Source organism: Medicago truncatula, chromosome 3 (assembly GCF_003473485.1).
Source record: "Medicago truncatula cultivar Jemalong A17 chromosome 3, MtrunA17r5.0-ANR, whole genome shotgun sequence".
In the NCBI taxonomy this organism is placed as follows: Eukaryota; Viridiplantae; Streptophyta; class Magnoliopsida; order Fabales; family Fabaceae; genus Medicago; species Medicago truncatula.
Genome location: NC_053044.1, coordinates 51,974,580 through 52,037,758, shown reverse-complemented (window position 1 = coordinate 52,037,758; position 63,179 = coordinate 51,974,580). Strand labels below are relative to the sequence as shown.

The following is a 63,179-nucleotide window of genomic DNA, read 5'->3' as shown; positions in this document are numbered from 1 at the left end:
TCTTTTGCAATAGTATTAGAGATGGTAATAGAACCCAGACTCTATGGACACCCGCAAAAAATACCCGTTACAGGTAGGGTAAAATCCAACTTTCATGGGTCCGGGTTTAAGTATGGGTAATTATCCGCAAATTTGAAAGGATATGGGCACGGGTATGAGCACTGTACTACTCAGTCCTGCAACCCGCATATATGTATTTTATATAATATGATAAATAATTTATTTATTTTTTGTGTACAATTAACTAATTAATATATTTAACTATTTAAGCCTAACCTTAATGCAACTTAATAAAAACTGTAGTAACAATTTATTATGACTTTAACATGCAACTGCAACTTTTTAACGTATAATTGATGTAAAATATCTATTTTTTCTTTCTTTCTAAGGATATTTTGGATGTTTTTTTATTTGGCTAAATATCACTCCCTCCGTCCCAAATTGTATGTCATTTTAGAAAAAATATTTGTCCTAAATTGTATGTCGCTTTACAATACCAATGAAATATTAATGTTACTTTTCCTATTATATCCTTAACTATTTATTACTCTCTCTTCTTTCAATTCCTTCATTTATCTTTCCCATATCATTTATTAAGGACAATTTTGTAAAAATAACTCATAATATATCTTTCCCATACAATATTAATTACATTTCTTAACATGTGTGAAATGGCCAAAACGTCATACAATTTGGGACGGAGGGAGTATGATTTATACTATTTTATTAGTTGATTTGAAATTTTGAGGATCATAATTTTATTTCAATTGTGGTGTTTTTTATTGTCTTTTCATGGTTAAAGTGCGGGTAATGACTGCAGGTATGTGCACTTAAGTGCCCATAGGGTATGGGGAAGGGCACAAAGTTGTTGCCCACGAGGGTACGGGCTCGGGTACGGATTTTTTTTACAAACTCGGGTATGGGGATGAGTACTATAGTACTATGCCCATTAGGTACCCATTGCCATCCCTAAAAAGCATCATCCAACGCCAGGCCCGACTCCTTATATAGATGAATATTTGGCATTTTTTGTTGGTTTTTTCTATAAGAAATTTGAATGTTAAATTCATTTGGGTTGGTCTGGTAGCATATGCTTGAGACCTGAGAGTGTCCTCCTCCTCAAAGTCTCAGATTCGATTATTCCCCGTGTCAATTAAAGTGGGTTAATTTAACTTCTATTACGTATATTATATTCAGTTATACGCTTATACATATTTTACCAATGAATCTTTGTTTCTATTAGATATATTATATAAGCGATGAATAGTTATATTAGATTTATAATTTTTTTGTGGCTTTTCCCATATGAAATATGATTATTATTTAGTTTTTTTATTTGGTTGTAAATATTTTGCAAATGAATCTTCGTTTCTATTACATATATTTTATAATTGAATATTTATAAACGATTATACATGATTCATAAAAAATAAATGAATCTTTGTGTCTATTTTTTCTAAAAAAAATCTTTCTTGCTATTAGACATATTTTATAAATTGATAATTCATTTTATTAAATTATATTTTTTGGTGGCTTTTGCCATGGAAAATCTGATTATTATTTAGTTTTTTTTTTATGATTTATTAAAAATAAATGAATCTTTGTTACTATTAGATATATTTTATTAATGAATAATTGATTTTATAATAATTATGCATGCAGACCCATTAAAATTTTATACATATATTTTCTTTGAAGGAAATTTTTTATACAGATATTAAAATTTGGTTTGAATACATTATTATTTGGTTGCTTATAAATTAATATAAGAAATTTGGTAGATCAATTAAAAGTAGTTAGAATATTCTACTATTACCCTAAAAAAATAATTAGATTAAACCACTAGATTTATTCTCTCTATTTTTTTTCCTTTAATGCTTTTATTGTTTGTTATTTCGGTCAAACTTCTTTTAACCGTTTTACTATTTTTCAAGCTGGTCAAACTTCTTTTAACCGTTTTACTATTTTTCAAGTTTTGCCTATAGAGTTTTTAAACCTACTTTTGGACAAAATTACGTTTAACAATTTAAATCTTTTTTAATTTAAATCTAAATTTACACTAAAATTATAGGAAATTTTTTTATAGAAAATTGGGAAACTCTTAAGCTAACTGTTAAAGATCTTTTAGAATTAGTTTTCATTAGTTTTTAATACAATTTTAACTATTTTATTATTATTTTTGTGCGGATATCAGCCGTCTCTTTCATATCTTTGTGTAGTCTTATCGTATCTCTTGTCCTTGTAAAGTTTTATTGTCTTTATTCTCTCTTTTCATTGTTTGCATTGCGTGTGTCGTCTTAATTTTTCTACTTTCATGTTAAAAGTATTCTTACTTTATGTATGTCGGTAGTTTTCTTTTGTCTATTTGCATTTTCTCCCCTCAATTATATTTTTAATGTTTTTATTGTTTGTTATTTTGGTCAAACTTCTTTTAATTGTTTTACTATTTTTTCCTTTAGTGTTTTTTAAGCTATTTTTGAGCAAAATTACATTTGACAATTTAATTATTTTTTAATTCAAATCTACATTTACACTAAAATTATATAAAATTGGAAAACTCTTAAACTAATTGTTAAAGATCTTTTAGAATTAGTTTTTAATACAATTTTAATTTATTTATTTATTTTGTTGCGTGGATATGAGCCGTCTCTTTCACATCTTTGTTTAGTCTTATTGTATCTCTTGTTTCTATAAAGTTTTACGGTCTTTATTCTCTCTACTCATTGTCTGCATTACGTGTGTGTCGTCTTAATTTTTCTACATTCTTACTTTATATATATATCGATAGTTTTCTTGTCTATTTGCATTTTTTTTCCTCAATTATATTTTTAATGCTTTTATTGTTTGTTATTTTGATCAAACTTCTTTTTCAAGTTTTTGCCTTTAGTGTTTTTAAACTTTTTTCTGGACAAGTTACCCTTAACAATTCAATTTTTGTTAACAACTCAACCTAAACACTTTAATTTTATCAACTATATAAGTTGGCATATGCTTAATTTTACCAAATGGACACAAAATGGTACCCCCTCCGTCCCTACACATAAGTATTTATTTAACTAAAAATTTATCCTTAAATATAAACTTTTTTTTTCTTCAAATTAATAGATAAATTTATTATTTTTTTCCTAAACATACCTCTAATTAGTACTATTAACTTGTCTGGAAATATGAAAAATCAAATTTAATACACATAAAAATAAAGGATAGTTTGTTAATATTAATACACAAAATAAACACATTAACTACATCAATAACTTTTTTTAAGAAATGTGAAAAAAGCATAGAGTTTATATATAGAGATGAAAGGAGTATAAAGGAGTGGTCTTCCATGGCGGAGGGCATGCGAACTTGAGAAGATTCTCTTGTATCTTTGGAATTCGAACCCTCCCATAGTCCCATTTCATCGTTGCTTTTTAGCTGATCCATTTTTATGAAATTTTAGCACTAGTATTGAAATGGGATCCCTTACATACTAGGAAAATTTACACTTAAACTCAAAAAATTAGTATTTATATTGTATTGTTCCATCAATATTAACAGAGATTCTCACCGTAAATTCTCCTCATAACATAACACCAGTGTTTTCATCCCGCACAATAGTTGAAAATAGATGTCTACTTAAAATACAAAAATGTCATCACTATCATCAATGTGCTGGATGACACATAGATCCCTCACAATGAATACGTAAAATTTTATAGTGCGGAATGGAGCATTTAAGCCGTGTAGAGGAAGAAATGAGAAAAATCTGAAGAAGATGGAGTAAACATGAGGTCATAATAATGGACAAACATCATAACATAGGTGGACAATTCCGGTGGAGAGACAAAGTTGAGAGCAACGTGGATGAGGCAAGTTTTAAAGAAAAAATTGTTTTAGTGCCGGTATGTGTCTTAGAGACGAAAGAGGTGAATTGATTTGTGTTTAAACCATGTGGACAAATAGTTAACCAACACCTCAAGAAGCGGAAGTATTGAGCCTAAGACAAGCACTCTTATTGTTTATGAATTTGAATTTCACTCAAGTGATGATGATAGGATTAAATTTCAAGCTAGTGGTTGACGGCACCTCGAGTAAGCTTACTCGCAAGTTAGAATTTGGTGCTATTTTAAATGTTTGTAGAAAATTATTTTGCTCTTCATCAAACTTTAAGTTAAATTTTATCCAACGGCAAACCAACAATATTTCTTATTTCTTAGCTAGAGCAACATTGTCTTATGTTAGTCACCACACTTTTGATCATATTCCAACATGTGTTATGACTACTTTGACGAATTGATTCAGCCTTCAGAATTAATTATACTTGAAGTTATGTATTTTTTGGGAAATTCCACGAGGGTGTGTATTTATGAGTTACAAGGCAAACTGCATACAACATATACATGCTAATTTTTTCTAATTCTTTTTTTCAAATAAAGTAAACAGAAAGAAAAAAGAAAAAGCCATGACTGTAATACTACCCAATCTAGACAACCCATATTCACTACACACCCAAAGACATCACCATCACCATCACCATCTCTCACAAACCCAACAGCTCTGTTTAGTCATATTCCATGGCGGTGGATTATTCGAATATGAATCTACTTTTTCAAAACTCTACCAGCACACTTCAACACCTTTGTTCCACGCAAAAATAGCATGTATTTATTGTTGTTGAATACAAACTTGGTCTAGAACACCCCCTTCCTGCATGTTACCATGATTACATAAACTTTAAATCTTGGAATCCACTACTTTCGGCAGCTTCTAATTCTTCTTCCAAAAACCCCATCTTCCCAAAACTGATCAATCGTGGGTACAAACAGGAAATCTCAAACATCAATTGAAGGAATGGGCAATTTACAAAGGATGTGAAATAGTAGAGTGATATGAAGAGTGTGAAACTTTGAAGGAAAAGAAAGGGAAGACTGACTTGAGAGAGAAGCTGTAAAACGCAAATGACCGTTCCACGTCATTCGCTAGGCTCTCGTGAAACAGATTTTGGAGAGATCTAGCATTTTCCTAAATTTATAACTAAAATTTAGTAAGAATTATTTTTATCCAAAATCAATTCTCCATATCTTAAAAATTATGTGTGCCCAAAGTCATTCAGTCAAGATAGTCACGTGATCTTACTATGCAATCTTAATTGGACAGCTTCAATATTTGTGCCAAGTTTACAGGTACACCGCTGAAAAAAGGCTGCACCTCAAATCACACTATCCTATCTCGATTTAATGGTCACCACTGCGATGATGGCATGGATTTGTGAATTTGTAACCACGTCAAATTGAAAAATGCCTTTTATCACCGGGGGCGTAGCGTAGCCAGGGGTGTAAACCATAATGATAAATTTTTAATACATTTTTTTAGGGTATATTAAACCAAGGCATAAGGAGTATTGCCGGGAAAAGTTACAAACATAAAAACTCTAGCATGAGAATTTTAAAGGGAAAAGTATAAAGGACTTTTCCTCTCAATACCGGTTCTTAACAGTAGCAATTAGCAAAAGGCATATGCCACCTGCAACTCCACCAAAGCTCGACCAATTCCTAAAATGGAGATTTAAACTGAAGGCCAATCCAACCATGAACTTCCAGCTTAAAGATACGTGCGAACAAAACTCCACAAGAATATTAAGACCGTGTTTTAACTTCCAGCTTAGGAGTATACGTTCAATGCTATAATGATCTACATGAAGTATTTTTCCTGGTTAACAATCAAATTCATAGCATTTTTCTTGATTAGTCCCATTTATTGCATCAAAAATATGTTTCCTGTTTCAACAAACAACAAAGTCAGCAGCTAATACAGCAACAATGATTCATAATGACAACTAACAACAACAATGACAAAATCCACCACAATATTTCACAGTACACTAGAGTCAGCAGCTAATACAGCGACAATGATTCATAATTAGCAACTAACAGAATGATTTGGAAGAGTATCACAGCAGGATTTGGTTTATGTAGGTTGTAGAGTCAAATGCATTTTAATGGTGAGATCATCCACATAACTTTCAAGTTTTTCTTCACAATTGAGAGGATCCAAATCCATCACAGCAACTAACAAAGACAAAATCCCCAATTTTAGACAAATCAAAAACCCCAATATTGATTTCACAACACAAATATATTAGTCATAGACCCAATTGCATAATGAATCAACCGACGGAATACAATTGAGTCATAAAATAATCCAAAATTAAAAAACCCCAACAATGGGGATTTTGAAATTCAATTACCTGTTTCTGTTATGTTGCTGTTGGAGGCCCAATGAAGAGGAGTTGGAAGCTTGGATTTCGCTGCGGTGTTGGTGGGCGGTGGAGGCCAAACCAGAAAGATCCCGCAGAACCAAACAAAGAGAGTGGAAGAAAATTGGGTTGCGCGCACAAGAGAGAGAAGGAACTGGGCGGATCGTGTGACAGTGAGAGGGAAGCAGGGTGTGTGTCAGGTGTGGCGCAGTGGAGGTGCTTGGGAAGCTGCTGCCGGCAACAAGAGATGAGAGAATTTAGAAGGGTAGAGAGAAGTGTGAGACGAGAATCTGAGAGGGTGGATTGAGTCCTGGGTCAAAGGTGCAAAACAAAATTTCAGAGTTCAATATGCAAAAGATATAGGGTAGCATGGCATTTGCAGTTTTTAATAGTTCAGGGTGTGCAAGTGCACCCCTCACTAATACATGGGTCCCCCTCTGCATATCACCCAATATTAGAGTTGATTCCAGGTTAGCTGATAGCACTCGAACAAGCCAACTTAAAAAATGGGATTTAATAAAGGGGAAAACATTTCACCAGTAATCACCACAAGAGCATATCCCACTCCTAAAATGATGGAATCGATTTGCATCCCTCAAAACTATCTCTCGCTGAAAAACATTAGATATATACTTGATTGCATTATGACAATCTCCACATACTCTAAGGTTTTTAATTACCCTTAATGTTGTGGATGGTGGAGTTTTCATGAGCCCATAAGCTATTGCTAGCTTCTCACTATGATAAGATAAAGCACTCTCTTTATCTTCTTCTTCTATATCCACAAGTGCAAACTCTGTGTCAGGGACATATCCTTCTTCTTTGATCCTCTTCATAACATACTCTACCTTATTATATATCAAATCAGTTTCTTCATGTGATCTATCCCCAGCAACAAATAAATGCACCTTGTTTTTCATGTCTATCCAACTAAACCCTGGTTCCTTCTTTACATTTACTCTTTTCATCATATTCCTAGCACTCACTGCATTTTCCCATTGGTTAGCAGCTGCATAAATATTGGATAAAAGAACATAAGCAGCTGAATCAGATGGATCCATGGTAAAAAGCTTTTCCGCTACGCGTTCTCCAGTCTCTTTGTCTCCCTGAACCCTACAAGCATTAAGCAGAGTTCTGTACATTGTAGCAGAAGCTTCAAAAGGCATTGATGATACCACCTTCTCGGCCTCTTGTATGTGCCCCGCACGGCTAAGGGCATCCACAAGACAAGAATAGTGCTCAATCTCTGGTTCAACTCCATAGGTTTTCTGCATAGAATCAAAATTTTTATATGCATCAGATGTCAAACCAGAATGACTACAAGCAGAAAGGACCCCAATAAAAGTAACTCTATCCGGCGTTACACCCCTAGATTTCATTTCATTGAAGAAGTTGAGAGCTTCCTCAGCATTTCCATGTTGAGCTAATCCTACTATCATGGCATTCCACAAGGCAACACTCCTGGTGTTCATTCTTCTAAATAAGCCATATGCATCTTCGATATTCCCACACTTGGCATACATGTCGACAAGTGAGGTCATCACAAAAGGATCAAAAGCACAATTCAACTTCATAATATTTGCATGAATCTGCTTCCCTTGTTCTAGTGCTGTTAAAAGAGAGCAAGCCTTGACAAGGGTAGCAAAGGTATACTCGTCCGGTTGCACCCCAGCGAGTCTCATCTGATGATATGTAAAAAGAGCTTGCTCTTCCTCCCCATTTTCCACACATCCCGAAATCACCGTGGTCCAAGCAACATCATCCGGCGAAGGAATCTGATTGAAAACTTTACGAGCACTTTTCATCTCTCCACATTTTAGATACATGTCCAGAATACCACTAATGACAAACAAATCATAATGAAACCTCATTTTTATAACAACAGCATGAATCTGCTTCCCTTGTTGAAGCCTCACCAAGCACCCGGCAGCTTTGGCTGCATTTGCAAAAGTTATCTGATCAGCTTTCTCTCCCCTTTCATGCATTAGGCTAAACAGCCTCAAGGCTTCGCGATAGTTATCACTCACTGTGAACCCATGCATCATAGCATTCCAAGATGCCAAATCAAATCCATCTTGGTTATGAAAAAGAAGCTCCGCCTCCTCCATCTTTCCACCCTTAGAATATACATCAATTAGAGCTGTCGAAACAAATGAATCTAAGACGATCCCAGCTTTTAAAGCACAGGTATGAACTTGCCTACCAACACAGTAGCTTTCTTCAAGAGAGGAGCAAGCCCTCAAAACGCTTGTAATAGTGAATTGATCCGGCAACAGGCCACTCCGTAATAAATCAATGAACAGCCTTAAGGAACACTCCTCTAAACCACTTCGAGCACAACCCGATATCACAGTGTTCCACGAAATTAAATCCACTTCTTTCATCTGACCGAACATCCTTCTTGCATAATTAACAGAACCAGCCTTAACATACATATTAATAGCGCTATTCGCAACAGACACAAATTGATCCCATCCGAACCTCACAACAGCACCATGAATCTGTTTTCCCAGTTCAAGATGGTTCAAACTGGCAACCACAGAGAGGATCACAATATAGGTCAAGCTATCACACGGTACACGCGATTTGATCATATCTCTAAAACAATCAACAGCTTCCCAACCTTCACCTGCTTGGAGATACGAAGACAAAGTCTTGTTCCAAACAGTAACATCTGAATCATCATCACAAACAAACAACTTAGTTGCATAAGCTCGAACCTGCTCCAACTCCCTTTCAAAAACAGTTTTTTTACCAACCCCCATGAGAATAGTCCGAACACTAACACAATCAGGACGCAGTCCACTTCGATGAAATGCAGAAAAAAGACCCAACACTTCATCACCAGCACCCATTTCAACATAAGCCTTCATCATCACATTCCATAACACCACATCCCTCACAGGCATTCTATCAAACAAAACACGCGCCTCCCTAATTCGTTGAAACTTAGCATATATATTAACCAATGCACCAGCAACAAAAACATCCCATTGCAACCCAATCTTAACAGCATAACCCTGAAGCGCCTCAGAAGCAGACGGAGAACCATAGAGTAAACACAGCTTAAACAATGGAGACAGAGTATGACGAGTGGTGAGCATAACGGATTGACGTAGAAGACGGAAAATGTGAAATGCTTCATGGGTTTTTTCGACGTCATGAAGCTCTCCGGTGTGAGCATATGCGGCGAGGATGGCATTGTAAGTAACAAGGTCTCTGTCTGATTGAGGCGTTATGTCAAACAGTTTGCGTGCGGAAAAAAGAGAACCGCATTTAGCGTACATTGTGATGAGGTTGTTGGTTAGATAACGGTCGGGGTTGAGGCCGGAAGTTAGAATGAGGGCGTGAGTGCGTTTTCCGAGGATGAGATCGGAATCGGCGATGGCATGGCGGAGGATGGAGAACCATTGTGGAAGAAGAGAGGAAGGAGACACACTGCATTTGCGACTCATTATCTGAATAACTAACTCTTGTTAGTTGTACGTCGCTTTACAATATCAATGAAAAATTAATATTATTTTTTCTATTATATCTTTAACTATTTATTACTCTCTCTTCTTTCAATTCCTTCATTTATCTTTCCCATATTATTTATTGAAGACAATTTTGTAAAACAACTCATAATATCTCTTTCCCACACAATATTAATTACATTTCTTAATATGCGTGAAATGCCCAAAACATCATACAATTTGAGACGGAGGGAGTACTATACTAGTACCGGTTGTGATTATGACTTATGAGATTCTTTGGAAAAATTTATGAAAAAAAAAAACAAAGAGTCACTTTAGTCCCTCAAGTCGCTGTTACTAGGTCCCTGACTCAGGATTAAATACAAATAAGTCCCTGACTCTGCACTTTCGTTATCACTTTAGTCCTTGACGTTAAAAAAATCTTTTAAATGATGATGTGGCGCATATGAGGTGTCACAGGGACCAAAGTGAAAGTAGAAAATGGTCACTTTAGTCCTTGAACCAAAATTCAATATCCCCAAATTGAATATCAAATCTCTAAATCCCTAAATCTTAAATCCTTAAATGTCATATAATTATCTTTTTTGTTCAAAATCAATCATCCATTAAACACTAACCTATTGTTAGGTCCCTGACTGTGCATACTTACTATCAGTTAGGTCTCTGACAGGAAACATGAAATTCACTAAAGTCCCTGGCTATTAGGGACCCACTACAAAATGGAGTTTTTACATCAGTTGAAAATGAGTTTTCACATCAGGTGGCAACTGATGTAAGGTGTCATGATGTGGTAAGTCCACACCCTTTCACATCAGTTTTGAAAGCTGATCTTGAAGCAATGATATGTTGGGCTAATGTTTGAAGTTTTATAGTAGTGTCATAGTGTTGTGGTTCCGTTATCTCTTTCTCCCTTTAATATATAATGGCATCAGGATTACATATATAGAGAAATGAATTATGAACGGTGTGTTTAATTATAATCCATGTAAGTATTTTAAAGTCATAGCTTGATTTTTTATGTGTCTTTCAACAACAATAACCAATTTTTGATGGAGAGATTTGAATAACTAATGCATAAATTCACTTACTAAAATACACATGCTAGAAGTTGCATGTTGTGATCATTATTACCATAGTTTAAGACATTGTGTATAGACAATGACATTCAGATTTGTACAAGAAGGTGTTGATTCATGGTATTAAGTTACATGAAAGAACTTATGCTTTAGTTGCTTTAACTTTTCATGAAGAAAAAAAATTAAAGTGAGAAATTTGATAACAAACTTGGAAACATAAACAACTTATGTTAGATGTAGCACTAGCACCTACTAAGTAGAACAAATTTTGAGTTAGAAATTATGTTAAAAGAAATTCAATAGAAATGAATTATCATTTCAATATATCTTGAGCTCTTGATTATTGTATGCTTAGACCTACGGGGTAGAGATATGAATTATCATGTGAATATAACAATAATCAAGAGTAATAGATGCTAATATATTTGCTAATTCATCGTCATGCACCTAACTGATAGTAAGTATGTACAGTCAGGGACCTAACAGTAAGTTGTTGTGTTTAATGGAAGGTTAATTTTGAATAAAAGAGAGAATTAGATGACATTTAGGGATTTGAGATTTAAGAATTTAGGAATTTGATATTCAATTTTGGAATATTGATTTTTGGTTCATGGATCAAAGTGACCATTTTCTACTTTCACTTTGGTCCCTGTGACACCTCATATGCGCAACATCATCGCTTAACAAATTTTTTTAACGTCAAGGACTAAAGTGATAACGGAAGTGCAGAGTCAGAGGCTTATTTGTATTTAATCCTGAGTCAGGGACCTATGTGATAACGAGGTGCAGAGTCAGGGACCAAAGTGACTATTTGCTAAAAAAAAAATGACATGTTTATAAGTTTTTTTTTTGGCATGTTTATAGGTTGTTTTCAACATTTTTTACCATAAGTTTACCTTAACGGTCAAATTTGCTCTAATGTTCGTAGATCGTAACACCACTCAAGGGTTGATCCAAAGTTATTATTTCGGTTGCATAAAAAGATCCTTGGACCACAACTTAAGGTACACCATACACAACATCTTTTCTTTCAATACCTTTCACGTTTACCCTTACAAATTTTAACGTTAAAGTGTTTGCAAGTACCCCAACTTGTATCTCGACAGTTGTTGCTCGATACAAGCTACCATTCTGATCATTGCAGAAAATTGATATTTGCAAGACTTTTAATACCTTATATTGGAATTTCTTTATTGATGTTTCAAAACAAGTTGGGTTTTAGCGGCAAAATTTGCAATTATATTCTTGATGTTTTTCACTATGTTAATTCTTCTTTCTTAATTAATGGAAAAACTGATATATTCTTTTCTTCCAAAAGAGGTGTAAGAGAATGTAATTCTTTCTCACCTCACTTATTTTGTCTAACTGATAAACTTCGTATATCAGTGACTTCTTCGTAGACAATGAAATTCTCTTTCACCTCGCCTATGACTAAGTCCAATACCTTGACGAGAAAACCCAAAATCTTAACATCATACCTTATAACTCGAGTAGAATATGAAAGAACCACGTGCTGCACATGTCCTTTTAATCGATCAATCCATGTTGCACACAAGATATCGAACTAAAGGTCTAGTGGAGGAGACATATCCAGACCATAGTCCTGCTTACAACACCATTGTTGACAGCTCTCTACTAAGAGAACTCTACTACCTTAAACATGGAGGGCCTTGATCATCACATGTTGCCAGCGAGGTTCACTTTTGTTCATACTTTAAGAACAAATGAAAAATACACTCTAAATGACCGTTGTGATGATGATTCCAAACTGTATATGACCGAGCAAGCTTGCCAATGTTCTCATATTACCTCAGTTGTATCTTAATTTGAGGTGGTAAAGTATAAAGTTAAATATGTTTTTGGTACAACGAAAACAACATTTAAGTTTTTTTTTTTTTTTTAAAAAAGGATGCGTTTTTTAAGTTTTGTTTTACACTTTTTTTCTACATAAATTTTAATTTTGGTCCTTATATTAAGTTTTTTTTTTTTTATTGCATAAATGCTTTAATCTTTCATAGCAACTAAATAAGAGATTTATGTTAGTAAAGCGAAACAAACATTAAGATTGAATAAATTTATGCAAAGATTAAACCTACGAAAAGTGTTCAAAATGAACATAAAAATAGAGTTTTGGAATGTCAAGAACAAGTGACAACGTGAGAAGTGATACTTGAAGTCTTGAATGTTTTGTCAAAAGAAATTAGTGTTACTTGAATGTGGACAAGCACATCATCCTTCACAAACAATACTTCCAGTCTTTACACAATCCCCTCGTTGTTATCCTTCGCTCTTCGTTTACAGCCACCATAGACGTGCACGTCCACAAAACATTTAATTTGATAAAGAATATAAATATAGTATATATTTAAGACCTTCTTACTTTCTTTTTTTCTTCTTTGAATGATGTAAAAAAACGTAAATCTTGCATTATCCTTGACCATTGATCATATGCGAAAAAACAATTGTTTGGTTAAGATTTTGATTTGTTAATTTTTTGTTGACTTCCGAAGTGTTTATCTATATCTTTAGCGTGTTTTTTACCTTCTAATTTGATAGTGTATTTTAACATTTTTAATCAGTTGTATTTGTTGTTCATATATCAAATGTGAATAATATGTCTCATATTAATGAAAAAATGAATGTTGAACTTTTTATAAGGGAGTTAACATATAAACCTAGTGTCTTAAAGTTTTAGTTAGTCTAGTGTCTCTCAAAATATGGATTAAAAACATTCCATTTCACTGTTTACTTTTTTATTTTTTTTTACCAATTCACGATCAATTTAATTGTACTATCTATATTTTGACATTTAAATTACTCTTATTTTTCTGTAAAAAAAATATAGACGAAATTATTGGAGAAACTTACAAGTTAAACCACACGTTGATGATTCGGATGGTTTTATTGATTATCTTTCTCACAGCAGCAAGAGTTTTTTTCTGACATAAATTTTCGACTTATTTTGTACCAAAAAATATATATCTCGCTTATCTTCAATAAGATAGGATATTAGGATAGCATATATTATATGCTATTGATCCTCAAAATTTTCACTGTATTCGTCCGGTATATATTAATGCTATAACAATTTTTTAAAGAAACTAAAATGAATTATATTTACTAAGAACACCGTAATTATTATAGTATAAGGCGTGCCAAAACAATCACGAAAATATCAACATCCAGTAAGATTACAACAAAGTCAATCGATGCCCATACATACAAGCGGGCTCGACCACCAATTATGAGTACCAAAAATAAAGACCACATTATTAGCTTTCAACCACCACAGGGAATTTGATTTTACTTTATCTAACAACTATGGTAGAGAACAATTACGACCATGAAACAACCCGTCATTCCGTTCATTCCATAAAATCCGAACACACTGAAGCCAAATCAAGTGGAAGAGAGATCGACGCGATTTCAAGCCACCTGCATATTGAATAAATTGCATAAAATGATCCGTATGAGCATTAGAATCTACCCCTTCGACACCAAGCCAAGCCCGCACCATAGGCCATAAAGCACCGAAGAAAGGACAAGTCAAAAACATATGAGACACATCTTCAACATGCCCACATCCCGTGACACAAAGCCTAGCCTCCATCGGTAAAATGCCGCGATTTGTCAGATTAGCTTTAGTAGGTAAACGATCCCTCAACAACCGCTAAGCAAGGACTGAAACTTTTAGAGGTATCTGTTTGTGCTAGATTAACTCCATATTTTGATGAATATGAGGTTGTTCATGTGATGTCAACAAGTCATATACCCCACGAACAGTATAGCCACCAATCGGATCCGGTAACCACACCCATCTGTCAGTATCGGATTCCTGCAAAGAGACTGTTAGTAGTAAAGCCCTACACTCCTCTACCAAGTCCTCCTCCCACACCCATAAACGGCGACGCCACTGCCACGCTCCCCCACCATCCTCAACCCCCAACAAGAACATGTTCCTTACCGTGATTGCTTTATTGACGGCTAAGTCATAAAGACGCATAAAGCGCTCACACAACAGAACACTACCACACCAACAATCTTGCCAAAAATCGGTATCAGCTCCATCCCCCACCCTCCTCCTAACACAATCCACAAACCAACCCTCCCCACCCTCACCTATCCCATCTCTAATCCTGACTATCTCCCTCTACCACGAAGAACAGCTTCGGCCCCCATCCTCCAAACCACCATCCGCCACACCATACCTAGCCACCAACACCCTACGCCACAACCCATCTCTATCAACTAACAACCGCCAACACCATTTCTCTAGCAAAGCAATGTTAAACTCTCTCAATCTCCTAACACCCAGCCCTCCATACTCCCTCCTCAAACACAAAGAATGTCAACCAATCCACGAAATTTTTCTTTTATCCTCACTACCCCCCCCCCCAAAAAAAAAAAAAAAAAATTATTTAACAAAGATTCAATGGAAGAGATTATACCTGATGGAGCTTTGAAAAAGGAAAGTGCATAGACAGGAAGTGCAGTCAGGACGGATTTGAGAAGAATCAAACGACCACCAAAAGAAAGGAACCGACTATGCCAACCAGACAATCTAGATTTTATACGATTAACAACAGGCTCCCAAAATAATAATCGGCGCGGATCACCCTCAATCGGAAGGCCCAAATAGAGGAACGAAATTTTACCCACTTTGCAATCCAACACAGAAGCCGCTTCAGACAACCAAGAGGCATTAATATTCACCCCCACTAGAGAGCTTTTATGAAAATTTACTTTCAAACCAGACATCGCCTCAAACAAAACAAGACCACCACTCAAAGTACGAACATTAGCCCAACTTTTCTTCCATAATGCTATAACAATTGATATGATGTAGATTTTTTTAGGGGATCAATAGATTTGTCTGCTTCAAAAAAATAGTGTTAAATTGTTAATTTAAAGGAAATTATATGAAAATTAGGTCGGAGTGGATTAACATTTAGATATAATGTTGATAAAATCTTTAAAATTCTTAAGTAGATATATTAACAAAATTTTAAAATTTTAATCTATTTGACCAATAAAATAACCCAGTTTAGCTTATAATATAGTCCTTAAAAAAAAAAAAACTTATAACATAGGAATATTTTTTCGAAAGACAATATTTTTTATAACACTTTTTTACATGAGATTTTTTAAATCATGCAAAATATCGACTATAGAAATTTTAACTGTATATTTTATGACTTTTAGTTTTGGCTTAAATATGTAAAAGGTCTCTGTAAGTTCGCGTGTTTTTGGTTTTCGTCCCCGTATTTTTTTTTGTTCTAAAACAACCCCTGTAAGTTAATAACTTTTTGATTTTCGTCCCTCCCGTCAACTTCCGTTACAAAAACGCCTCCCTGTCTAACGACGGATGTCGTGGCAAAGGATGATGTGGCAAAAAATTCTTATGTGTCGTGACAGATGATCCCTGACTATATTACAGGGACCAAAACCAAAAACGAAAAGGTACATAGGGACGAAATTAAAAACACCTAAATAACAAAATTTGAAATTTAAAACCCTTGTTGTTTCCATATTCTTCCCCTCTCTCTCTCTCTCTCTCTCTCTCTCTCTCTCTCTCTCTCTCTCTCTCTCTCTCTCTCTCTCTCTCTCTCTGTTTTAGGGACGAATTCCAAAAACGAAAATTACAAGAGGGATTAAACGGGGAAAAAACGACTTATAATTTTCACAGATTTTATTCATCTTCTTCATCCTCTTCTCATCTTCTTCCATCTTAACCTAGAAAAACCATAATTCTTCAATCCTAACTCATAAAAATTCTTCCTTCTCGAATCTTCATCTTCAAAACTAAATTCATCATTCATCAAAAAATCATCAAACCCACATTTTCTTTAATCCCTCTCTATTCTTTTCAATCCTAAACAACACATCCACACCACATTAATAAATTCCACTGGAGTGAAACACAACTTGTAACTCCATAACCCTCAAATTACTTCAATTCCAATTTTCCAATTCTTCTCAAAAATTGAAGTAGAAATTTTGTATACACCAACCTATTACATTAGTCAGCAACTGAGTTTCACTTTCTAACTGACAATTCATTCTTGTGTTACTTGCCACACCTAGTTTCACATCTTCCTTGACTTTGATTCTATCCACTGTTTCATATGGTTTTTGTTTTACTTGTTGCCAATTTTACCTTCGATTGAAATTTTGACAAATTTGACTCATAGTTTGTTTGAAGTACTATTGCTACTACTTTTTCCCCTGAGCTATCATTTTCTTTACAAACAAAAGCACACATAGAACAACAAACCAGTAAAAATAAATTATTAGAGTTTGAAGAACACTAATAATTGGTATAATTTGGGAAGAATTGGAAAATTGGTGTAATTTTATAAGGATAAAGTTGATTTGGTGTAATATGGGAAGAGTCTGAAGGACAAAGCTGATATGGTGTAATTGGTGTAATTTGGGAAGAATTGGAAAATTGGAGAGGATAAGAGACAGAGAGAGGAAGAAGATGGAGAAATGGGTTTTAAATTTCAAATTTTGTAAGTTCACGTTTTTTATTTTCATCCCTCTATTCTTTTTCAATTTCGAATTTGGTCCCTGTAATATAGTAGGGATCACCTGGAAGGCCGCGTACGCAACTAATGTCATGTCAACGATTGCCACGTCATGCGCCGTTAGACACTTTGACATTTTTTTAACAGAAGTTGACGGTAGGGACGAAATTCAAAAAGTTATCAACTTACAGGGTTTGTTTTAGAACAAAAAAAGATACAGTGACGAAAACCAAAAACACGCAAACTTACAGGGACCTTTTACATATTTAAGCCTTTAGTTTTTATCCAAGCTGATGAGACGAGGTTTTCTTATTGTTAGAAATTATGCTATTCATTTCCTTTTAAATGTATCATGGAACACCAAGCTTTTGAGACACTTATCGAATAACCGAAGAAAACTCAAACCAATTACACACAAGATGTCAAAGAGAATTAAAAGACATTACAATCCAAAAGCAAATGATATGTTGATTTAATGTTTATGCCATGAAATAAATTTAAATTTACTTAGAGTATTAAATAAAAATAACTATTTTAAGTTTCATTATTATCGATAATTTATGTCTTTAGTTTCTTATAAAAAGATTCAAGAAATTAGTTAATACTGTATTAAAAAGTGAAAATAATATTAATTTGAAAATAAATTATATTTGCTAAAGTAATACTCGATTTAAAAGAGAAGGAGTATTATGATCTAGTACAATATTTTACACCAACAATGTTAAATAATTAGAGAATTGTTGTTGACACATTTGGTTAGGCTGAGACATACGAGTAATTTATCTAAGTGCTCTTCGGCAGTTAACTGTCGAAGTGTGAAGAAACCGACAGCAGTTAACTACCGAGGTTTTCCTCGGCAGTTAACTACCGAAGTTTTCCTCGGTAGTTAACTACCGAAGCGTCCTGAAGCCAAGGTAGAGGCAGTAGCTTCATTTCCTAAACTTGTAATGTGTTTCAAACACAAAACACAACATGTGTACCTGTTTTTTTTTACGCATAATGGTTCAAATCACAAAACGAATATTGGCGCAAATGCACAACTTAATTAAACCAACATTTTTACCATTAAACAAAGTAAAATATCCCAATGAAATGAAAACTAATGTCAACAAAATACGAATATACAAACCAATGTCATCAAAATACCAAAACTAAAAAACAAGTCCTAAAAAACGAACTACTGCTACTCCTGGTCTTGTTGATGTTGTTGGTGCCTCCTCCTCGGCCTCTGGCCTACCCTCCTGGTCAAGATCGGCGCGATCTGCTCCCTAACATGGGTCATGGCCTGCAACCACTGCTGAGGGCTCATGACTCCTCCTGGGTGTCAGGCGAGCTTCTCGCCTCGTACTGCTCCCACTGCTCTGCAATGATCTGCTCTTCATTTGCTGGCCTCGGAAGATCTTCTGGAAGAGGTGGCAAAATCTGAGGGTGAGACACCTCAGTGTACCATAACACATAGCCATCCGCCATGTCTGCTCTTGTGCCTGCTCACCCCATTCGACCGCCTTAAGCGTGTGAGTGCGGAAGTCGACGAATGCCTGCACAATCTGAGGCGGTGGCAGCTCTACAACATCGGTCGGATGTCTAAAGACGCTCTGGACGTATCTGTACTGCCTCAAAACCCGCTCGGGTAAGTGACAGTACACCCTACGAACACCACACATAATCTAGCCTGAACACCAGAAAACCTCCTCAAAATCCTGGATCTCCCAGTGCTCTTCGTACGGCCTCCAGCATACGTCATCAAACTGAATACGATCAAGAAATGAGCGACATGTCACCCCCTCTCCATGACCCTTATGTAGCTTCCACCTTGCCGCAACCGGATAGTTTTCCATGTAGTCGGTGTTGGGATCAACACTGTAAAAGCCAGGAAAATGCGCCAAAAACCATGTCTGTACAAACCAAACAAATCATATTTATAAATTATTACGCACGAAAAATATAACAAAAAAATAAAAGTTAAGGTTCACATTTATAAGTTTCTTACAGTGAGCAGTGTCACGCTTCCCCCAAGAGCTCTGTCTCCAGGCTTACAGGCCTCAGCTAACTCGCCGTATAGGTATGCCAGTGTCATCCATCCCTAGGAATAATTACGCATCCCCGCATAGTCCTCCTCCATGGTCGTCAGATAGACCAACTCGATGCGTTTGTTGCTTCTATCACCAAACAACAAGCATCCAACAAGATATAAGAGATAACACTTCACACAAAATGTCCTAACCCTCTGCAGCTTCTTCATCTCCTCTGGATCCTCAGTACCCGCCAATATGTTAGCCCTACCAAGGTACCCCGTATATAATTCCCTCAGCTTCGGATAACTAATGTACCCACCATGATCTGTACCGCAAATTTTCTCTACCTCCTGCTGCGACACACCCAAGTGCCTCATCAGTAATGCTGCTCCCTCATATCTCAGCATCTTCTTCCCATGGCTCAACATTCGCCCTTTAATCTGAAGATGCATAAAACATGCAACATCATCCAAAGTCACAGTCATCTTCCCGAAGGGCATGTGAAAAGTGTTGGTCTCGGGATGCCACCTCTCGCATAGAGTCATCAGCAGAGCATGAGGCACAGTGGCGTAGCCCAGGTAAACCAAATCATGTAACCCGCTCTCCCTAAGCGGATCCCAAAACCAATCCTGATTCCCATTTTGACGTCCGAGACTCAAAATCTTAGCCCCATGATTAATCGGTTTTACAACACGCAGCTTACGAACCTGAAATAATAGAAAAATAAACATAGTTTAAACAATTTATACATTAAACAATGTAAACATTTAACTAAACAAAATAAAACTTAACAAATGCAAAAATAAAACATAACACATGTAAACCTTAAAACTTAAATAAAACACATAACAAAAAAAATTAAATCATAATTAAACATAAAGAAAACAATAAAAATTGAGATAAAGAAAATAATTAAACATAAAGAAAAGAATTAAACAAACACACATATAAAAAAATATATTATAACAAACACACATATAAAAAAAAAATTAAAACATTAATTTGTGTTGCATATGATAATTTAAGATAATTAAAAATAACACTTACATTATCTGAATTATACCAAAGCGGCAATGCCACATGCTTGGCATAAGAGTGCAGCAGAGATATATCTTCCGGTCCTCCATGAAAGAGAGGCTCCAAAGGTAACACTGCTGGGGCAGCCGCTGCTGCAATGTCATTATCATCTGCTATATGCTGCTGCTCTGGTATATGATCCTGGTCATACCCATCATCGGTCACATCGTGGTGTTCCTGATCCTGATAATTCAGGTACTCCACCTACTGGCTCAGATCAACCACCTGCGACTCTTCAGGTTGTGTAGCCTGAGAAGCCTCCTGCAAACTCCTTGAACCATCCACCCTCCGACCTCTTCCCCTATTTGGGATGTGCCCGCTTTGCCTCTCCTTCCGGTGGCTTTGAGTTATCGCATGCCTACCACCAATCATCTTAGATGGATTACCCGAGTTCTGATCATAAATATCTACACAAAAAAAAATTAAAAAATTAACATCATTTCCATAACCTAATCAAACACATTAAACCTAAACTAAACATAAACATAATCAAACACATTAAAAGTACAACAATGAACATCATTTCCATAACTTAAAATCATTCAATATAATCATCATTACAATAAAATTTATGCCCATCATTTTCATAATAACATAAACATCATTCAATAATTAACATACACTTAATCATTTCTATGCACTTAATCATTTGTGTCCATCATAATTCTTGTAATCTAAACTAACTAAAAAATCAATATACACTTAACCAAACTATAATTAACATCATTTCTATCATTTCCATAACCTAAACTAACTAAATAATCAATATAATTTTCATTGAGGCATTTGATCAAACATTTTGTGTGCAAAGTATAAAACATATTCAAATTGTGTTCATTTGCCACCATTCAAAGACACATTATGATTTAAACAACTATATTTATCAATTCATAGACTACACATGCAATCATCAAATTGTCAATTTTAAAATCAACCTTAACCACATGCAAACTACTCTAATTTTTTTTTTTAAAATAAACCTAAACAAACTAACATTATCATTAAAATGATTGATACAACTTACTTATGATAATGTGCAGTTGATTTGCTTGCAATTTGTGAAAATGATTTTGATGAAGATTGAAAAGAATTTGAGAAGTTTGAAGAATTCTTGAAACTGAAATGTTTCTCGGCCTTATCAAATATGTCAACAACAATACTCTAATAATTAATCTAAAATTTGGAACATAAATGACAACTATGAGTAAAATATTTCGTGAATTGCACGTTTTCCATTATGTAGGGTAGTTATCTTGACAGCTGGCTGGGTAAAATAGTCAATGGACCATTCCCACTTTAGGCCGCTAATCACAAAGACATTGGATCTGCCGTCTAACCCAACGCAGTAAATGCTTACTCACCACAAATCCCACAATGACACGTATCTTCCATCATTCTATCAACAGCGATTTTTTGGTGACACCTCAGCACAGTGATAAAAACACACAACGTGGCATAACATGGGACTCACCGTGCCATTGCCACCAAAGCACTACTAATAATTGCCAAATCTTCATTTTCCACAAAGAGTTAATTTTCTTCTTCTAATCTATCTAATCCTCTATACCTATCTATAGAAGAAATAGGTGTAATTTTTGTCTTTTTTTTAGGCAAAAACTACTCTTGTTTAAAGTTTAATTAAATCAATTATTAAGTGAATTAAATCACTTCAAAAAAATTGCATCAAAATTTCATTTTTTTTTAAAAGAATATAATTTTAAATTTAAATCAAATCAAATCAAATTTAATCTTATCTTAGTTTAAATTTTAAATTAATTTTAATCCAATTTTCGAAACAACCTTAACAAATCAAATTTAAAATAATTTAAAATAATCATCAATCTTTGGGTTGGTCTAATAGTATTAACTTGAGACCTTAGAGTGTATTTCACTCATGTTTCAGATTGGATTCTTTGCGTATCAATTTTAATGGGTTAGTTTGACTTCAAAAAAAATCTAAAAAAAATAATATTAACACACTTAGATTGGTCCGTTGATGTTAACTTGAGACCATGGATGTGTTTCTTTCAAGTTTTCATGCTCGAATGTTTACGGTGTCAATCTCGGTAAGTTGGTTTGAAATATTAAAAAATAATAATTCTAGTTCCTTAAAGTTACTCTTGCAAAGTTTAAAATAGTAACATTTTATAAAAATGTGTGCTATTCAATGTATTATAAATTGAAATGTTTAACATTTAATACTATTTTAATTATGGTCTTTATATTATTAAAAATATATAAAAGATAAATTGTGCCAAAAATTAAAAAGATGAACATATATAAGACCATTGCACCATGTGCATAATAATATATACACAACTCTAGTTCTTTGTGGTTCTAGCAAGAACAAAGCTCAAACAAACACGGTAGTGTAGTAGTATTGCCTCTGCTAATGTTTTGTGCAATTATTTAAAACTCAATACTAATCTCAAAGGGCCAATTATCAGAAATGTACTGCACCTTTATTGGTGGTTCTGTTTTTTGGGGCGAAATTAAGTGGGAGAAGGAGCGATAATTGCTCCCTCGTTATAATAACTAACTCAGGAAACAAAATCTTTCAGAATCTTCCAGAATCAATACCATAGCTTGATACGGTAAATTACATAAATTTCACAAATCTTCAGTTACACTCACATCACATCGTGACATTACCACGTTTCAAAAATTTGAAATCCTGAACGCGTAAGTAGATATATAAATATATACTAATCTTAATCTTCTTTGGTTAAATATATAGTAATCTTTGTTTTATTTTATTTGTTAAGTGAGAGAATTAGGGTTGATGGCTTTAACCGAAACGACGTCGACGATGGAGGTGGAAGCCGTGAAGTGCTACTGTTGCGGGTTAACGGAGGAGTGCACTCCGTCGTATATTGATCATGTTCGCGAGAAATACCAGGGTCGTTGGATTTGTGGGCTATGTGCAGAGGCAGTGAAAGAAGAAGCTTTGAAATCAAAGAGAGATATTAGCACCGATGAAGCCCTTAATCAACACATGAATTTCAGAACTTTAACTTCAAGTCCTCCTAATAAACCTACGGTTGATTTGATTCTTGCGGTGAAACATCTACTTTTTCGATCTTTGGATTCTCCGAGGAAACAACCTTTGAGTTATCGAACTGTTGGTAGATCGCAAGATAGCTGTTTTTCTACAACAGCACAGGGTTATAAGGTTTAATTATGCTAATTATTGTTTATGTTTTTTCTAATGAATGATCAGTGAACAATTTATGATGATTGTTGGTACGACTCTTCCTTCCTTGACTTCAATTTACACATGTCACTTTTCTGTTTGATTCAATATTGCCTATGGAATTAAAGTTCTTTCATTTGTCCTGTAAAAAAAAAACAAAAAGTTCATTAATTTGCATAATCGTCTGCGCTAAGAACTTGTGAAGTACTGTACTGATTTTCCCATAGATGTTTAGGATTAACTCTTATCCTCACGCTTACGTACATAAAATGAATGACTAATGATTTTAAATTACGACTGCAATATAATATGGGTTTTGAGATTTCCTCTAAGCATTAAAATTAAAATTACAATTTTGATTGAATTGATCACACTTTCCTACAATATAATGTTTGCGACTGTGATTGTGTACATATAAATTTTTAAATTCAACCCTTTCGAGAAATCAATGTTTAGATATTAGTAAAGGGATTATGTTGATCGACTTGCTTGAAAAGATTATGTTGTTGGATTTACTTTGAGATTTGTTATATATTCCTTGGTTTACTTCAATTTATTTTGGATTTTGTTTTATATTGGTGGATTTGTTTTGTGATGAGACTTGTTTAATGTTGTTAGGATTATAATAGTCGCATTGATGCTCTTAGTTTGTTTTTTTGGGGATTGATGCTCTTAGTTGTTATGATGCACAATTTGTAAATTATGTTGTGTAATTTGTTGATGGTGTTCGATTTGTGTAAATAAGCTTGTTTTACTAGTTTTTGTAAAATCCTTCAAAAAACAAAGTTTTTGTAAAAAAAAACAATGCATTAATTTTCTTTGATTGATAGGTCTGTCAATTCGTCAACCACTATTAAGCGAGTCCAACTGTGATTTTAAATCAATCACTTAGATTGATTGTGCTCGCCTCATCTTATTTTTTGTTAAGCTTAAACCAGACGAGGAGCCTACACGAGACAAGTCTGCTTTGTCATCCCTAATTTGTGAGGGTATGGATGATGGGGTCAATGTGCACTCGTGTACAATGAGTCATTTAACTTAATTTAAAAAATTTAAACAATCTTTATGACCTAAACAATAGCCATTTATGTTTAAAAATATAAACAATTTTGGATGAAACTGCTCAATGACTCATTTATCTAAAATGTGATGTGATACCACCAATAGAGAGTAAATCTCACTATTATTATAACTTAAAATGTTTATAAGGTGGATTTAATCGATCACAATTTTATTAGCAAGTTTATAACATCATAAGAACAACCACGACTCTCCTAAGAAAGTGAAAGAACAACCACCAATAAATTTTATAGTTTTTAAAAGAGTGACAAATTAATTATAAATTTTCATTCCTCATAATTATGAATTTTTTAAACAATTCATAATTAATTTTTCTCTACTTTAAATTTTTTATAATTTTGTGGTAAATGTTCTTATAATGTTCTTGATAAACAACAAAATAGTTGGTTATCACGTTGCGTTTATTCAATGAATGAACAAAAAACTGAGTGAATGTATGACCTAAAACATCTAATTAGTGCCTATTTAAGATTTTAGAGTTTTAATTAGTTTTTAGAGTAGTTTAATCATTTTGAACTAGCACAACTTGTTTTGGATGTTTGATGAAACAAAGGGAAGAATGACATTGGAGATCTTATATCTTTAGCAGCAACAGAGTTCTCACTTTCTATATCTTTAGCAACATTAGAGTTCTCAATTAATCTCATATTTTCCATAGATAAGCATGAGTGCTAGTTTTCAACGATTTAGAGTTAAGATTATTTGGATGATGCTTCAAGCTCACATCTTTCATTCTTAAATTGTAATATGTTAGTGGCTCTATTTTATCTATCAATTTAACTTTTCATGTTTTCATTTATGTTGCATTTCACCTTAAGTGGTTCGAGGGGTTTAATTTTTATTCATAAAAGAAAATTCCCTTGATTTTGGGAATTGAAACATTGTATTCCTTTATCATCAAGTACAAAAACTTTCTCTCATCAATTTTCTATCTTTTCCTCTAATCTCATCCCTCCAAAACGTTCATCTCCTTTTCCTTTCAAGCTTCTAAACAAGGCCTTAGTGAATTTAATATGACAATTTGGATGATCTCAAATTTAGTTGGAAAATTAGTGAAATTAACTGCGGTCCATCCATAGTTACTACGATTTTTTTTTTTGTTAGATAGCCTAGTGGCTATAATTCACCTTATAAAGTGAATAAGTGGGATGTTCGAGGTTCGAACTTTAATCCATACATATAATAATACATTGTACTACGATTTTATTCTTAGGTAAAGACGAATTTATTTAAACTATCAAAGTTATAAACTCGAATTTTCAAATAACAAAAACACAAACAGAAAAATTCGGAAAAAAAGTTTCCTCTAAAATTACTACCAGTACAGTACTACACATGATGTTGTACAAGTACCACACAAGTTCCAAGATCCGGTAGTACTACCAATTTGTTTTATTTTCGAAATTCCGTAGATAACCTTGGAAAAATGTGAACACGAGGCAAACCAAAAAACGCGAGGAAAGGTGGAATGGCGGGGTATTTTGGGAAAAGCAAGTACTGGAGAGTATTTTTAGAATAAAAAACAGCGTACATAAGAAGCAACGTACAGAAATGACAAGAACAGAAGAATCCATAGAAGAAAAATAAATAGAGGCATCATCGTTCATTGTTTTGTGCAACAAAAAAAAAAAAAACCTTGAAGTTCAGAAACAAAAAATTCAGCGAAGATGATGCACATGACTTTCTACTGGAGCAAAAAAGTGACACTCCTTTTCGATTCATGGAAAACCGATTCATGGACGAGTTATGCACTGAGTCTACTCGCTTGTCTCATCGTTTCAATTTTCTATCAATTTCTTGAAAATCGCCGAATTCGTCTCAAGCTGTTAGCCTCCGGGAAGCCGTTTCCGGCGGCGATCGAAGCTCCTCTTCTACGACGGACGTTTGCCGGAAGTGGAGCTAAATTAGGCGTGAGAGTTGCCGGAGCTGTTCTGTTTGGATTGAGCTCGGCGATCGGGTATTTCTTGATGTTGTCTGTTATGTCGTATAACGGTGGTGTGTTTATTGCTATTGTTGTTGGTCTTGCTGTTGGTTATTTGTTGTTTAGGAGTGATGGTGAAGATTCTGTTGTTGTTGATAGTTCTTGCGCTTGTGCTTGATTATTGTTGTTAATGGGTTTGTTAATTTGTATTATTATTATTATTATTATTATTCCTAAGGTCTGTTGCATATGGGAACTTTAGATCTTTTTGGTTTATGGTATGTAAGTTTATGCACTTATTGTAATTAACTAATTATTATCAAGAAATTATTATTGTTAAGATAACATGACAATTCTTAATTTCAAGCTTGTTTGTCTGGGATGTTTGACTTGAGGGGTAAATTAAATATGATTGCATGAGAAATGAAACTTAATTTGGATCTATTTTTAACCTTCTAGCTACTGCCTCCTGAGCTAAAAATTGTTAAGTAGCTATCTGCAAAGAAACGCTCCACATTTAACTAACCTTGCTAGTTCAAAAGGTTAAGAAAAAAAGAGGAAAAAGAGGAGAACATGGTAAGATTACGCCAATCTATGACATTCAGTTAACCTAGTGGTCAGAATTGCACCTCTTAACTCTTAGGTGAATAAGCGAGAATTCACATTCGAACTCGGCCCTGCATATTGCAATGCTTTATACCAATTGAATAATACTCGCATAGACTTTGAGCTTCAGATTTACACATTCAACTTATAAAATGTGAAATGACAAACACATGGATATTCTTATAAGAGCTACGCTAAAGAGTACTAATAGGATGGAACGGAATTTGACGACAGTAGAAAAATATTACTCCATTGATGGCCAAAGGGGTAATTGTTAAATAATATTAGTAGTTTATTTCATGAATTTAGTGTACATGTTCGTCTTAACTGCAAACACTGGTGTTCTTGTAAGTGTGATCAGCATCATGAAGTGTCTACATTCAATGTCACATTGCTCTTCTATAGATAGCAGGACTTGCGATAAGGTAGATAATTTCCATTCAAGAGAATCAAGACAAAAATGATACTAGTAAGAGACTACTAGCATTTCTTTTTGAGAGAAAGAGAGTAAAGAGAGTCTGTTTTTGTCATAGTTTAGTCGTATTGTATATCATCTCACTTGTCTTACATCAACAGAGTTATTGTAATCTTATCCTTGGCGTACTAGATTTTGTGGATTTCCCTCTTACATTGATTGAGAGGCTTTTCACTGTAAATTTGCGATGTAATTTTAGTCTATCATTTTGCTTCTCTGCTTAATGTGTATTTGAAATTTTAAGAGGATGGAAATTCTGCTGTATTTCTCAATAGTATCATCGAAGATGGTTTGATCGAGAAAACTATTATCATGTGAAATTCAATATAGGAAGGTGCTTTCACTCATTATGGAGATTATGATGCATGACTGTAGGGAGAACAATTGGTTTTATGGTCCACTAGTGCTATAGTGGTTATATGTCATTGGGGGTCATGTTGGTTAAACGTTCCAGAATGGAAACGCAATTAGGGAAGCTTCTATAGCATTAATTAACTTGTAAGCTAGGATTTGTCAAGGAATGCAAACCATCTTGAGTTGAGAAATAGGAATTGAGAACTGGGATTTATCAACGAATGTGAATAAAGAAATGAAGCAAAGAGAAAAGAGGAACTGTGATGACCGAGTCATACCATAAGTGGAGCCAATCCAAAACCAAGAAGTGAAACAAAACAGAACTCACTGTCATGCTAAATAAAATCACAAATACTACTACTAACAGATTAACAGTGCCAAAAGGCTATCATCCAGTTAGAATCGGTGGATACCGTTCTTTTTGCTACAGAGCCTGCAATATGATAAAACAATTACTAGTACATAATTAGTATTCAATTAGGAATGCAGGTTAGACAAAAGCCACAAAGTTTCACCAAAAGCAACTGTTTTAACAATAGATATAATTCTCCTATGAAGATTAGAAAACACATTTTTTTTTTGGTAGATAGACGAAATGGCAAAGCCATTATAAACTCACACACACAAGTGGAGGTACCGGGGTTCGAACCCCGGCCATAGCATCTGGCCTAACAATTTTGGCATTTTGCCAGTTGAGGTAGGACTTATGGATTAGAAAACACATTCTAAAAGGTTATTTTACAAGGTTACAGTATGAACTACCCTTGTGTTATCCACTGTATCTGGGAAATAACATTGCTCTGAAAGAATAAATGGGTCTAAATAATTCATATTTTCTTTGAAAAAAAAAATCAGCAATAGGTGGATACATACACGGATTTCATTATATAACATGGGTATTACTTTACTTGAAAGTATGTAAATCCTTTGTATAAAGTTGAACTTTGACACATAATATTACAAAATGCAACACCTGCATAAAAAATTTCTTTAGAGGACGTAAAAAAAATGAAAATTAGACTGTTCTGTTAAACAATTCATTAACAACTTGACATCTTTTAGATCAAGTCCATATGCCCCAAGAAAGTTTTAAACTTTTACCATCACAACTCCATACGCCATAACTATAAAAGAGTGCACAAAATTGACTTTTTAGCAATCTGCAAACATGTGTTGTATTGATTTTTACCAACTGTTAAACTCAGCTGTTTTTCCCACCAAAACCTACGTATTTAACTTTGAAGAATGGCTAGTCAATAGTTGTTAAATGGTTGATTGCCTACTCTAATGAATTAGAAACCATTGACTGCATACCAATATATTATTAGAAACTTCCAATATTGCATTAAAAAATGATTTTTGTACAATAAAGTAGTATGATCTATACAATTAAAAAATATTATATTTTGAATTCAGTCTATTTACATGATAGTCATTTCAATTTGGTACTAATACATTGAATAACTCGTACTAAGCTTACAATATTATGGAGATAACAAATAACAGGAAACAGTTGAAAGTTATATAGCTATTAGATTGATGCAGAAATCAAAACGAACATTATATACATGGATAAATTTTTTGTGAATTTTCACTTATATTTAGAGTATAGAGTATCATCCATTTTAATTTAATTTCTTACACAAATTTTGGATATGCCACCTCAATCATGCACCTAGTAATTAGTTACATTCAACTTCATGATTAAAAAAGCTATATCTCTTAGAAACTAAAAATGACAAAAACATCTTATCTACTTTGCTATTGAATATGGAATTACCATATATGCAAAATCTATTTTTTTTTTTGTGCTTAGTAAGACCAAGGCAGGATGACAAATTGGCAATCTTTTCGTCAGTAGTCATCCTGTAGGACTCATTCATGCCACATGTCATTATCTCATTGGCTACTTTCACTAACAGCCACATACACAAATGGTCCTATGAACATATCATCAAAGTCCTGAAGTAATTCCAAAGATTTTACCACATCACTCATATTAGGCCTTGGATTAGGATGGTGGCTCAAACATTTATAAGTCAAAGCAGCAACCTTCAAAGCTCCTTTAATAGGAAACTGTCCCTCTAATCTTGGGTCTATGATATGAGGAAGCTTTCTTTGATCTCTCAAAATAGGTCTAGCCCATTCCACTAGGTTTCTCTCCCTATTTGATCTGCTTTTATCCACTACCCTCTTTCCTGTAAGCAATTCCAACAACACTACTCCATAGCTATACACATCACTCTTGGTAGAAAGATGACCTGAAAATTGAAGGCAATTAATTAACTAAGTAAAAGTAAAGTTTGTTAAAATATGCCAATTAAATTCTGTTTCCTAGGAGCAGCATAGCCATTTGCTAATAAAGTTAGTTAAAAAAGGTAATTAAGAACCTATTCGAATTGACTTATTTGAGCATATTTGATCTACTGGCGTAAACACTTTGTGAGACTGTTAAAAGAGCTTACGAAAACAGTTTATGGCATCTCTATAGACTAGGCAGGATAGCTTGTGTAAATAACTCAACTTTTATGAAAACAATCTGACTTTATTTTATATAAAAATAGCTTATACATAAACGCTTATGCTATAAGTGCTTAAGTTGTTAATCCAAATGGAACCTATATGGTAAAATGCCAATACCTGACATGATATACTCAGGAGCAGCATAGCCTTTTGTTCCCATTATGCATGTTGTTGTCACATGTGTTTCTTCTCCTTCAGGACCATCTTTAGCTAATCCAAGATCTGATAGTTTAGCTGTGTAATCCTGAATTTGGTGAAGAAAAAAAATTACATCATGTAAACTAGCAGCATATGCAACATTATCATTGATCCCTATAGATGAACGAACATACCGAGTCCAGTAATATATTTGAAGTTTTGAAATCCCTATAAATTACAGGTTTATCTGCTTCATGAAGGAAAGCTAGTCCCTTAGCTGCACCTAATGCAATTTTCATTCTGGTTGACCATGGTAATGTAGCAGAGTATCCTGATTGTATCACAACAAAGAAAATAAGAAATTAGGCCTTAAAGCATGATTAATATATGTATATGATATAGCGTTGGTAAAAATAAAGTAAATGCAACATACTTCTGAACAATTGATTTTCCAAGCTCCCTCTTGTCATGTATTCATACACCAAAAGCCTCTGCTCTTCCTCACAACAGTATCCAATTAACTTGACAAGATGTGGATGTCTAAGCTGTCCAAGAAATATAATCTCTGCCTATAAATGAAAAAATGTACCAAGCTATAATCAGATATTCCTCTCAATCATGTTTCATTACCTATAGCCTATTTTTATTCATAACTCTAGTACTTTTTTTTTTTAATTCAATTATGACTTGTATGGGAGTAATTTAATTCATATATACTATCAACGTAAAAATTTGTTACACTGTCGATCGATGATTAAAAACATTTGAATTTAATCATAAAAACTTCTAAAGTCACATATGATTGATTGTGATTTGTTGATAGATTAACAAAAACCGTATATCAAAATTTAAAAACTTTTAGAAAACTAACCAGCCACTCCCTGTGACCTTGTGAGCCATCCAAGTTGAGTCGTTTGACAGCAATAGGTTGAGCCTTCAAACCATGTCTGAGTTTATCATCAACAAAACCCTTATACACAGGTCCAAAACCACCTTCACCAAGCAAATTACTCCTTGAAAAATTATGTGTTGCTTCTCTTAGCTCCTCAAGTGTAAATGTGTAAAGCTTTGAACCAGCTAGTGAAATGGAAAGATCCTCAATAGCTTGAGTAGTAGAGCTAGAAATGCTTATATCAGATAAGCTTACCCTTTGGAAAGAACCTTGTTTTAAAACCTTTTTTTCTGGTTCTTCTAATGAGTATTTTGTCTTGTAACAACCTAAGATCAAGACAATAGACTTCCATGTAATCTTTTTAGAATTCATCTATCTATGTTTAATAACGCTACAAAATAAAAACACCTTAATTTTATCTCTTAAACCTATAGTGTATTATAAAGCCAACAACATACAAGATGACACAATTGATGACAATAATTAAAATAAATAAGTGAAAGATTAGGAATTCATGGCACGTACATTCTTCTAATCCTAACTACCCTTAGAAAAATACTTATGCGAAGATTCCTTGACTTCTAGACCTTTTGAATATACATGTATATATAATAACACTAAGGCCACATTCCATTTGACACTGTATCTATACATGCATGAATATTGATATATTAATTTTATTTCATTATTTTTATAATATAGTAACTACTATAATTGTTGTCACATATTCAATTAATTAGAGGTCAAGTAACCTGCCTACTTGTTGACTTCAATGTTATTCTACACAACATTTCCCCCCAACCCCTTAGAAACAAATTAACATGTATCTATATTGTTAATTTAACTTAGTCGTCCACTTAATTGTGTTTAGAACATTTTCAGGAAAATGGGAGAATTTGATTTTTTTTTTTTTGCAAAGTGCTAAACCAACAAGCCCATTATCGAATCTTTTTTGATGCACCCTCAGAGGGTTTTCTTTGGTCATTCAATTGATATTTCCCCGTTATTGGTAGGTCATGCTCTTCTGGATTGCTCTTGTTAACATGTCAATATCAAACAATGCATCACGACAATCAAGCTCCTGTTTTTAAAATTAATTAATTATAATATAATGTGATTAATTGATTATTGAGGATAGCTTCTACAAATGGAATTGCTCTCATATTTTCTTTGGGTGTGACTAGGAAATTGAGAGTATTTATTAAATTCTGACAATGAGATATTCAATGTACATTTGAATTTGGGTTAAATAATAATATTACGAGTCAAGTTATTCCTTAAAATTGTATGAGTAGTCTTTAATATTATCAGTATTTTAAAATGATCATTAAAATTGCAAAATGTTAACTAAGTATGTCCCTCTATCTGAAACGGTTATTATATGTACGAATGACATTATTTACTCCATTTTAAATTCATCACTAATATTATCAACTTAATGTCATTTTAGTCCCTTCAAATTACAACGGATGGACAAATTTGATTAATATTTTGCGATTCCAAAAATAATTATGGAATATTGATATTGTAAGGAACTAGCTAGATACCGTCCTACAATTTTGATGACCAATTTAGATATTTATTCATAATATTAAAGAGGCAATCTATAACTACACCAAGGACTTTATAAGACTAACTAGATGTATTAAAATTATTGAGAAGAGGAGAAAAAAGAGATAAAGAAAAGGAAAGATAACCTCCACTAAGGTCAAAGAGAAAGGGTGAACAAATCAATCTAACCATCAACCACTTTGATCCATCCCTTATGGAAAATATGCCAAAATTATACACAAATTGTCGTTAATTATGTTAAGGGAAATGTTAACTAGTGCCCCGGGCACTAGTTAAGGACCTCAAATAGTAACTTTTTATAAAAAATTGTGTAATCGGTGCATTGAAAATTGAAAACTTTGACATTTTTAAAGAATAATTTCTTAATTTAGCATGCTTAAAGAGTGCTCTGGGGACACTCGTTAACAACACCCTTATGCTAATTATTTTTGCGTCATTCTTTGACAGTTCAAATTCATTATATTTCCAAGTGTTTAAAATAAGACAAAAAAGTTTTTTTTTTTTTTTTGGTACAAAGACAAAAAAGTTTTAACTTTGAATAATGCAAATTTCAGTACTTGCATGTTTGAAAGGTGCATTAGATTTAAAAAAAAAAAATTATAAAATCAAGTGACAAGCAGCCAGAGCTTAGGTACAAAGTTGAGTTTGAAAGATTGAAAAAATGATCACATTAAAAGAATGACACATCATAAAATATGAATTCCCCATACGGATATATGAAACGTGTGAATAATCTGAGTTCCTTAAAAAATCAATTTAAGTGATATCATAAATTCATAATGTATGTTTAATGGATTTTTAAGATAAAAAGAAAACACTGAAAATGGTGATTTCGTTAATAACGTCCAATCTTGCAAGAATCGAATTTGATAAAAATAAAATAAAACTTGCATTAACTGTAAAATGTATTATCTTATCTGGATAAGTTCTCTCTTCGAAAAATATTTAAATTTTCGTGTAAAACAAAAATTATACTTGAATTGCAAGAAGTAATTAATAACGAAACCATCATATAAAACTCTTAAAACGTGACCAAATTTGAACGCCTCTATCAACCTATAAGAATATTTAACGTGCTAACTCAGTCTATATAGATGTCGTTATCAACGTAATGAGATATTTAGGGCTTGTAGTAGGTGATGATGTTGAGAGATTATTTTTAGGGGTCAACAGTGATGTTAAGAGAGTTGAAACCAAACATTGGCTCTCTGAAAACAGTCCTTAACTAACGTAACTACCCCAAAGTTGCGCTACCGAAGTACGCAAGAAATTAAAGCGTGCATGTTATGGCATGGCAAATGGAAGTGAGTGAGTGATGGTACGTACGTAACTGAACCGGAGTTCGATGTGGGTGATAATAATAATTTGAAGTTTGGAACATTACCAATCATAAAATACACGAGCTTAAAATTTACTTTGCTCAAGGAGCGATGTGTGCTAGTAACACTCTTCTTTTGATACTCTTTTCAATATTTACTTTCTTATTGAGTAAAATTCTTGTCGGTTTGTTTATTTTATGTGGGATCCATGTGAGTATCTCCTTAAGTAAAATCCATGCAGATCTCACCAATCAAAAAAATATGCGAGTTTAAAATCTACAAATTTCCTTGAACATCCTTAACCCCGTCGACACCACATGTGAGACATTTTTCATTGACTATTACTTTTCTCGCCACATGCATTTCTCACACATTCTACTTTTTTTTTCTTTTCGAAAATGTTCAGGGATTTTTGGATCATATAATATGAAAAATATTTATTTTCCTATTTTTGGTTGGAAAAATGAATTTTCCCCAATTCGAATTATAAAATTTGAACCAATAAGTAATTCAAATTTTATAACCCGAACAGCTTAAATAGTAGGGCACGTTTCTTGTTTTTTTCTTTCCGGATTATAAAGTCCAAACTACCTCTATAGCTCCCTTGGGCCAAGAATTCGGGGGGAAAAAGAAGTTCATATTATAAAATCTAAATTGTATCAGCACAAATTCTGAGGTTTCTTGTAACAAAAATAGTTGATTTAAGAACCATCTGTACACCATCCTTTTGTTTTAGGTTGTTGTTAGTTGTTCGCCCACCGTGTCCTAGTCGAAAATATAGTTTTAAAGCTATTTGATCGATTGCTCCAAAACTTGCCAATAAAATTAGAAAAAAAAAACAAGGAACAAAATTCCCATAGAAGGAACTTATTAGGAGATGCCACCCGTCAAAATTTAAAATTCCAACATTTAGACCCATTTTTCATTTTTATTTTATTTTTCATATTCCCAAAAAAAAGCGATTATGATTTTTAGTATCTTTTTGGTGTATTTTTATATTTTTATTATTCAAAACTACTAAAATGGGATGAATTCTGATCGTTGCTTATATTAAGAAAATCCGATGTGAGCATGGTGTGTTTGCATTTTATAGATTCACGTGGTGTAGCTGATGCCGATTGTAAGGAAATGAAGGAATTAGCGGCTGAAGAATTGGAAAAAAGTAAGGGTATTTGATAAATCATTTATCTAGATTATATGATGTCTTGAGGGTATTAGCACTTAGTAGTGGGAGGAATCTCTTGCAAGGTGCATAGTTGAAAAGTGAAAATCATGTATTTATAAGGTTGAATTTTGAATTTGTGGTGAAGAATAATGAAGAGGAAGAAAAAAAGTTAAATATGAATATTGAGTCAACGTGTTGGGTTAAGAATATTGAAAGAAAAAGGAAAAAAAGGGAATAGTAAGTTGTTGGGTCTGATTGGGCTAAGAAGATAAAGGAGAGAGATTAATCAAGGTGCATTGTAAAGAGAAAAAAAGGATGAGAAAGAATGGTTGAAACTCATCACATACTCATTCCTTGTTCAATTTCTTTTTAAAATACACATGTGAATTTTATAAAAAAAAAAGATTAATTGAAAAATTACACACGTGACATTCAATTCACTCAAGTGAGGTGTCATGGTGTTGATCGAGACAAAATTGACTACTTGCAAAAGGGGCAAAGTTAGGGAGCTGAATTGCTGTTTTTTTAATACGGGTCAAAATGGCAACTAGTCGATAGTTAGAAAGCCAAAAGTATATTTAAGCCATAATATTTTAACGTTTAAATAACATATTTCATTTGTCTCTAATCATATGATCATTTACGATAAAAAAATTATCCTTAAATATAATACACTCAACAAATTTTTAGATGTATTTATTATTCATTTTTCAAATATATCTTTTATTAATGTTATCAATTTGTCTTAAAATATTAAAAGTAACAAATTAGATCAGGTGTGGGGTTGGCGGATGCTACGTGGTTGATTGATAACATAGTTAGGAAGGTCGGAGATGGGCACACCACCATGTTTTGGGAGGATCCTTGGATGTCTGATGTTTCGTTAGCTGTGTCTTTTTCTAGACTTTTTGAGTTGTCGGAATTTAAAGCGGTCACGGTGAGGGAGATGTTTTTGTTAGGGTGGGGGGTTGATGGGGGAGCGTGAAGGTGGAGGCGGCGATTATTTGCGTGGGAGGAAGAGTTGGTGGGGGAGTGTGTGGAGCGGTTGGGTAACTTTGTTTTGCAGGCAGACATGACTGATAGGTGGGTGTGGAGACTTCACTCGACTCAAATCTACACGGTGCATTCAGCTTATTCTTATTTAACGACGGTGGACTTCAACATCACTGCAGAGTTTAATCAATTTTTATGGCTTAAAGCAGTTCCATTAAAGGTTAATATTTTTGTCTGGCGTCTCTTTCTGAATAGACTTGCAACAAAGGACAACCTGCGCAAGAGGAACGTCCTTGAGGTTTCCAATGTTTCTTGCGCGGCCTTGTGTGGTAAGGAGGAGGAAAGGGACCATTTGTTTTTTCAATGTGATCATTATGGTCGATTATGGCTCTTGATATCGAATTGGTTTGGTATTGTTACGGTGTCTCAAGGCAATTTAATTTCACATGCTAATCAGTTTTGTGCTCTTGGAGGTTTCTCAAAGAAGTCTAGGACAACTTTTACTATTATATGGATTTCGGTCTTATTTGTTATTTGGAAAGATCGCAACAGGAGGATTTTTCAGAACCAAATTGAACATCTCGAAGCTCTTTTTGAAAGGGTTAAACTTCAAACTTATTGGTGGTTGAAAGCAAACTTCATCACGTTCGCTTTTGATTATCCTTTTTGGAGACAAAATCCGTTACATTGTTTACAGACTGTCATGTAATGTCTGTTTTATTTTGGATTTATGGCTGTTTTTAGCCTTGTGTTGTAATTAACTCTTTTCAGCTCCCTTGGGCACTCCTTGTGCTTGAGGGACTGATTGTTTTTTATTATATTTCATTTAGTTTCTTAAAAAAAAAACATTGAATACATTTATATAAAAAAAAGTTTTTGTTAAACAAGTTTCCGTAATACTCACGATTTTTGTTAAACGTTATTGTAAAAAGGTTTTTTCTAGATTATCTTTGAAGAATGGTGGGTAATTTACCCACCAATCAATGAAAATGAGCAATTTGTTGGTGGGTCAAATAGTTCATGGATACCACTTAAAAATGTGCTTATGTGTATTGATTGGGGTAAATTATCCACCATTCTTCCATGGATACCCTAGTTGTCATCTTATAAAAAGGGACAAAATGAGTATGTTTTTAGTGATAAAGGTTTCTCTCTATTTGTCTAAATAAATAGAGTATGTATTTTGGAGAGAGACAACCACAAAAAAATATAAAAATAGAGAGTGTATCCTACCATTAAACTGACCTTATTTATATTATTTTATATTATCTTCAAACTTCTTTATATTTTTATTCCTTTAAATAGAAGAAATGAAAAGAATCCTAACTCATTTTTATTTATCGAAAACACCTCGATCCTAATTATGTTGAGGCCCCCATGTGTGCTAAATAGGTGCATGCTAATAAATATATAGGGGACCCGGGCTTGTTAAAGGATTTTCGCACTGAGTCACGCACTTACCCCTTGTGTTGCAACTTGCAACATTACTGGGTATACCAACCCACCAACCTTCAATACCGTCTAATTAATTTAGCTTTTGAACTCTTTCAAGGCCACCAATAAGTCACGAGTTATTAGTAATAACTTATTACAATCAACTTATAAGCATCATAAATATTTCCATGCTTTACATTTTTTTTTTTTTTGTCAAGTAGCTTAGTGGTTAGAGCTCACACAATTTAATTGTAGAGAAGTGAGGTGTCCGGGGTTCGAACCCCGATCCCTACATATAATATGCAATATCACTACCAACTGAGCTAAGCTCACGGGAATCTATGCTTTACATTCTTCCGTCACATTTCATGGAAAAAAAAACATTTTCATGATATATACTTACCTTATTTTATATAAGAAAATGTTAAAGATTACCTTTAAAGCATTATTAAGAAAACAATTAAAGAAATTTTATCTTAGAAGTGCTTTATTTAACTTTTTTGAAGTTCAAGAATTCTTATTTCTAATACAAAGTTTCTATTTTTTCTTTTCTTTAAGTAGTGTTATTAGTGAATCAAGAAAAAGAAACTAGTGTTCTTATTAAAATACTTGTTAGCATGAGGCTTTTATACAAGTGGCCAACCAGTAAAAAGTGTATATTTAAACAAGATTATATATCATAGTACGTAAAAAGTTTGTTGTGTTAAAATGAAACTCAACATATTTTAGGAGTCTCAATAGCTATGTACACCTAAAAGTTATATATTAGGATAAAAGTTATATAAATAGTATTTTTTGCATGTGTTTATCGTCAATAAACTACATCATCCGATCATTATTATAAATAAAAATCTATTTTTTAAGTTTACTCAATAAATAATATAGATGGTCTATATAATATAGCGCATATATTATTTATTGAATAAACATAAAAAATAGATTTTTATTTATAGTGATCGGATGGTATACAAAATTGTTATGTATTTTGAAAAAGAAAACTAGAAAAAGAAATAAGAACAACAATGGAGGGAAGAAGAAACTAACACAATAAAATCCTCATAGCATTTGGTAGAGAAGAGACAAAGCACCTTTTTAGCAAGAAAATCAACATCAACATTGTCCTCATGCAAAGTATGAACTTCAACATCTAGTTCCTCTCCAAAAGCCATTTGATAGCTCCGCTAAGATTGTTATATTTTGTGAAAAACATTAACGTACCGTTTGGCTAGGCTTCTTTTCGGTCTAAAAGCTACTTTAAAACAAAATTAAAATAAAGCTCTTTAAGAAAAAGGTTAAAGCTGTTTGGTTTCTTTATTTTTTTTTTAGTTCTAAAGTTATTTTTGAGTTAAAAGCTGTTTGACAAAATATCGTACAAAACTTTGAATTTATTATTTTTTGGTGGTGTCTGGGGTTCGAACCCGGGACCTTGCATATATTTATGCATTGTCTATAAATAAAAAAACTTTGAATTCATTATGAATTAACATAATAAATAAAAAAATGTCTAAAATATTTTTTGAAGGGAAAAAATGTTTAAAATATAAAAGATATATTTTTACCAATACTATATTTACTCAATGACGTTTATTTTGTGTAACATGAATACAAATTTGTATCATCATATAAACGACTTGTTAAATATTTGAATAGGATAAATAATTTAAGGAGGCTCAAATAATAACATAAATAATATCAAAGTAGTTTGGAAAATTAAAAACAATAATCATTTTTTTTTAAAGACATAAATCATCACAAACTCAAATATTTCTACTCTCCATCAACGCAACTCCTATTTGATTTCTAACTTTATTCATGTAGCCTCCATCTTGCACTCTTCCTGGATTATATGAACTGATTTCTTCATTTATATTGTTTTCTTCGTCACGCTCAATCATATCTATAATATGTATATGTGTGTATATATAATGAGAATAATTGGTTTTTTCTTTTCCAATTATACTCTATAACAAATTTTGTTATAAGAATACCATATTTTTAGTGTTGGTCAAAAAGATAAGAATTTATATATATAATATTATATTTGTTACATTGCTGGTGTCATTGAAAAAGATATGTTTAGTTTTTTTAATAAGAAAAAGATATGCATAGTTTGTTACAATACAAATGTGTAAATTATATATAAGTATAATTTTTTTAGGCAACTACACTTGTACTTTTAATTAAAATCAAAATTTTATAAAAATAATTATACGCATTACACAACACTAACAAAAATTATACGCATTAGCATAACAAAAAAAAAAAAAAAAATAGAAAGAGGAACATAAAGTATTACTCTAAACACTAATGTGTGTGTGTATTTCCGTGGTTGAAGAAAGGGAATAAAAATATTCGGTGTCATTCATTGACAGCGTGAATACAAATATTTGCGTGGTTGTGATGCTCAAAAGATATTGAAATTAATATATAAGTGATAAAAAGATAATAAAATTCCTTAAAAAAATAGATAATAAACTTAAATGGAACCTCATTAAAAAATTAAATGGACCGGTTAAAAAAAATAAAATGGATGAAAAAAGCGTATTGAAAAAATAAAACAAAAGGTTGCCGGCGGGAGTTGAAGAGAAATGCTTGTGAAATAAATTGGGGAGAAATAGTTTTTTGAAGTAGCATTCAACAACTTTTGGTTAAAGCTCATTCCATTCAATTTTATGCATTCTAAAAAAAGTACTCTTTTTCGAAGGTACTTTATTGATATTGTGTTTGGCCTAGCTTCTCCTTAAAAACGTAAAAAAACTGAAAAAAAGCCGGGCCAAACGGTACCTAAGCTCTCAATTTGGAATCGATTCTCTCAAATAAAATCCTATCAATTTCACCATTAAACTCAATCTCATTTTCTCTTCATAATGTTATTTTTTTTCACTCTATGTTTAATGGCTGAGATCAAGGACGGACCCAGAAATACTCCATAGTGAGGGCCATGTGTGTATACTATATTTCTAACTAAATATATTAAAGGAACGTTAGCAACACACATTTTAATACACTCTCTTTAATTGGTTAAAATTCACATGAGTCTCATCAAATCACGTGGATCCCATATAAATTTAATGGGTCCCATGTAAATTTTAATCAATTAAAGAAAATGCGTTAAAAAGTGTGTATTAAAATATTTATTGTTAAAATTCCTTTCAAAGGGTGTACATATATTATTATATATGAGGAGTGCTATGAACACTCTCTTTCTAACACTCTCTCCAACACTCACTCTCTTATTGGGTGAAATTCATGTGGGTAGCATACATTGGAAATGGACCCCACATAAAATGGTGAGACCCACATGTGTTTAATCCAATAGGAGAGTGAGTGTTAGAGTGAGTGCTAGAAAGAGAGTGTTCTTAGCATTTCTCATTATATATTTAGAATGTTTTGATAGAATTATCATATATTTTATTACATATGACTATACAGCAGCTTCTTTCAAAAATAATATAACTATGCTATCAAAAACAAATTTCAAGGTCATGGTCATGGTATGGAGAAACTAAAATATATAGTGAGGGCCATGACACACAATCTCTTCAACGTGGATCCATCCCTGACTGAGATGGAACCATTGAAATTTTCAATTGAGAGACTCTACTCCCTCTTCAAACACAAAGTCCACAACACTGTTAGAATGGTTAAAGACAACATTTATAGGGTCACCCTAAACTAAGGACACAAGTAAAAAAAAAAAAATATCAATAATGTATTCCAAGACACTATCGATCCGGTGTTATTTCACAAAGGGTGGAATTGTACAGTGAAAAACCAATTCAGAGAACGACTCTTGGCTCATATTGATTGGAAAAACTATCCCACCAAACCCAACTAATTAATTTTCTTTACATTAATTCCAATAAATAAATAATTATTTTCACCCAACAGAAAATCTTTACATGCAACATTCTCCTAACAAAACCTGACTCATCCATTCATCCATTCATTGTAAACACTGTACCTTTCTTCTTCATTTCTCAAACCACCCAATCATCATGATCCAATAATTAATTAATCATAATCATGATTCCATCGTTTCTTAGTTTCGCCGGCTTATACAACGGCTACCTCCGCCGTTGTTTCACCGGCGCCGGTCTCTTATCTCAAGAAATCGACATCGACATCGACAACGAAACATCTCTCCATTTTTGGGGACCAACAAACAAATCCACACAAAAACCTTCTCTCGTTCTCATCCACGGTTTTGGTCCTATGGCGATGTGGCAATGGCGTCAACAAGTTCAATTCCTAGCTCCACACTTCAACCTCTACGTTCCCGATCTAATCTTCTTTGGAGAATCAACAACGAAATCAAAAGAAAGAACTGAGAATTTTCAAGCGGAATCAGTTGGAAAATTGTTGGAGAAGATAGGTGTGAAAAAGTGCCACGTGGTGGGAACGAGTTATGGTGGAATAGTTGCGTATAATTTGGCGAAGATGTTGGGAGAAGAGAAGATTGAGAAAGTAGTTATTGCAAGTTCTGGTGTGAATATGACAAAGAATCACAACATAGCATTGTTGAAAAGAGCTGGATTGGACAAAATTGAAGATCTTATGTTACCTTCTTCTCCTCAACAGTTGAAAAATTTGATGTCACTTGCTGTCGCTAAACAAATCCCATTTGTGCCTAATTTTTTCTTGAGGGACTTTTTAAGGGTAATTAACTTCTCTTTTTCTGATTTTTGTTTCAGGTTGGTGATTTGAACTCTTGTATGGTAAAAAACGGAAGAAATTAATGTATAAATTTATTCCAATTTGCAGAGATTATACTCAGATAATAGGAAGGAAAAGATGGAGCTTCTAAATGGATTGTCCATAGGAAAGGTTGATACTTCAAACATTTCACCTCTTCAACAGGTAAACTAAATGTGCAACCGTACGAGTAAATTAAATGTGTACTTCAACAGCTGATTAATTTACATTACTCATACATATCCAGGAAGTTCTCGTATTGTGGGGGGAAGATGACAATATATTTCCCGTGCAGATGGCTCATGAATTGAAGGAGTATGTATCCAAATCCTACATAATATTTTGTTTCTGCCAATTTTCTTTTCACTTGTGCTTATCCTAATAACATATAGATACACTTATAAGTTCATAATGGGATTGATTGATTGGTTGTACCAATCTTCTTTTTTTTTTTTATTGATTGGTGGTCATGGGTTTACCCTACTTAGGCCAATAAATTGATTAGCAGTCCCCCAATAAAATTGGAATACTAGATTATTTGATTTTAGCCCAAATAGCACCCATAGGTAACCTTGATCCCACTAAATTTAGTACTTCCTTCGTCTCAAAATAAGTGTCTCTTTAGTATTTTTTTCTCCGTTTTAAAATAATTGTCATTTTATAATATCAGTGCAACATTTATTATTATTTTTATACCCTTATTGTTGAATTTCATTCAACTTAACTACTCAACTAATTACAATTAATAAGAATATTTTAATAAATGATATTAATTTTATTATAGAAATTGACATAATTAGTCATTTCCTTAAACATTGTGCACAAACTTTAAACAACTATTATTTTGAAAGAAAGAAAGTATTTCATTTTATAATTCTCAAAAATTTTAATGGTCATGCTAATCGATGTCCCGGATTCTGGTTAAGGAAGTCAAAAAATGAAAAAATTTCAAATGAAAATAATACTTTTTAGACTTTTGAGAAATTAGAATGTACAACTTTCAATGTCATACTACTATATTTGTTTTGTTAACCAATGCCTTGGAAACACGGTCAACATTTCTCATAGAGTTATGATAAGTTGACGTCATTACTTGGCAATCTCACTCTTCTTACACCCGATAGGTTATGATGAGGATAGATTTTGAAATGAGCTGAAATATCTTACATTTGATTTGGTGATGGTTGATTTTTGCTCTTTGGAGACTTGGCAATCTCACTATGTTTGGAATTTACGGGAGAGAAAGAGAGAACCGAGGGAATAGGGAGGAGAGAGATGAAAGAACGCATGGAAGGGTTTGAGGGTGGTGGTTGGTGTGAATTAAGGGTGCGTTGGTGAGGTGAGAGAAAGAGTGGTGATGTGAAATTACCAAAATGGCCCTTGTTTTTTAAGAAAATTACATAGGCATGTGTATAATGGAGGTAGTGGTAAAAGGATGTTCATAAAATATTTCTCTAACTGAAACCACCGCCGAAATGTGTTTATTGAATGAAATGTCAATTTTTTATTTATTTTTATCATAAGATATATTTTTTGTTCAAATGATTTGCATTTGAAATATTTTTTAAATTTTGTTTGAGAGGCTTGATACTTAGAATATACCATGCCCACATGACTTACACGAGTTGTTGCCTTCTTATTAACTTATTGCAGGGTAATAAGTAAAAAGGCAAGACTGGAATTGATAAAGGAGGCATCTCACGTGCCACAAATTGAAAAGCCAGAGGAATTCAACAATATTATCCTAAATTTCTTACAACCGAAATCTTGATTGTTTTTTTCTTTCTTTTCTGCGAGTCATGATTATGTTTCGTATATTCCTTCAAAAAATTATTGTTTCGTATTCATTACTATATTTTTGTGAAATTGTTATTATATATTCAAGTCAAAAATAATTCTATAAATAATAAATTAATTTACATTATTATATTTTCAAAATATTTCGATGCTAAAAAGGGCAAAGGCCCCAAACATTTGATTACCAATATATAGTTAACATTTCCCTAGTTCCATCAAGAATGAGAATAATTACATCGCACTTTAAAACAAGTTGATTGTCATATGAGAATCACGTTCAAAATATGAAATGCACATGATTTGCATATTTCGATAAATTTTTTATAAAATTTTAAAAAGTTTAACTTGCACTTTTAGTCTTTATTTTATCACGATCAGGAAAGTATCACACTTGCTGAATTTTTTCCAAATTCAATTTGTTGGTGTGACACATTTTTAAACGAGTTACATAAAACCTGATGAAATGACAACTACATATATCAAATTGGATGATGACTTGCAAACTTTATTACAAGTACCGATTGCAGCCGGTCATACATTAGGCGAACATGTTTACATGATTGTTTTAAAATTCAACATAGATTATGCAGTTTGACAGAGATGGCAGGTTGTGGAATTCTGATCCAGACCCAGGTGCTATGCAAGCACCAAAGTTGGAGGTGCACACGCCATAACATGCAGCCGTCGTGATTTTTGGAGTCTGTAGCTGACAGTTGGGTATGGCATTGGCTCAACTGCACCTAAGGAGGTTGGGGGTTTGGATAGGGTCCATAGTCCATACTAGAGCACCCACTATTTGTATATGATGATAATGATCAAGTAACAAAGAAAAGCATAGAGAAACAGCAACACAATAGATGAAACTGATTGTGAGTTTGCACCATAACACCACATTTTCTCCTATGTTAGTAGCTACTTCTTTTTTTTTTTCTTCATTTATTTGTTTTCTCCATTTACAACATACATCATGTGGTCTTCTATATCTCCTATCCTATAATTACCAGAGCATAGGTACGGGAGAATCCATTTCTGTTTGGAACGAACCTTGGTTAAAAGATCCTATTTGTCTTCAGCCAACCACAGAAGTACAGGTTATGTGGGACGCTCTTACTGTTGCTTATTTATTCAAGCCAAATCAGAAGGTATGAAACAACAATTTTATTCACTATGTCTTTGATGATGGAACATCAAACCAAATTCTACAGACTCCTCTTCTCCTTCTGTCCGAACGGATACAGCTGTTTGGCGTCATGAACAACACAACAACACAATAAGATTGTTCAACAAGAACAATACCACAACAATAACAACAACATTTCCTCCTTCCTCTCTTCTCTCTCTCTCTCTCTCGGCCCTATTCTCCCTTCTTTCTCCGTTCTTTTTTCTCCATTTTTCTCAATCAAACTTTGTCATCCATCTTCTCTCACAACAATAACAACAACATTTCCTTCTTTCTTCAAACCCAATTCCAAACCAGAAAAACAAAATCAGATGGAAAAGAATTATTCAAAAACCCCCAATTTTTTAAATCCCTCAAATCCCCAAATTTATCAAATTTACATATCATAATCAAATGAAAGGTGCTCAGGGGAACAATTTTAATTCGAATTTCTCTTGTAAGATTCGAATCAGACACGATTTTGAGTTTTTCGCCCAGATTCGAATTTCTCTTACCCAGATTGAGTTTCTTGTTCAGATTTAATGGATTTTTTCAAAATTTGTTTTTGGAAAATTAAAAAGGTTAGGGATTTGGAGAGGGAAGAAGAAGAGGGAATTGTTGTTGTGTTTTTTTTTTATTGTTATGGGATGTTGTTGTGTTGTTGAGGAAAGAAGAAGAGAAGAAGAAGCTCGATGGAGGAGAAGAGGAAAAAGAAAAAGATTTGAAATTTTTAATTTATCATTAGGGGTATATTAGGTATTTCACATTTTCAACATAATTTTAAAAATAAAAATTAAAAAAAATTTGACGTGTCAGTGCCACTTCAGCCATCATTACACAGTCAGCATGCCAAATCATCAAATTTATCCAGTCAGATGCTGACTGTTGGCGTTAGGGGGGTAAACCAAAGAATCTTTATTTTACAAGGGGAATCTCCAAGTTTTTTTTTTTCATAGGGGGTAAACCAAAAGACCCCCAAATGGCAGGGGTAAAAGCCTATTAACCCTATTTTCAATAATAATGAGGCTATGTTGCACCATCGAATTTCTGGGCAATGGACCTATATTTGGAAACTCAAGTTTCCCCCAAAGATTAAAAATTTCCTTTGGCGTATTTGTCGCAATTGTTTACCGACTCGTAGAGATTGATTGCGAAGGGAGTAGATTGCCCTAATATATGCACAATCTGTTTGGAAAAAGATGAAGACGGAATGCACTTGTTCTTTAAGTGCAGCAAAAGTGTTGGTTGCTGGCAACGACTCAACCTCTGGAATTCTATTCTTCATTTCTGGTCCTCTAATGTTTCTTGTTATGAATTGATTTTTGCTCTCATCCAACAGCTCGACATTTCCCAACAATAATTCTTTGCAGTCACTTTATGGAGCATATGGAAGCAGAGAAATAACAAAGTTTGGAACAATGTGGTGGAAACGACTCAGCAAATCAGTGAGAGGGCCGAGGCTTTTCTGAATAGTTGGAAAAATGCACAGAAAATTACGCCATGCAGCCAAGTTACCAGTGTCCAGCATGATATCACTCGGTGGACAAAACCGGCTGTAGGGAGGTTCAAATGCAATGTGGATGCAACTTTCTCCACTTCATGTAATAGGGCTGGTCTTGGAGCTTGTATCAGAGATGCAGAAGGTAATTTTGTCGCAGGCCGAACAACCTTTCTCCCCCCTTTACTTGATATAGAGATGGGTGAAGCCATAGGTCTGTTGTAGGCAATGCAGTGGGCGAAAGAGCTTAATTTGGTAAGCACAGACTTCGAATCAGACTCTAAGATTGTGGCAGATAGCATTTATAAAGGAGATGGTGTCTCTAATTTTATGGCCATCATCCATGATTGTAGGCATTTGTTAATGATCGACTTAGCAAACTCTGATGTGAGTTTTATTAAGAGACAAGCCAATAGTGTAGCCCATAGCTTAGATAGGGAAGCATTATCACATGCTAGTTTCCAATTGCATCTTAATATCCCTTATTGTATAACTTCTTTGATTAATAATGAAAAGCTATAAGCTTCCTTTTCTAAAAAAATAAAAAAGATCATAAACCAAACAATGTCTGCGTCCCAAGCTGCAGGAACAGGGGGTGGCTCAGCGCTGACTATCAATATCAAAGTTGAACACAAGTTTACGGTAGAGTTGGCGGATCTGGTGACCGTTGTCGCTGCAGATTCGACGAAAGCGCCGAGCATCGATGTTGAGGATAAGCCTACTCTAGAGTCGGCGGATCTAGAGTGAGTGAGTTTGTTTTTTGCATTTGTTGTTTCTCTTTTTGGATGGATGTTCTGATTGCTTCTTCTTCTTTTTCATATTTTAGGGCTTACGTCTCTTACTTCAAGTGGTGGGCCGGGTTAAACTGCGTTGCGGGCTATGTTGCACTAGCAGTAGCTTTAGCAGTCTGTGATTCCAATCCCGTCTGTCATTCCAATCCCAATACGATGACTAAGGTACTAATATCTTTTGTACCAATTTGCTTCTTCGCAAGTTAAGCCTTCTTCAGTTGCCTTGGAGGAAACCTCTCTCACATAGATCAGATCAACACTCGTAGATTCCGGGTCCTCAGGCTATTGGGTATCTTACATCTCTATGTGGCTTATGTTTATTATTCACTGTGGTAACTTACATCCTCTCAACTGTAGCGCCACCGGCAACAGCACCAGCACCAGCCTAGCCTAGTTCTGTTGTTACGTTGTTCTTTGGTTTAGGCTGTTTATAAAAGCATTCCAGTATAGTATGTCTTGTTATTGTTGGTTGGTTCATGGAACAAACAAAACAAACTCTAAGTTAAGCTTTTAGCTGTTTATTGGATTTCAAGTTCATTCATTTCTATTTTAGTTTATCTCGTTATGCATGCTTTTGATATTTTTCTCAATTCGTTTATTGGAGAAATCCATCTATTACGATCCATGCAAATGCAATTCACGGGGCTTGGGCATCGACTCAATAAAACTTGTTTTTGGTGGTTGTTCTTCCATTCCAATTACTTTTCACTAATCAATTATATATGAATGTATGATTCTTATAGCTTTCATTTAATTGTGTGGTTTTCTTTATCTAATTGATTGTTCGAAGCTCCCTTTATCATTGTATAACTACTAAGAACCTATTTTTTTGGTTCTAAGCTTGAATGGAGCTTAGGCAAGTGCTTAAAAAAATAATGTTCATCCAACCTATTAGTATTTTATTCAAATTAAATTATTATTATTCTTTTTCTTACTCTTCCATTTTACTCTCTTCGGTGGTTACCTCCATCTTTCGGTTTACTAACACAAAGCATCAAGCTAAGTATTGTAAGCTTCTCAACTCCCTAACTTTTCATTAATTTTTATATATTTCTCTTTCATGTTCTTGCTTTTTTTCGAATAAATCAAATACTTGCAGTGTTATAAGCTTAGCGCTAATAGAAATATGCTGAAAGTTGAAGTTGAAACTAGAAACCTTTTCCCTTGTACTGTTAATCTAAGTTTGAAGAAACAAAATAATTTTTGTTTTTCCCTTTTTTCATGCATCTATATATAGATTGATAGATATAATAAAAAACTTTCAATCCTAATGGTATTGGTCACTTGTTGCTAAACATATTTCCGTTTCCACCGTTCACTCAATTATTTTTTCTTTAACTTTTTTTCTTGCATTTTAAATTGAAATATAACTCATTTGATGTTGCTAAAAAAGCATTTGATTTCAATAATACATTATCCTCCCAAATGAAGAGCTACTTCATACTTAAGTTTTGTTTAAAATGTTCCGATGGTTAACCCAATATAGAATATTCAAGAGTCAACAGATTTCTTTAACAAATTTGATTCGAAGATTGTTAAACCGTTAAAAATTCAACAATACAATCAAATCAAAGTTGTCATAATAAAACAATAACACAGCATTATATCTTCTTAAAAAATACATTTTATATAACATACATGAATTATTAAGAAAATTCAAATAAGTAATTTGTCAAATAGGAACTTACTTTATCCTTGGTCTTCTGGATTGTTTTGAAGATCTGAGAATCTAATTTCGAAGTTACCATTTATACTTTCAAGATTTAGATAACTAATTTTAATTGATTGAGTACAAAACTCTTTAACTTCATATTTGATCATCTGTGATATAATAAAACACGTTCTCTTTATGATTTAACAAGGTTTCAGACGAACATTCATTTGCCCTTTATCATTACTAGGAAGTGCTTTAAATTTAATTATGATAAAAAATTGTATTGCTATGTGTGATTTTTTTTTTTGAAAAAAAAAGAAACAGATTAATTTGTTATCGTATAGAATTGTCTTTATCTAACTACATGATTTATTTATTATCAATTATCATTGTATTATTTTTTTTAGAGATATTTATTATTATTGTATTATTTTTTATAGACAAAATGATAATAATAACAATTCATACACACAAGTGGAGAAGGTGGAGTTAGAATCCCATTCAATGTTCAATCAAACAATTTCAATATTTTTAAGAGTTGGGTTAGAACTTTCCTTAGAAAAAATAATAAAAAAAAAGAGTTGGGTTAGAACTTGTATTTTTTCTTTCTTTTTCGGTCAAGATTGTTATTATTAATATCCATTTAAACTCTATTAGAAAAATGAGGATAATCCTTTTCCAAAAACTAAAATAAAAAATGGAGAATCATAACAAAAAAAGAAAAAAGGAAAAAGGAGGATCAGTGGCAGCAAAATGAATAATCATTTTTTCTCAAAAAATCAACAGTCACTTAATGAGCAATTTATTTGTGGGGTCAAGATAGTTCATGAATATGTGCTTATGTGGCTAATGTGTATCGGTTGGGGTAAATTACCCATCATTCTTTCATGGGTAGCCTAGTTGCCACCTTATTGTAATTAAACGTGGGCTGATTTCCATATATTAATGTGTTTTTTTTTTTTTAAGAATACATTAAAAGTAAAATCAATTTAATTAATATGAAACAAACAAACATAGTATTTTCTTGGTTTAATTTCTATTTTTGTTGAAAATGGAAATAGGAATTGCCCGAAGTAAACAACCTACCAACAAACCCTAATGAAATGTCTACGTATATGAATGAATCTTGACGCAAACAAACCCTGTTTTGATCACAAACCAAACAAGTTTACTCTAGAGTTGCCAGATCCGGCGACCGCTGTCGCTGCAGATTCGACGGAAGCGCCGAGCATCAATGTCGAGGAGTCGGCGGATCTAGAGTGAGTGAGTTTGTTTTTTGCATTTGTTGTTTCTCTTTTTGAGATGGATATGCATGCTCTTATTGCTTCTTCTTCATTTCATTTCAGGGCTTACGTCGATTACTACTTTGTTGCGGTTATTATGGCACCAGCATTACCTTTAACAATCTCTGAATACCTACATTATTCTGATCGCAATGTGACAATTGCGGTATATTCTTTAGCAATTTGCTTCTTTGCAAGTGGCGCCTTCTTCTTTAGCCTCGCAAGAGACCTCTCTCACAAAGATCAGATCAACACTCATACCTTCCGCATCCGCAAGTTATTGGGGTCTCTTACATCTCTATGTGGCTTATGCTTATTATTCATTGTGGTATCTTACATCAACTCCGCAGCACCAGCCAGCCTAGCCTAGTTCTGTTGTTGTTCTTTAGGCTGTTTCTAAAAGCATTCTAGTATAGTATATGTTTTTGTTATTGTTGGTTTGGTTCATGGAACAAACAAAACAAACTTAATTCATTTCTATTTGATATTTTTCTCAATTCATTTCTATTGGAGAAATCCATCTTATATATTAAATGCAATTCACGGGGCTTTGGCATCAACTCAATCAAACTTTTGTTTCTGGTCGTTGTTCTTCTATTCCAATTACTTTTAACTTAATCAATTATACATGAATGTATGTTTCTTATAGCTTTCATTTAATTTTGTGGCTTTCTTTATTAAGTGATCGTTCCAAGCTCCATTTTTTCGGTTCTAAGCTTGAATGGAGCTTAGGCAAGTGCTTAAAAAAATCATGTTCATCCAACTATTAGTATTTTATGCAAATTAAATTCTTCCTCTTCTTTTTACTCTTCCATAATTTACTCTCTCTTCGGTGGTTACCTCCATCTTTCGGTTCACTAACACTAATCATCAAGCTAAGTATTGTAAGCTTCTCAACTCCCTAACTTTTTCATTCATTTTTATATATTTCTCTTTCATGTTCATGCTTTTTTGGTAACTCTAACCCCAAATTTATGTTTCATTTTATCTTCGTATATTGCAATCTCAACTTTATTCGCTGAATTCCCGCTGTTTTCATTTACAGATCATCAAATTTGAAAATCACAAATCTCTCATTATTTCTCACTTCACTTTACAAATACAGGAGGATGTTTTGTATGCAAGAGTTCATACAACTGGAGATCCAGTTCAGGTGAACATACTGATCTGACATAATTTGTTGAACTAAAATGATACAAAGACATGCTTATTACTATGTTTTTTTTTTTTTTTTTATTTGACAGCCCTATTGGAGAAAATAAGAGAAATGGTGAAGTCTATAGACTTTTTGATGTTGGCGGCCAAAGGAATGAGAGCAGAAAATGGATCCATCTTTTTGAAGGAGTTACAGCTGTAATATTCTGCGCTGCGATTAATTAGCGAGTATACAACAACAACAACCAAGCCTTATCCCACTAAGTGGGGTCGGCTACATTGGATCAAATGACGCCATAGTGTTCTATCATAAACAAAATTTGGACAACGGTATGGCCTGCCATTCAATTAGCGAGTATGGCCTGCCATTTAAAATCATATCTTACTGCCCTTAATAATGGCAATGGTAAAGTTTGTTTGGTCAATTCCATATTCAAATGGTGTGGAGTACAAAAAATATATATGTCAATGTTTAAAATACTTTCTATTTGATAAATTACTTTGCCAGTCCTGTTTTAGCGCCTTGTATTGTTCTTTGTTTCAATCCGCGGGTTGTTGTGCATCTTGCACAATCTCGACGAGAATAAATTTAGCTGATTTAAAAAAAAAAAAAAAAAAAACATGTTTGACTTGAAAAAGGACTGCAAATTATGTTCATTCTAGTCTTGTAATTGTATATGTTGGGTGTTTAGTTGTACTTAAAAAGCATGTTGGTGTGCCATATTCTTGGTAACAAATGATTTGTATCATATAAGACTTTGAGCAGACAAACCTGTTCACCTATCACGTCTTGTTTGCAAGAGCATTTGTATTTATGAGATATGAGAAGCTAAGAGAAAACAACCTTGAATGAGATTGAGAGGAAGTGGTGTTGGTTGATATATTTTATAGGAGCTAATTCCCAAAATTATTGTTGATTTTGTATATGTGGTAGTAAACAAATTTTCATAAAATAAATGTTGTTTCTTTATTTTTGCTTTTTAGTCAATGTCTAAATTCTTTGAGTTTTATTTTTGTTTAAGGGGAAAATAAAATTGTTTCTTTATTTATGTCTTTTAGGGCAAAATATAAGTAACAATTTTGAAAGGGAATATTTTTTTTTTGTATGAAGAAAGGATTTTATTTTGGTAGTGGTCGGGGTTTGAACCCGAACCTTGCATATTTTATGTATTATCCCAACCAACTGAGCTAAGCTCACGAGGACTATTTGAAGAAAGGATTGAAAGGGAATGTTGAAATGCATGAAATTAAAATTTGAATGAATAATCTACTTGGCCTTGAACTAATACTTTTTTATTAATTAATTGACATGACAACATATTATTGTATGCATGTTTAAAATAATTATACACTCACACAATATACTAATGAAATTCCTCAAAAAATATACTAATTAAATTCTTTATTTTGTTCATAAAAAAAAATCTTGATTTTATATGATTTGAGTATGAAAATATGATATATGTCTAGATTCATAGAGAATTATATTTGGGAAAAAAAAATATCAATATGGTTATAAGTATTTTGAACAAATTTTTATACTTTCTTTTTTCTACGAAAACTTTTCATACTTTTTTGAAATAGGAATTTCTTTTAGAATAAAAGTGGATCCAGTCAATTTTTATTTTCCCCTAAAAACTTTTTTTTGTTTACCTCTAATAAAAAGACTTATTTATTTTTAGTCAAAAATTTAATAACTTTTTTCTAGATTGATTAAAAATTCTTACCACCATCAAAGAAAATATCGGTGTGTTTTTTTTAATGGAAGACGGAAGGTGTGTTGTTTTCTGGTTTGTATCAACATTTCTTTTTTGGACCAAGGTTTTTTTTTTCCTTAAAAAAAAAAAACTTAATATTGTACGCTCTTAAAAGAAAAAAACTTAAATATTGTACGTCTGTTCTATGCTAGTATGTATCAAGGCAAATTTTAATTTACCCATCAATAAAAAGTGGGTTACTTTATCCATACTAAGTTGGCATCAATCAATATCAATTATTTGCCTTCCCTTATTTATAATGTTACACAAAATAAATGATTTTGATTGGTGGCAACTCAACATGTGTAGAGTAGAGTCAAAAGAAAGGCTGAAAAACATTCAAAAACTTCTACTACTAGGTCTGTTTTTCCTTTTTATCTTAGTCATATATAGTTTTTTATTTCTTCTACAATCTTTTAAGCAGGCAAGAGCAAGAAGTTGCATTTCCCCAACTTTCTAGGATATCATGTGATTGCTAGATTATTGATATTTATTTCATTTGCTTACAATATGCAGATAAAACTTTTGTTTCAAACGGTGTGTTCATTAGTTAGCTAAGAAAATTGTAATCCTTAGTTTTTATTTCATGTGTTTAAACAGGTACTGCATGATGGAGCAAAGTAGTTGGCTCAGAACGATCTTAATTAATTCTTCAAAGTATGCTATATAATCCGATGAAAACAAGGTAGTTAATTACTAACCCCTACTATCGCTTTGTCAAAAGTTTTCTTAATTCATATAGAACTTAAATTTAGTGGCAGAACATTTGTGAAAAACTTTCAGAAATTGGAGGCAGGTTGCATTATCCACATGTCACCAAGGATCTTGCAAAGGAAATAGAGACTCTCTGGGAGGATGCTGTCATTCAAATGACAGATTGAACCTTGATTGCTTTACCTTAATCCATGTACTTAGTTACCTTTTTCTCATTAATTACTTAGTATATATGTCTTGTACAAATTTTTGTTGTAGGAAACATATGCCCGTGGTAATGAGCTCCAAGTTCCTGATTGTACCAAATATTTCATGGAAAATTTGCAAAGGCTGTCTGATGTGAATTATGTTCCTACAAAGGTATTAAAAATATATCATTCTATTGCTGTTTGCAAAAATAGAAACTCTAATCCTAAATTTATGTTTCATTTGAACTTTATTCGCTGAATTCCCGCTGTTTTCATTTATGGATCATCAAATTTGAAAATCATGAATCTCTCATTATTTCTCACTTCACATGACATAAAGCTCGTGGAGATCCAGTTCAGGTGAACATACTGATCTGACATAATTTGTTCGACTAAAAATGATACAGAGATTTTTGATTTGACAGCCCTGTTGGAGAAAATAAGAGAAGTGGTGAAGTCTATAGACTCTTTGATGTTGGTGGCAAGAGAAATGAGAGGAGAAAATGGATCCATCTTTTTGAAGGAGTTACACCTGTAATATACTGCGCTGCAATTAGCGAGTATGGCCTGCCATTTAATTTCATATCTTACTGCTGTTAATAATGACAATGATAAAGTTTGTTTGGACAATTCCATATTCAAATACTGTGGAGTACAAAAAATATATATGTCAATGTTTGAAATACTTTCTATTTGATAAATTACTTTGCCAATAACAAAAACATGTTTGACTTGAAAAAGGGCTGCAAATTATGTTTCATTCTAGTCTTGTAATTGTATATGTTTGGTGTTTAGTTGTATTTAAAAAGCATGTTGGTGTGCCATATTCTAGGTAACAAATGATTTGTATCATCTAAGACTTTGAGCAGACAGAACTGTTCACCTATCACGTCTTGTTTGCAAGAGCATTGTATTTATGAGATATGAGAAGCTAATGTGTTTAATTTTATGTACCTTCCAGGTATGATCAAACACTTTTTGAAGATGACAGCAAGAACAGAATGATGAAACCAAGGAACTTTTTGAATGGATACTTAAGCAGCCATGTTTTGAGGTTTCATGTACACTCTTCTTAAATTCTAACATCTACATATTGTCAACTAAGCATCTGTTTGGATTGGTTTATTTGAGCTTATCGAATGATATAAGTATTTGGGAGACTGTTTAGGCGAGCTTGTGGAAGCAACTTATGGCATGTCCATAAACAGTTTTCAGCTTATTTCTATAAACTCTCCAGAATAGCTTATGAAAACAGCTTGGTTTTATTTTATTTCTTGTTATAGAAATAGCTTATACATAAGTACTTATATGATAAGCTCTTAATTCAGTTGTTTATCCAAACAGGGCCTGATTATTTCTATGTTTGCTCATGTATACCATGTTAGTATTGAACATTTGTATCTATATCAGTGAATGATGATGCCCCTCTCTTTTCTTGACAGAAAACATCATTCATGTTATTTTTAAACAAGTTTGATATATTTGAGAAAAAGATCCTCAAGGCAAGAGTCTTCAACACATATGTGTACACTTCGTCATTGATATTGATACGGACAGGGTTCCTACACAAGAAACACTCCACACAAGATCGTTTTTCGAAGAAAATAAAAATATTGTTTAGCATATTTGATTTTCAGTTGGGAAAATCTCAAATCATGTTATAAAATGGGACGCGGCCATATAAGGATAGATGTTTATTTTAGGTGATATAATAAGAACCATTCACTTCATAAAAAACAAATTATTGTTTTGTTTGTTTATTTTAGGTGATTTTAAAATTAAAACAAGAGGGTTTATGTAGTGCATCCTGATTCACCAATTTCGTGTTTGGTTGATAACAAAAACGTTTTAGTTCTAACCACCGCATATTGAGAATAGTAATGTGTAAATTAGGTTCTAAATGAAGGTTGGAAAATCTATTCACAGAATAAATAAAGGATTTAAGGCTTCTTTCCTTTACAACCATCTCATAGCTTGTTCCTTTTCATTTCATTCCATCCTCTATCTAAAACATACTCTCTTGCTTTTCCCGCCATCACAAAATAAAACCAACACCCAAATCAAAGAATTTGTTACCAATCTTTACATTACATATATTCTATATAAACTCCATTTGAGAGCTTCATCTTACAAGGTTGAATTTTATTAGCGTAATTCTCATGGATTCTAAAAGTGTATATTGGGCAATCATTGTAGCATGGCTTACTTTGTTCCAAGGAAGCATGATACTTGTCCAGGGTCAATTTAATTATAAAGAGGCTCTCACAAAATCCCTTATATTCTTAGAGGCACAAAGATCAGGAAAACTCCCTCCAAATAACAGGGTTCCTTGGAGAGGAGACTCAGCTGTCGACGACGGCAAACTCGCTAATGTATCTTTATTTTTCTCATAAAATGAAATTATCACTACTATAAAATGTTGAATTAACGACAAAAAAGTGTACAGAAAAAGGAAAAAAAAACATGAAATACGTCTCTAAATGTTAGAAATTCCAAAATTGACGACCAAATTCATTTTATTTTTCCCTTCTAACATATTTTAATCATGAAAGATACATTAAATGAATAATTTGGGTTAATGTGCATAATTTTATTGAATTGAATGTAGGTGGACCTATCTGGGGGATATTATGATGCAGGAGATAATGTGAAATATGGGCTACCAATGGCATTCACTGTGACTACATTATCATGGGCTGCAATATTTTACAAAACAGAATTTGAAGCAACAAAGGAAATGGGAAATATTCAAGATGCAATCAAATGGGGAACAGATTATTTTTTAAAAGCTAGTTCTAGAAGAAACAAATTATATGTTGAGGTAGGGGACCCAGAGGAAGATCATCATTGTTGGGCTCCACCAGAAAAAATGAAGACAAAAAGATCGGTTAAAGTCATTGATAGTAACACACCTGGTAGTGAGATTGCTTCTGAAACGGCTGCAGCTATGGCTTCTTCTTCCATTGTTTTTAGACATACTGATCGTAAATATGCTCGTCGTCTCCTCAACAAAGCAAAATTGGTATTGAATATATGTAGTCCTTTGCTTATATTTAAATCCAGCTGAAGTATTTGTTACATGCATAGGAGATATTTTTTTCATGAAAATAGCCAATAGTATTTTAATTACATGGGATTATGAAAACTAATTGTTTTTTCATCAATTTCCTGGCAGCTTTTCGATTTGGCAAAATCACATAAAGGAACATATGATGGAGAATGCCCTTTCTACTGCTCCTATTCAGGCTATAACGTATGTTATTACTCTTATAAACAACATTTCCTTAATTACTAAGCTTTAATAATTAGTGTTATATAAGACTGAATTAATGTTTTGGGATTGTAATAATTGATTGTACATATCTTTGGAATCATGTAGGATGAATTGGTGTGGGCAGCAACTTGGCTATACATGGCAACAAAGAAATCGTTGTACATGAAATATATACAAGAAGAATCAATTAGTGCTAATGTAGCAGAATTCAGTTGGGATCTTAAATACGCTGGAGTTCAAGTTCTTCTCACTCAACTACATTTTGAAGGTCAAAAAGGTCTTGAAACATTTAAATCACATGGTGAAAGTTACATATGCTCCGTCCTTCCTGATAGTCCTTACCACCAAATACATTTGTCTCCTGGTAAATATATGTACATTTATGATTATATTTAATTTTCATCTTTATATGTATAATCTATAATTATATATATATATATATGATGATTATGCAGGTGGGTTTATTCATATGAGAGATGGAGCCAATACACAATATGCTACAAGCACATCTTTCTTGTTCACGGTATACAGTGATTTGCTTGCCAAATATAAACAAAAAGTTAAATGTGGAAACAAAGAATTTGACTCATCTCATGTCCTTGATTTTGCCAAAAAACAAGTAAGTATACCCATAGCCCACATATTAATTTTATATTATCAAACAAACTTGGAGGCTCACAAAATCAAGTTAATCTCAAATTTTGCAATCTCTTCGACGAAAATTCAAGACATACTTCTAATTTTTAGTCTCCAATTTTTTAAATTAAATTTTCTAACGTTGTAGTAGTACGATGTTGTACCTGTAAGATATATTAAATTTAGAGAAGCTTTTCTCTCTAATTTCTTTAAATCTAAAGTCTTTATTACTGCGGGAGCACAACACAATACCGCAATCATAGAAGATCCAAAATTGCTGTAGTCTATGCTTTAAAAATAAACAATATAGACATATATAGAGTGAACGTATAATATTTGGTTTGTTAACAGATGGATTACATATTGGGGAAAAACCCAGAAGGAAGATCATACATGGTAGGATTCGGGAAAAATCCACCCACACAAGCTCACCATAGAGGTGCTTCAGTGCCAAAGTTGTCACCAAACGAAGATATAAATTGTCCTATGAGCTTTTCGAAGTGGCTGAAAAGAGATGGACCAAATCCACATGAGCTAACTGGAGCTATTGTAGGTGGACCTGACATCAATGACAAATTCGATGATAATCGTACAGATTCACCTAAGACTGAACCTTGCACATATGTTAATTCTCTTGCAGCTGGTGCTCTAGCAAAGCTTGCTTCTTTGGGTTAACTTAGCTTAATGTCACGTTAACGTGATTACCCCAACATAGTTAATTGAGAGGGGAGACCTTACTAAAGGTCGTAACTACATTTTTCGACACATATTTAGTCATGAGCAAATAATCAATTACCCAGACAAATTAGTACTAGTATATATATAGTATAGTAAGAGGTCAAATATATGAATCAAGACTTGCTTTTTTGTGGGTCAATGTTTATTTGGAATATGTAATTAATATGTATCTTATCGATGCCTTGTTGAGTAAATTAGATGGGTAAGTAAAATATGTGAACCATGATACAAGCATTTTCCAGCCTTCATATTTTTAAGTTTTATTTTAGTGTTTGATAAAGAACATTTTATTTACCAATAATAAATTGGTCCAAGTGGTGAGGAATTTTAGGAGTTCTATTCCTAACTCTTAGGTATGGAAAAACTTGATTAGGAGGGGAGAACTCACAATGTGTTGCAGTGGTGAAAATTTCGTACCAATATCTAAACACAATGACCGGGGTTCGAACTCGGACACCTCCACTTATATGCGTGACTTAATAATAACTTTGTCATTTTGTCTATCTAAAAATATATTTTATTTTAAATAATTATGCGTATCAACTCAATCCAGTAATAATTTCTTACATCCCTTATTGCACGTGTGAAAAATCAAATATTCTTTTAGAGGAATAGTCAAATACTTTTTCTCACATGTTTGGAGTCATAAACGAAGAAAAATAAATAAGAGAAGACAATATGTTAATTTTCATCTAATATGCACCCAATTCTTTCACCCGAGCATGTCAAAACAATAATTTTTTTTTTTGAAGAAGCTAAACTAGTCCACCTAAATTAAACAATAATAATTTTTTTAAATAAATTGATCTCATTAATATTGTAATTATATACTAACACATTTCAATAAAATTTATTTAAACTAATACGATTGAGCACACGAAAAGTGGAGTGAGAGTGCGCTTCCTGTTAACAAAATAGAGAATCATATATTAGAGGGAACAAAACCAACAAATCTGACTAGAGTTTCATTAGAGTGAACAAAAGTACCGAATACAAAATGGTATTATATGAATATTTAGTGATATCTAATGGACTTTACTAAATTAAAAACATAAAGGAGCTAATAACATAAACTCAATAACTTATTATTTAAAACCTCTTTTCAAATTTACGATGCAATAACAAGAAATAAAGAGTTTGTAAAAAAAAAAAAGCGAAAAGCATAACATTGATTAAAAACATAAAGGAGCTAATAGCATAAACTCAATAACTTATTATTTAAAACCTCTTTTCAAATTCACGATGCAATAACAAGAAATAAAGAGTTTGTAAAAAAAAGGCGAAAAGCATAACAATAGAGACTCAAAAAAAAAATAGTGACTCAAAATAATTGTCCATATTAAGATAACTCAGTTGACATAAACATTACGATATGTAGGGGTTGAAGTTCGAACTCAAATTCCCCCACTTATTCACCTTGAGGGGTAAATTTCTAACCACTAGACTATTTGACAAAAAAAACTCAAAATATCTAATATTCTAACACTACTCAAATTAAATCTTACCAAATACTCTTAAGTTCGTTACAAATTAACTTTAAAAATAAACCAACCCAATAATAGCATATCCAAATGAGGGGAGCAACCAATCAAAGTGAATAACCATCGTAGAGAGGAGCAAACAAAAATCATATCTTAAACCAAACCAAATCGAACAAATATTTAATAGAGAGAAGAAACCAAACATAAGAGCCAATAGAGAGAGGAGAAATAAAAGAGAAAAACCAATAGAGAGAGAAGAAATCAAACAAAAGAACAAATAGAAAGATGACCGACGGGGAATGAGGCAGCCATGTATGAGGGTGTCTTGGATTTTAAGTTTATCTATATTCTGACATTTTAGTCTTGCACCACCTCAAAGCTGTTGTTGACGCTAGGACTTCATAGATGCACGTTGGTTTTTAGTTTTAACTTTACAAAGACCGACTTTTGCTTTTATTTATTTATTTGATGTTTGTTTGTTTGTTTTATTGTTTTGTTAAGGTCTCGTTAACAATTGTCATTAAGACATCTGTTAAGGATCTATATACTAATATAAAAAGAAATGTTCCTAGAATTTACCATTTTAGTTTTTTTTTTTTTTTAAGGTTGACCTATGAATTTTCATTTTTACCCCTAATCAATTTTTTTAATTATTTTTTAATTTTTATATTTTTAATAACTTTTAATTATTTTACAATTTTTATATTTTTAACTATTTTTAAATTTTTTCTCCCAAATTCAGTTGCTTCTACATTGCCGTTGTGGGAGATTAAGGTATCGTTTGACCCGACTTTTTTCAAACTTCTCTACATTTTTAAGGAGAAGTTAGACCAAACACAATATCAATTAAGTACTTACTAAAAAAAGAACATTTTTTGAACGCATAAAATTGAATGGAATGAGCTTTGACCAGAAGCTGTTGAATGTTACTTTAAAAAACTCCTTCTTGACAATTTATTTCACAAACACCTCTTTTCAACTCATGCTGGGAACCTTTTCTTTATTTTTTAATATTATATTTCAATATGGTTTTTTTCTTCCATTTAACTTTATTTTTTCAACCGTTCCATTTAATTTTTTTAAGGAGGTTCCATTTAATTTTATATTTTTTTCAAAGAAATTGTATTATCTTTTTATCACTTGTATATTTAATTTCAATATCGTTTAATCATCACAACCTCACAAATATCCTAACCAATTCTTTTTAATTATTTTTTAATTTTTATATTTTTAATAACTTTTAATTATTTTTCAATTTTTTCTCCCAAATTATGTTGCTTTTACATTGCCGTTGTGAGAGATTAAGGTATCGTTTGACCCGACTTTTTTCAAACTTTTCTACATTTTTAAGAAGAAGTTAGGCCAAACACAATATCAATTAAGTACTTACTAAAAAAAGAACATTTTTTGAACGCATAAAATTGAATGGAATGGACTTTGACCAGAAGCTGTTGAATGTTACTTTAAAAAACTACTCCTCGACAATTTATTTCACAAACACCTATTTTCAACTCACGCTGGAAATCTTTTTTTTTTTTTTTAATATTATATTTCAATATGTTTTTTTCTTCCATTTAACTTTATTTTTTTCAACCGTTCCATTTAATTTTTTAAGGAGGTTCCATTTAATTTTATCTTTTTTCCAAAGAAATTTTATTATCTTTTTATCACTTATATATTTAATTCCAATATCGTTTAATCATCACAACCTCACACATATTTTTATTCATGCTGTCATTTAATGATACCAAATATTTTTATTTTCTTTCTTCAACCTCACAAATACACACACACACATTAGTGTTTAGAGTAATACTTTATGTGTGTCTGGTTTTTTGTTACGCTAATGCGTATAATTTTTTTTGGCGTTGCATAATGCGTATGATTATTTTTATAAAATTTTGATTTTAATTAAAAGTAAAATTGTAGATGTCTTTTCTTCAAAAACTGTGTAGAAGTCATGATACATTTTCTTTAGCTTAAAAATCAGTTATGCTACCTTTATTTTATAAATTATATGTAACTATATTCGCATACGTCTTATCCATGTTAATATGCATTAGACTAATATTGTTGTTATTTCCCTGTTAAGCATTTCCCAAACGAGGTGTCAAGAAGAATTCTAAAAGGAAAGCGCAAAACAATCACTCTCATTGATGACCAGACACAGAGAAAATATAAGTGTCGCCTCATTACCGCCAAAAGAGAAAGCTATGAAAAATACTTGGGTGGATAGTGGTTCAATTTCTGCAAAGAACGTGTGATGGAAGAAGGTGGTAAGCTCA

The 63,179-nt window shown here is 32.9% G+C and overlaps 7 protein-coding genes and 2 long non-coding RNA genes across 11 annotated transcripts; 7 read left to right on the top strand and 2 right to left on the bottom strand.

Annotated features, from left to right (window-relative positions):
* Positions 1-5,316: 5,316 nt before the first annotated feature.
* LOC11442245 (pentatricopeptide repeat-containing protein At4g33170) lies at positions 5,317-9,716 on the bottom strand. Of its 2 annotated transcripts, none has more exons than XM_003603186.3 (2): positions 6,230-9,716; positions 5,317-5,759 (listed from the first exon to the last, which is right to left on the bottom strand). In XM_003603186.3, exon 1 carries the CDS (start codon positions 9,691-9,693, stop codon positions 6,772-6,774), a length of 2,922 nt encoding a protein of 973 aa, XP_003603234.2. In that variant the 5' UTR covers positions 9,694-9,716; the 3' UTR covers positions 5,317-5,759; positions 6,230-6,771. The 2 variants fall into 2 exon arrangements, with proteins under 2 accessions (XP_003603234.2, XP_039687753.1); XM_039831819.1 differs by lacking the exon at positions 5,317-5,759 and adding an exon at positions 5,781-6,050.
* A 12,996-nt stretch (positions 9,717-22,712) lies between these two features.
* LOC11442244 (uncharacterized) lies at positions 22,713-23,710 on the top strand. Of its 2 annotated transcripts, none has more exons than XM_024779705.2 (2): positions 22,713-23,003; positions 23,175-23,710. In XM_024779705.2, exon 2 carries the CDS (start codon positions 23,192-23,194, stop codon positions 23,585-23,587), a length of 396 nt encoding a protein of 131 aa, XP_024635473.1. In that variant the 5' UTR covers positions 22,713-23,003; positions 23,175-23,191; the 3' UTR covers positions 23,588-23,710. The 2 variants fall into 2 exon arrangements, with proteins under 2 accessions (XP_024635473.1, XP_003603233.2); XM_003603185.4 differs by having other exon boundaries at positions 22,713-23,091.
* Positions 23,711-26,212: 2,502 nt separating this feature from the next.
* On the top strand, positions 26,213-26,948 carry LOC11442243 (copper transporter 5.1). Its single transcript, XM_003603184.4, has one exon. It carries the CDS (start codon positions 26,350-26,352, stop codon positions 26,779-26,781), a length of 432 nt encoding a protein of 143 aa, XP_003603232.1. The 5' UTR covers positions 26,213-26,349; the 3' UTR covers positions 26,782-26,948.
* A 2,667-nt stretch (positions 26,949-29,615) lies between these two features.
* LOC11436581 (serine/threonine-protein kinase RIPK) lies at positions 29,616-32,074 on the bottom strand. Its single transcript, XM_003603183.4, has 5 exons — positions 31,571-32,074; positions 31,133-31,268; positions 30,894-31,030; positions 30,679-30,805; positions 29,616-30,299 (listed from the first exon to the last, which is right to left on the bottom strand). The coding sequence occupies exons 1-5, from the start codon at positions 31,961-31,963 to the stop codon at positions 29,938-29,940; spliced, it is 1,155 nt and encodes a 384-aa protein (XP_003603231.1). The 5' UTR covers positions 31,964-32,074; the 3' UTR covers positions 29,616-29,937.
* Positions 32,075-36,719: 4,645 nt separating this feature from the next.
* On the top strand, positions 36,720-37,349 carry LOC112420277 (uncharacterized). The gene has a single exon (XM_024779060.1). The coding sequence runs from the start codon at positions 36,720-36,722 to the stop codon at positions 37,347-37,349; it is 630 nt and encodes a 209-aa protein (XP_024634828.1).
* Positions 37,350-41,885: 4,536 nt separating this feature from the next.
* On the top strand, positions 41,886-44,646 carry LOC11432430 (pimeloyl-[acyl-carrier protein] methyl ester esterase). Its single transcript, XM_003603181.4, has 4 exons — positions 41,886-42,733; positions 42,839-42,934; positions 43,017-43,084; positions 44,423-44,646. Exons 1-4 carry the CDS (start codon positions 42,101-42,103, stop codon positions 44,538-44,540), a joined length of 915 nt encoding a protein of 304 aa, XP_003603229.1. The 5' UTR covers positions 41,886-42,100; the 3' UTR covers positions 44,541-44,646.
* A 1,734-nt stretch (positions 44,647-46,380) lies between these two features.
* On the top strand, positions 46,381-48,566 carry LOC11433500 (uncharacterized). The gene is made up of 2 exons (XR_003010541.2): positions 46,381-47,966; positions 48,050-48,566. It is a non-coding gene; the product is annotated as an uncharacterized lncRNA (long non-coding RNA).
* Positions 48,567-54,306: 5,740 nt separating this feature from the next.
* On the top strand, positions 54,307-56,476 carry LOC11433498 (uncharacterized). The gene is made up of 4 exons (XR_005645464.1): positions 54,307-54,548; positions 54,647-54,937; positions 55,191-55,325; positions 55,727-56,476. It is a non-coding gene; the product is annotated as an uncharacterized lncRNA (long non-coding RNA).
* Positions 56,477-56,924: 448 nt separating this feature from the next.
* On the top strand, positions 56,925-59,479 carry LOC11423318 (endoglucanase 16). Its single transcript, XM_003603175.4, has 6 exons — positions 56,925-57,137; positions 57,374-57,787; positions 57,941-58,018; positions 58,145-58,403; positions 58,495-58,658; positions 59,027-59,479. The coding sequence occupies exons 1-6, from the start codon at positions 56,925-56,927 to the stop codon at positions 59,348-59,350; spliced, it is 1,452 nt and encodes a 483-aa protein (XP_003603223.2). The 3' UTR covers positions 59,351-59,479.
* Positions 59,480-63,179: the final 3,700 nt, after the last annotated feature.

Coding starts and splice junctions, on each gene's coding strand:
- LOC11442245 (XM_003603186.3), bottom strand. CDS start 9,693: ATGAGTCGCAAATGCAGTGTGTCTCCTTCCTCTCTTCTTCCACAATGG.
- LOC11442244 (XM_024779705.2), top strand. CDS start 23,192: ATGGCTTTAACCGAAACGACGTCGACGATGGAGGTGGAAGCCGTGAAG.
- LOC11442243 (XM_003603184.4), top strand. CDS start 26,350: ATGATGCACATGACTTTCTACTGGAGCAAAAAAGTGACACTCCTTTTC.
- LOC11436581 (XM_003603183.4), bottom strand. CDS start 31,963: ATGAATTCTAAAAAGATTACATGGAAGTCTATTGTCTTGATCTTAGGT. Junction 31,031..31,132: donor GGAAAATCAATTGTTCAGAA/GTATGTTGCATT, acceptor TGATACAATCAG/GATACTCTGCTACATTACCA. Junction 30,806..30,893: donor CAAATATATTACTGGACTCG/GTATGTTCGTTC, acceptor CACCAAATTCAG/GATTACACAGCTAAACTATC.
- LOC112420277 (XM_024779060.1), top strand. CDS start 36,720: ATGACTGATAGGTGGGTGTGGAGACTTCACTCGACTCAAATCTACACG.
- LOC11432430 (XM_003603181.4), top strand. CDS start 42,101: ATGATTCCATCGTTTCTTAGTTTCGCCGGCTTATACAACGGCTACCTC. Junction 42,734..42,838: donor TCTTGAGGGACTTTTTAAGG/GTAATTAACTTC, acceptor TCCAATTTGCAG/AGATTATACTCAGATAATAG. Junction 42,935..43,016: donor ACATTTCACCTCTTCAACAG/GTAAACTAAATG, acceptor ATACATATCCAG/GAAGTTCTCGTATTGTGGGG.
- LOC11423318 (XM_003603175.4), top strand. CDS start 56,925: ATGGATTCTAAAAGTGTATATTGGGCAATCATTGTAGCATGGCTTACT. Junction 57,138..57,373: donor ACGACGGCAAACTCGCTAAT/GTATCTTTATTT, acceptor AATTGAATGTAG/GTGGACCTATCTGGGGGATA. Junction 58,019..58,144: donor GCTCCTATTCAGGCTATAAC/GTATGTTATTAC, acceptor GGAATCATGTAG/GATGAATTGGTGTGGGCAGC.